This window comes from Abrus precatorius, unplaced genomic scaffold, assembly GCF_003935025.1.
Source record: "Abrus precatorius isolate BTA unplaced genomic scaffold, Abrus_2018 Scaffold3, whole genome shotgun sequence".
Taxonomy (NCBI): domain Eukaryota; kingdom Viridiplantae; phylum Streptophyta; class Magnoliopsida; order Fabales; family Fabaceae; genus Abrus; species Abrus precatorius.
The window spans coordinates 22,273,186-22,345,274 of NW_020874373.1; the positions used below are offsets into that span (position 1 = coordinate 22,273,186).

General features: G+C 32.3%; 4 protein-coding genes across 4 annotated transcripts; 2 read left to right on the forward strand and 2 right to left on the reverse strand.

Annotated features, from left to right (window-relative positions):
- Positions 1 to 3,645: 3,645 nt before the first annotated feature.
- Positions 3,646 to 4,656, forward strand: LOC113862339. The gene has a single exon (XM_027495429.1). The coding sequence runs from the start codon at positions 3,646 to 3,648 to the stop codon at positions 4,654 to 4,656; it is 1,011 nt and encodes a 336-aa protein (XP_027351230.1).
- A 6,246-nt stretch (positions 4,657 to 10,902) lies between these two features.
- Positions 10,903 to 28,683, reverse strand: LOC113861136 (DNA repair protein UVH3). The gene is made up of 19 exons (XM_027493752.1): positions 28,551 to 28,683; positions 28,198 to 28,448; positions 27,327 to 27,478; positions 27,166 to 27,249; positions 26,910 to 27,024; positions 26,002 to 26,079; positions 24,755 to 24,924; positions 24,543 to 24,663; positions 23,977 to 24,054; positions 23,835 to 23,888; positions 21,545 to 21,729; positions 19,651 to 21,361; positions 15,662 to 15,856; positions 15,493 to 15,578; positions 14,980 to 15,271; positions 14,732 to 14,868; positions 13,999 to 14,083; positions 13,337 to 13,888; positions 10,903 to 11,786 (listed from the first exon to the last, which is right to left on the reverse strand). The coding sequence occupies exons 1-19, from the start codon at positions 28,636 to 28,638 to the stop codon at positions 11,106 to 11,108; spliced, it is 5,115 nt and encodes a 1,704-aa protein (XP_027349553.1). The 5' UTR covers positions 28,639 to 28,683; the 3' UTR covers positions 10,903 to 11,105.
- A 9,542-nt stretch (positions 28,684 to 38,225) lies between these two features.
- On the reverse strand, positions 38,226 to 40,128 carry LOC113861406 (chalcone synthase 4-like). Its single transcript, XM_027494207.1, has 2 exons — positions 39,951 to 40,128; positions 38,226 to 39,223 (listed from the first exon to the last, which is right to left on the reverse strand). Exons 1-2 carry the CDS (start codon positions 40,126 to 40,128, stop codon positions 38,226 to 38,228), a joined length of 1,176 nt encoding a protein of 391 aa, XP_027350008.1.
- Positions 40,129 to 66,764: 26,636 nt separating this feature from the next.
- LOC113862340 lies at positions 66,765 to 67,613 on the forward strand. Its single transcript, XM_027495430.1, has 3 exons — positions 66,765 to 66,854; positions 66,921 to 67,284; positions 67,408 to 67,613. Exons 1-3 carry the CDS (start codon positions 66,765 to 66,767, stop codon positions 67,611 to 67,613), a joined length of 660 nt encoding a protein of 219 aa, XP_027351231.1.
- Positions 67,614 to 72,089: the final 4,476 nt, after the last annotated feature.

Sequence of the window (72,089 nt, forward strand, 5' to 3'; positions counted from 1 at the left end):
TGTCTCGCTTAGGCGAAATTGGTCAATTTAGACCACTCACTGCAAGTCACTCTCGCTCAGGCAAAACTGGATAATATTATCCCAATTGTCTTCTCACCCATGCAAGAAGTCATAGGAAAAAGTAAGAGCTCTTTAGACTAGTTCTTGCATAAGCGAGAAATCAACAAAGAGTGCAACATATACTTTTGCTTCATGCAAAGCCATGAAGGGAAGTTATACATTAGTAAAATCGTAGGTCATGTACTATGGGTGCCACTTTGCATCCCATAGGAATTCATTCCATCGATTGTCAAAGCAAAATATACATTTCTTGTTTTTGTTGCAAAGTTTTCATATTCATCCTCAAATCTTTTCCACTGAGAAGAATTTGTTGGATGCCTAAACTTCCCATCTCTAATCCTCCCTTCGACATGTCAAGTTAATTGCTTTGCATTTTCTACATTGCAAAACAAGTGCTTTAACTCAATATTATTGGAAATGGTGACCTTCATTAGTGTACATTCTTTCTTTAGGTATTGTGACACATTACACTTTGGACATTCTTTTAATGATGCATAATCATTTCAAAACAAAATGCAATCGATAAGACAAACATGTATCTTCTTATGACTCAATCCAATGGAAGCAAGTATTTGTTTAGCATCATATGTTCTCATAGGAAACATATTATCCTCTAGTAGTATCTTATTTAATAAGCTTAACAACTCTGTTAGACTCTTATCACTCTATCCATTAGAGGCTTTTAGGTTATAAAGTTTTAACACAACACTCAATCTTGTGAACCTATTGCATCTTTGTACAATAGTGTTTTTGCATCATCTTTCAACATCTCAAACATTTTTCGACAATCCTTAAGATCTTCTTCAACAAAATTTAGAATATTTTCAATATAATCACTCTCATCCCTAATTAATGTCTATGAGTAATACACACTAGAGTCCATGTTATATGATGTACCCTTGTCTTGTATCTCACCATGCTTTATCCAACATATATATTTTTCATCAATCTCATTATACATTAAATGTTCGTCCAATTTCTCCACATTTACTTACATTATATTCAAACAACATCAACAAGGGCAATGAATGAGGTTGATATCAATAGGATGCTCAATCCCAAATCTAATAAACTTTGTCACTTTATCTTCATTTTCTCCAACTACGCTTACAATAATTACATGAATCATTGCCTTATTTTGGTTCACATGGTAAGGCTTTATTCCATTTGAGAATAAAGTTTTTCATGCATTAATTAGCATTTGTGGCTTAAACTTTATATTTCATACTTTGCAAACTTTTGACAACATTTCACATTAGTCTCCTAGTACACAACTTAAATTTGGTATCATTTACCTCAATCAAGCAAGCGTACGCCAATAGACAGTGACATTTGTATCAAACCAAAATTTTGTCAAGTATAACATATAAGATTTTAAGAAGCATTTTCTAATTATTCAATGAAAACTTTGTTCTCAAACTATTCTACTTGACAATTTGACATTCAAAATAATGATTCCTTCAATCATTATTTTGAATGTTCTAAAGGATTTCAAGTAAGTTTCTCTAAGTTTGAAGTTAGATTTACCGTTCGTTTCTCTTCTTCTTCTTCTTCTTATAGATGTTCATGATGTTTTTAGGAAAAACTCTGTTCTAGAGTTAAAATCTTTGGTTAAATCTTTGTAAAAGCTATGTTTTGAGGTAAGGGGGCTCTACTTTATCATTTTGTTATGTTTATTACTTGTATTCTCATAGATCTTGTCATGTATGTGATTATACGTGGAATAATCCTTGTTTTATGAAAAATAATCGATGAAAAGTGAGAATAATTGGTTATTTATGTGATTTTATGATGAATACATGGTGAAAATGTGATATTATGTTCAAATAGGGCATGATAAGGTATATTGAGGATGGTTGATATGATTTTTTGATTTTCTGATATGAAATATACAAAGAGATGGATGTTTTATGTTTGAATATATTGTGTTTCATGTAAAAATTATGTGTATTGTGAATATGTCATGGTTTGATGTATATGATGAAAAGTATGTGAAAATATAATGAAAAGAATATATGTGAACATGAAAAATGGCATATGTGAATATACTTGAAAAAGTATGAGATGGAAAAAGATATTATATAAATAGTTATAGAGATACACTGAGAGAGTGGAAGATGGAGACGATATGAGATATCTTGGAGAAATGCAGGGTGGTGAGTGACATTCGGGATTGTGCACAGAATATTGTGTACGAATGCATCACATGACCGCACACTCGTTTCCCGACTTGACTCCTGACCATTACCTTTGCTAAGGGGTTGTCTATTACATGCATTGTATCCGTATTGTATTGGGCCATCCAACAACTATTTACATGGATGTATAAGACCTCGAGATAGAGACATTGGATAACTGTGGCCACAGGGCGCGGTAAGCGCGGATATAAGAAAGAAAAAGAAATTGTGATACGTAATGCCATGATGTTTTCTTTAATCGTGATAAGATGTGTTTTGTGATGAATATGTGTTATGTATGAGTGATAGGGTAGAGAGTCACCCTTACACAACAGTTTTCAGGAGACCAGGACGAATAATACCAGACTCACAGTGCATGATTGGATGAGAACTGCTATAGGACTTAATTATTTTGAGTTATGTAATGAATATTTTCAGTTTTATACCATTCTTTTGAAACAGTTGTAAAATTACTATTTCTTTTTGTGGTTGATGAAAACTTTAGAATATTTGTTTTTCTAAAGTACTTATGGATTAATAAAATTTTACTCTATGAACCTTATATCATTTCATTGTTTCTTTCTCATTAGAGAGTTTTTGAAAGAAAATTTACTTTACCATTTAAATATCAATGAAATTTTATTATATATTGAGGAAAGAAATATAAGGTGTTACAATTTTGGTATCAAAGCAGTTCATCCAGACCAGACTGGGGCATAGGACTAACATGTCTTTGTTGTGTAATAGATATACTAGAATATGAAATGATTATTTGCTAATATGGCTTCTTAGATGTGAATTACGTGAACTAGATGTATCTATGTGTATGTGAATGATAGATTAATAAGTGATTTGAGTTTATTGCGAGATTAGAGCTATGGCTGGTAGAGGTAGACCTGCTGGTGCTACAAATGAACTCCTGGAGCGCATGACCCAAGTCTTAGAGACTTTGGCACATAACCAGGAGGCTGAACCAGCTGAGTATAGAGGACTTTTTTCTTTTACTAGGCATAACCCTCCAAAATTTGAGGGAGAGTTTGATCCTGAGGGAGCTCAGAAGTGGATAGCAGATGTGGAGAAGATTTTCCATGCCATGGGATGTAGAGAGGAGCATAAGGTAACTTATATGTTGAGTGGAGAAGCTGAAGACTGGTGAAAATTTGCTAGTCAAACTCTAGTGTAGGAAGATGGTTATATTCCTTAGGAGACATTCAAGACAAGCTTCCTGGGAAATTATTTCCTTAGAGATTTAAAGAAACAGAAAGCTAGGGAGTTCCTTGAGTTGAAACAATGAAATATGTCTGTAGGTCAATATGCTACTAAATTTCATGAATTGATGAAATACTGGCCTCACTATCAATATAATGATGGAGAGGAAGATCTATATGCTTAATTTGAGCATGGGCTAATGCCAAATATTCGAGCTGCCGTTAGTGTATTTCAGCTGACAGATTTCCCCACTCTAGTGAGTAAATGCAGAATATTTAAAGCCAATACTAAGGGTAAGACGGTGGATACCAGAATCGGTGATCCTGTGAGGCAAGACCGAAGACCTTCAAGATTTTCTAGAGGACCTTACTCTAGTCCAAATCAGTCTCAAGTGAAAAGGACTATATCTCAAGAAGATAGTAGTGGTGGTTCTAGTTCTTTCAGAAGGCCACTAAAATGTTTCAAGTGTGGTGGACCACATATTAAAAAGAATTGTCCTCAACTTCCACCAACATGTGACATTTGTGGAAAAATGGGACACTATGCAAGTGTCTGTTGGTCTGCTCCACAAAAGAGAGGAAGCATGAGCGTGGTACAAAGACCTGAATCTAGAGCGAGCATTGGAACAAAGCCAACTATGAAAGGCAAAGTTTTTGCTATGAGTGGAGCTGAGACTTCAAAATCAGAGGAGCTTATTAGAGGTAAATGTATCATAAAATACCGACTTTTAGATGTGTTATTTGATTCTGGTGCTACTTATTCCTTTATTTCTGTGGATTGTATGAGATGTCTAGAATTACCTTTATCTGAATTGTCTTGTGATGTCATTGTATCTACTTCTATGGGTAAGCCCGTAGCAACTTCTTTTGTGTGTTTAGGTTGTCCTGTGATGGTACATGGTAGAAGTTTTAGTATAGATTTGATTTGTTTACCTCTTTCCCAACTTGATATAATTTTGGGAATGGATTGGTTGTCATCCAACCATGTTCTATTGGATTGTAAAGAGAAAATTTTGATTTTTGGCACTAAAGTATCAGAAAGTGCTAGACTCTTAAGTCCAGATCCGTTGGGAAATGTAATGAGTGCTAAGGCTTTCATGGTTCTATTTTTAATTGAGACTGAAAATGAAATGAAGCCTGAGTATATCCTAGTGGTGAGAGATTTTTTACAAGTTTTCCTTGATGATGTTATTAAATTGCCACCGGAATGAGAGATTGAGTTTACTATTGATCTCATTCTGGGAGAAAATCCTATTTCTGTTGCACCATATAGGATTTCACCAGTGGAATTGGCTGAGGTAAAGAAACAGGTAGAAGAATTATTGCAGAAAAGGTTTATAAGGCCAAGTGTGTCACCTTGGGGAGCACCTGTTCTTTTGGTGAAAAAGAAATATGGGAGCATGAGGATGTGTGTTGATTATAGGCAGTTGAATAAGGTAACAATAAAGAAAAAGTATCCTATTCCTCGAATTGATGACTTGATGGATCAGTTACGAGGAGCTTCCGTATTTTCAAAGATTGATTTGTGATATGGTTATCATTAGATCAGAGTCAAGAGTGAGGATATCCCTAAAACAACGTTTAGAACCCGCTATAGCCACTATGAGTATCTAGTTATGCCATTTGGTGTGACTAATGCTCCTGCAGTATTCATGGACTATATGAATAGAATTTTTCATGAGTTTTTGGATAAATTTGTTGTAGTATTTATAGATGATATTCTAATTTATTCCAAGACTCTTGAAGAACATGCAGAACACTTGAGAATTGTTTTGCAGATACTAAGAGAAAGATAGTTGTATGCAAAATTTTCTAAGTGTGAATTTTGGTTACCACAAATCCAATTTTTGGGACATATGGTATCAAAAGATGACATTATGGTGGATCCAGTAAAGGTTGAGGCAGTGGCTCAATGGCCAAGGCTTACTAATCCAATAGAAATTCGCAGTTTTCTGGGACTAGCTGGCTATTATAGGAAATTCATTGAAGGGTTTTCTAAAATAGCTTTTCCTTTGACGAAGTTAATAAGAAAAGGAAAGGAGTTTGTGTAGAATGAAAAGTGTGAAGCTAGTTTCCAAAAGTTGAAAGAAAAGTTAACATCTGCCTCTGTCTTAGTTTTGCCTAATCCAGAACAGAAGTTTGATGTGTATTGTGATGCATCTGGACAAGGGCTTGGTTGTATCTTGATGCAGGATGGAAGGGTAGTTGCTTATGCTTTGAGGCAGTTGCGTCCTCATGAAGTACTCATGACCTAGAATTAGCCGTGATGATTTTTGCTCTTAAGATATAGAGACATTATCTATTTGGGGCGAGATTTAAGGTATTTAGTGATCACAAGAGTTTGAAGTACTTGTTTGATCAGAAAGAGCTAAATATGAGGCAGAGAAGGTGGATGAAATTTCTGAAGGATTATGATTTTACATTGTCTTATCATCCTGGGAAGGCAAATGTGGTTGCTGATGCTTTAAGTAGGAAGTCCTTGCATATGGCAAATATGGTGGTGAAAGAATTAGAATTGATTAAGAATTTCTGAGATATGAATTTGGCAGAGGAGGTGCGACCTCAGAGTTTGTCTTGGGACTTTGATAATCAACAATGATTTCTTGGTTAGGGTTCATGATGCTTAACAAGAAGATGTGTTCTTGTAGGAAATGATGAGGCAGAGGGGTGAAGGAAAGGATTTGGAGTTCCATTGTGATGCAAATGGATTGATTAAGTTCAAGAACTGTGTGTATATTTCTTTTAATAATGAGCTTAAGCAGATGATACTCGAGGAAGCTCATAAAAGTAGAATGAGTTTTCATCCTGGTGCGAAAAAAATGTATCAAGACTTGCGTAAGAATTTTTGGTGGAATAGAATGAAGAAGGATGTGGCTGAGTATGTGGCAAAGTGTTTAATTTGTCAAAAGATGAAGGTAGAACATCAACGTTCACCTGGGATGTTGCAGCTATTAGAAATTCCTGAGTGGAAGTGGGATAGTATTTCTATGGATTTTGTGTCTGGTCTACCAAGAACCAAGAGTAATCATGATGCAATTTGGGTGATAGTAGATAGATTAACTAAAGCAGCTCATTTTCTTTTCGTTAATATGAAGTACAAGTTGGAGAAGCTACCAGATATGTATATGAGAGAGATAGTTAGATTGCATGGAGTGCCAACTAGTGTTGTGTCAGACAGAAATCCAAGGTTTACATCAAGATTTTGGGAGAGTCTGCAGAAAGCCTTGGGTGCTAAGTTAAAACTTAGTTCAGCTTATCATCCACAAACTGATGGTCAGACTGAAAGAACAATACAATCCTTGGAGGATTTGTTGAGAGCTTGTGTGATGGAATAGCAAGGAACTTGGGAGGAATGTCTACCTTTGATGGAATTCACGTATAATAATAGTTATCATGCAAGCATCAGAATGGCTCCATTTGAGGCTCTGTATGGAAGAAAATGTAGAACCCCTTTATGTTGGTATGAAACTGGTGAGGCGATCCTATATGCGCCAAATATGGTTCAAAAGCAACATGAGCAAATCAAATTGATCAGAGAAAAGATGAAAATAGCACAAGATAGGCAAAAGAGTTACTATGATAAGAGGAGAAAACCTTTGGAGTTTTAGGTAAGTGATCATGTGTTTCTGAAAGTTTCACCTATAACTGGATTTGGAAGAGCTTTAAAATCCAAGAAGTTATCTCCTAAGTTTATTGGGCCATTTGAAGTGCTAAGTAAAGTTGGTCCTGTTACTTATGAAATTGCTTTGTCTCCAAATCTCTCAAACTTGCATCCTGTATTTCATATATCTAAGCTTAGAAAGTATATTTCTGACCCTACTCATATGATAGAACTTGATCCTATTCAAGTGAGAGAGAATTTGTCATATGATGTATAACCGGTAAAAATTGTTGATCGTCGTATTAAGAAATTAAGGGGTAAGGATATTTCACTTGTTAAAGTAATATGGAATACTAGTGATGAGGGAGATGCCACGTGGAAAACTGAGAATAAGATGAGAGAATTATATCCTGATTTTTTTGTAACTTAGCGAATTTTGGGAACGAAATTCCTTAAAGGAGGGAAGAATTGTAATATCCTATACTTTGATTTAAATAAAATGAGGGTTGTTAAAGTATAATTGGAATAGATTTAGATAGAATTTATATTTAAAAAAATAAAATAAAATAAAATAAAAATATGAACAGTAAAACCGCCTATAAACAATGTCGATGAACAATAAAACAACCTATGAACAGTATAAACCGCATATGAACAGTGAAACCGCCTATGTACAATGACTGATGACGTCATCAGTGACATCAGCATGACGTCACATTTACGTACAGTTCATGTACAGTACGCGTGCACAGTGTTTTCGGCGTAAACAGTGACCGCGAACAATGTTTTCGGCGTGAACAGTAAGACAATGAACAGTGTTTCCGGCGATAAACAGTAATTTCGGCAGTGAACAGTAAATTTCAAAAGTTTTCTATAAAAAGAGAGTTTCACACGAAATTTTTATTTCTTCACTCTTATCCAAGGTTCTCAAAGGTTCTAAGGCTATATCTCACCATTTTCTCTCATACTAAACCCTCATAAACTTAGATTTCTCTTTAGATATGTGATTCTACGTCCATTCTAAAGGATTTCAAGTAAGTTTCTCTAAGTTTGAAGTTAGATTTTCTGTTCGTTTCTCTTCTTCTTCTTCTTCTTATAGATGTTCATGATGTTTTTAGGAAAAACTCCGTTCTAGAGTTATAATCTTTGGTTAAATCTTTGTAAAAGCTCTGTTTTGAGGTAAGAGGGCTCTACTTTATCATTTTGTTATGTTTATTACTTGTATTCTCATAGATGTTGTCATGTATGTGATTATACGTGGAATAATCCTTGTTTTCTGAAAATAATCTGTGAAAAGTGAGAATAATTGATTATTTATGTGATTTTTTTATGAATACATGGTGAAAATGTGATATTATGTTCAAATAGGGCATGATAAGGTATATTGAGGATGGTTGATATGATTTTATGATTTTGTGATATGAAATATGCAAAGAGATGGATGTTTCATGTTTGAATATATTGTGTTTCATGTAAAAATGATGTATATTGTGAATATGCCATGGTTTGATGTATATGATGAAAAGTATGTGAAAATATAATGAAAAAAAATATATGTGAACATGAAAAATGACATATGTGAATATACTTGAAAGAGTATGAATGGAAAAAGATATTATGTAAATAGTTACAGAGATATACTAGAGGAGTGGAAGATGGAGACGATATGAGATATCTTGGAGAAATGCAGGGTGATGAGTGACATTTGGGATTGTGCACGAAATATTATGTACGAATGCACCACATGGTCGCACACTCGTTTCCCGACTTGACTCCTGACCATTACCTTTACTAAGGGGTTGTCTATTGCATGCGTTGTAATGTTGTATTTGTATTGTATTGAGTCATCTGACGACTATTTACATGGATGTATAAGACCTCGACATAAAGACATCGGATAACTGTGGCCACAGGGCGCGGTAAACGTGGATATAAGAAAGAAAAAGAAATTGTGAACCTGTAGAATATAATATGTGTTGCGATGGGAACATGCTTTATATGACATTGTGATATGTAATGCCATGATATTTTCTTTAATTGTGATAAGATGTGTTTTGTGATGAATATGTGTTATGTATGAGTGGTAGGGTAGAGACTCACTCTTACACAATATTTTTCAGGAGACCAGGACGAATAATACTAGGTTCACAGTGCATGGATAGATGAGAACTGCTATAGAACTTAATTATTTTGAGTTATGTAATGAATATTTTCAATTCTATAGCATTCTTTTGAAACAGTTGTAAAACTTCTATTTCTTTTTGTGGTTAATGAAAACTTTAGAATCTTTGTTTTTTTAAAGTACTTATGAATTAATAAAATTTTACTCTATGGATCTTATATCATTTCATTATTTCTTTTTCATTAGAGAGCTTTTGAAAGAAAATTTACTTTACCATTTAAATATTTATAAAAATTTATCATGTATTGAGGAAAGAAATATAAGGTGTTACAACCAATGTTGTATTAGGATTTTCAGTCTAGGCACTAAACAAGCTTGCTTACGCTAGTATCCATAACATACAACAAGCACATAGAAAATGAGAAAAAAAATGTTCCTTATTATTAGGAGTGTGAAATTGGGCTTGACTTGATAAGCTGGCTTGTCTAACTCACTAAAAATGGTGAGTCAAGCTAAATGCTTTGAACCTGCTCACCCTTCATATTTTAGTCCGTCAAAATGTAAGGATCAAGACAAATTGAACTGTTAAGCCTATTTTTAATTTTTAAAAATAATTATTTATTAATTTTTATTAATATTAAATATTTTTAAAAAAATTTCTATTTCTTTTATAATTTAGGTCGGCCAACCCATTAACCTATTGGCCAATCAACCCTTTCTTATTATTTTTTTTTTTTTAGCAAGCTTGCCCGTTTAGCCCATTGTTAATTAGGTTGAGTTAGAAAATCTAGGTCATTGTCCATATAAGACTAGGTAGGCTAGCTTGTTTTTGGGCCATATCATAGGAATGTTTATATCATAAACCAATCAAATCTAATGTGAATAATAAAAACCAAACTTAAAAACCAAAAACTGAATTAAAAAAAAAAAACTGCAAAGTTAAATTGTTTTTTTATTGAATTAGATTAAATTTCATATCTAATTTTAAAAACCAATTCAATCCATATCAAACTCTAATTTATAATATGATTTTAATTATGAAACTACTTACTCACTTACACATATATAACTATATATTTATTTATAACATAATTATTTTTCATAATTTCACACTCATTTACATCTTATTATTATTTAGAAATATTTTATTATAATATTGTGTTTATAATTTTTTCCATTTTAAATTAATTTAAAAATATTTATTATATTTTTTTTATAAGTTTTATTTCTATATTAAATATAGAAAAAATATAAAATAGTTTATTTACATCTTTTAATTAAACTAAAATAATAAGAATTATATTTGGAAATTTCGCAGCAATTGTATGAGATATTTGAAAGTTTTTATTCTAAAATTAGTTTTAAAAATTTCAAAGATATGTATTGTTGAATTTATTTAATTTTAACTGCATATTTAATTTAAAAGTACATAATTTAAAATTAACGTATTTAATCCAATTCAAACTGTATTTTATTAAATCAAAATGGTTTAAAATTGATGTTGCTTTTGAATTGATCCAGATTGAACCCACAACATTTTTTTTAATCAAATTGAATGACTGTTTCTCTTAAAATCAAACCGGTCTAATATGTAAATAACCACCTTAATGGTAGGGCTGATCCGTCAGCTGCTGGTCATTTCACGTCATTGCCCTAAGTCTTCCGGAATCAATATTTAATAGTCACGTGTTGCTCCCATTCTTTCTCAAGGTCAACCAATTAATATTTTATTGCCATTATAGCCACATGGCAATTAACATTTTCTTGATGATAAAGCATATGTGCAAGATACACATGGCACGAGGAATTATAAATTTAAACCCAGCTTTTCCAAGAACCCCTGTCCTTACAATCAAATGGAACAAGAAAATACATAATAAGAAACCAAACAAGTTGAAGTGTTAGCAGAAATAAGCACAAACCGGAAATCCAAAGTTTCAGTTCTTCCTTCTTCTTCTCAAAAACGGCATAGCACTAAAAGCTCCAGTGGAGGCTCCACTATTGTTATGAGCATTCTCTAGTATCGAGTCCCCTATGTAAGAATGATCATAACTACTAGCATTTACAAGGTCATTTGATTCTTTATTGAATTTACAAGAGGCCGCTCCATCTTGTATTCCATTATCAGCCTTTTCAGTGTCAGACAACAATCTATCTGAATTATTTTTATCACGGTCAGTTTCATCCAAAAAATCAGAACGTGGAAATTCAGCACTATAATTCACTGTTGCAGTATGCACACAATCAATTGAATTATGCTGGTTACCTGTCTCACTATCATCTAAACAGAATCCACCTCCCATTTTAAGGTAGTCATCAGAAGACACGTGGTTGCCAGTCCCGGGATGACTAGTTTGACCAGCATCAGTGTGAAACCAACCTTCTGACTTAAGATGACTGGGCAAGTTATCCTTTAGAGGAAAATTCTTTGCACTGCATTCTTTCCCCATGCTAAACTCAGTTGCAAAATCATCGCATGCACCATGAATATGAGATAAATTCTCTTCTATTGGCACTTCAAGAAAACAAGTCTGATTGCTCTGATCAAATGAATCATCAGCATCTTCAATTTCAAGGTCTTCGAAAGAATAGTTGACAGGTTTCCGACATCGCATTGACTGGAAAGCACACAAACTGTTAGTGGAACAGGTTCAAATCTAATTCCATCAAGATGGAGGGTTCCTTTTCTTTTTTTTTTTCTTTTTGATTTACTACCTAGCAGAATTGTAAAGCTTTACTTTCTTTTTTAATTTTATTTATCACCTAGCAGAGACATTTCATGAAATTGAAAGGACTACAAAGCACCAAAGAGAGCTATTTTTGTTTATTACTTTATTATTAGACTGTGTTTTGTTCAATTGGGGGTAGGGGAGGAGAGATTTTATTGAAGAGTAAGAAAGGACAGGAGAGGGGAGGGAAATTAAAATCCCTTTGTTTGAATAAAAGAGAGGGGAAGGGAGAGATTTAATTTTTATTTTTCCTCCCTTAGTTTGGTTTGTAAGGATAGGGAAGGAAAATAAAATGAAGTTAATGTTACACCTTATGACATAAGAATTGTTAGACAAGTTACTAATGAAACTTCTCTTTCCTTGTGACAAATGCAAGGCATGTAAATTATTTATTCTTCATACATATTTACTTGTCTGAATATATTGCTATATTTTGTTTTTCAACACAATTTGCTTAACAAAATTGGATTACCAAAAACTAAAACTATAAATATGATTTTAGAGCCCCAAGCATAAAAGCACCTGGATACCGAGAAGAAAAATAGTACATGAATAAAGGTGATGTACCTAGAACAAATAATTGTGAAGTGAGACTAGAAAGGTGCGATATTGTGGCGAAGGAGATGTGTATGCATAAAGAAACTGAGGAAGGGATGTTGTGTTTAAGTCTGTTAGAATTATGTAATTATAGTAATGTTGTAAATAAGAAAATTAGTATTTTTGTGGTTACGGTAAATTATGTAATTGAATATTCTATATTAATAATCCCTATCATATAATATATGCTCCATTGTGTAATCAAGACACACGGATTCATCCTATGTTTCTCATTCTTTTTTCTCAGTAGTGTCTATGAAGGAGAACCCATGGTTTCAAAGTTCGGGCCAGTTAGACTTGAAAAGTAATCATAAATCAACTTAGTCATTTATGGCTTAATTTAGGTGAATTTCTAATGAAGTCCTTACAAGAGAAAAAGATAAGAAAATAAATAAAACTTCTTTTATTAGTTAGAAACAACTTATTTCCTCAAATTTTATAAAAGTTAAATGAAAGAGCTTCTTAGAACTTCTAAAAATATAGAAAAGCATAAGTTGTTTCTAACTTATGATAAGACTTTTATTCATTTTTATACTAATATTTTTATCCTGTAGGGACTTCTCTAGGAGTTTACCCAAATTAGGCATAAGTCAAAAATAATAAAAGCCGCTTTCCCCTCCCCTCCCCTCCAAATTCCCCAATTTTGGAGGTACAGCTAAAATAAGAAAGAGGGGGCCTCCCTTATTTTCCCTCCCCTCCCCTCTAAATTTTTGAAACAATCAGAGTCAAATTTAAAAAATCCTTCCCCTTTGTTTCCCTCCAACCAAATACACTGCAAGAATAAAAGGTTGCTAACAAATTTTTTCATGTCAAAAATCAAAAGAATTGGAATGAAGCTTTACCCTTCGCACTTCTGTTGGAACCTTATCTGCATGCACTATTGGCTCATGATCTTCAATGTCACTACTACTAGATGAGGTTTCAGCATGACTTTTCTTCTTCCTTCCTTTTTTCATTCCCGTACCTCTACTACTTCTTCCTCTGCCCCTTCTATTCCAAATCATTGCCTCATCATCACGCTGCTCTTTTGTCTGCATACACGGCTGTAAATTCTCCACCTCAGATGTACCAGGTGCAGAAGATGGATCATCAATGATTTTCTTTTTCTTTGACTGCACTTTAGCAACAGTATCCCCATCATCCTTCCTTTTCCTTGATTGCTTTATTTTTGATTCCCTACCTTCAAGACTTTCCTCTGTTCTGCTTGAAATCTCCAATTTGCTATCCTCAGGTTCTTTCCCATCCTTCCTATTCTTGTACAATTTTGCAGAATCATCTATCAAATCTGAAGGCTGCTGACCAGTGATTCCTTTTACTGCTTTCTTAATTCTCTTGCTACGGAATTTTGCAAATCTTTCATTGAAACTGTAAAATGCTTCTAATCGCAGTTGAGTCTATATTAAAAGATTAAGGAAGTATCAGGATATCCATAATAATTAGGAGCATTGAGCAGACAGCAGGCAATTAACAGCAGCAAGAAGATCAATAAAACAAAGTTTCTAACCTCATGTTTGTTATATTCCTTTAACACAGGTAATAGCAACTCATCTGCTTTTTGGCCAGTCCACCCAAATTTCTCCCAGCACAATCTGCACAAAGGAAGTAACTAAAAATGTCAGAGGATATAGAAATACAAGTTTAAACAAGATTGCGAACATTCCAAAAGTGAGATCAATACAGTCTCAACTCTCAAGATTTACAATAATCATACTCAAATTGATAACATTCATAGAAAAGCATGGATTGATTTCTGTGAAGACTGCAAGTTTATCAGGCTCTACTGCTCAAACATAGCATGAAGTATTGACTTTAAAACCCCTTCAAAGAATCAATGCAGATACATGTTAAAGATTAAAAATCAAATTCAACCAAGGGTAACCATCCAAAGAATAGCTTTAAGGAACTAAAACTCTCAACTAATCCCTACCCAAAAAAGCTACTGCATCAAGGACAGTGACCATTCCTAAAATGCATGCCAACAGGATTAAGCATAATATTGATTTGTGAAAGCAAGAATAAAGCACAACCGGATAACACCCTTTTTCCTGGATTTAAGAGAGTTCTATTGAACCTCAGTGGGAATTGGAGATGAGAATTTTGAGAGATTAAACCCTCGCAATATAACAACAATCTCCTGCTTTTCTAGGCATATCCGTATATAATCTCATCAATGAACTGAATGGTCATTTAATGGAAAAAAGGGATATGGAAAGAAGTAAACAGATATATAAACTCACTTGCGAAGAATAAGATGATCTGGCTTTCCCCACGTGAAGGGATCAGTTGACTTATCAACATGTGGAGCAGAGTAAGCAGATATAACTGTTTCACTCGGAAAAGAAGAAGGAATATGCCAATTCTTGCTAACATTTCTCTATTAAGAAAACAAAAAAATCAGAAATGTCATAGACAAGCACAATACAGTAAATGCAAAACTATCCTTCATTAGTACAGGAGAGAGCACAAAAGGCAGGAAATCTATTACATGCTTATCGAAGAAAATTTGCTTTATTTCTTGGTTGTAATCTGGTAACTCCTTTTGCTCCTGCGGATGGGGGATGTTCTGGTCTGATGCAGACTTGCTAACATTGCAATTTGAGGAATGTATTTTTTCTTCTACTTTTGACCCTTTCTTTCTGCTACTGGATCCACTTTTAGTATCCAATCTTCCAAGGATGGTGGGATCTGGTGACTCAACCCATTGCCGGAATTTCAGGAGGCCATCTTCCTCAGGGAACGCATTCACAACCTCAATAGCATTAACAATGCCAATCCCGCTACATTAGCATGCCACCCAAAAAGATCTAGTAAGTTGCAGAAACAACATATATAAAAGTACCACAGAAATCCTACTACAAAGAAATACATGGAACATCTACCAAATATCTTATTACATGTTGGACAAAGAAGAGTCAGATATAGACATTTAGCAACATCTCCATGCCTAAAGGCACTGGTTCACTAGCCAAAATACACTACAAGGTAAACGTTGGCCCACCTTACACCTTCAGTATAATCACTCCCAAGAAGAAGAGCCATGCGTATTAATTTTTCTTTGGTCAATCCAAGCTCCTTTTCAATGTCCTGAATCAGCCAAAAGAAGCATGGAAATGAACAATTTTACAACAGAAATTTATTCACAGATACAGCCTTTAACAAATACGGACCTCCATGAAGTATGTCTCTACGTATTTGCGGTCATCAAATATATTTTTGTAAACATTGCGTGCCCCAAACAGAAGGACATCAGAATCATCGGTCACAACCCCATCAACTAGTTTTGCAATTTCCAGATAAGCACATTGTGCTTCTGCTTCCATTGGAGCAATAATATATGGCAAGCCAAACATTTGCAGTAGTTCCTACAGAGTATCGGATGCATCAGCAACACAAGGTATCAAAATAATTCAGGCCTGGAAAATCACTGATCAAGTGATATACATATATTGAATGAGAACAGTGATAACTAGCACTTGCAGCTAGGATAATTAGTTAGGACAGTCATAATAGTTAGTAAGGAAGTTAGTGATTTATATAAATACGAAAATATAAAGGGAAAGGAGTCATTCAGTCTTGTATCATTTTGAGAATTGAGCTTTAGCTCTTTATGAATGGAGAAATACTTTGTGAAGGAGAAACCCTAGGAGGAAAGTTCTCTCCTTTGTTCTATTCTTTTGCAAGCAATCAATAAAAACAATCTTCCTTTCCTTTTCTCTATTTTATAATTTGGGTTCCTAATAAAATGGTCCAGCCTGCTGATAGAACTGGACCAAAGAGATTAGAACAGAAAAGAAAAAGAAAAGAGACAAAATCCTAGGAAGAATCATGTTTTATTGAGAAATGACTCTTGTTGGTGGAATTGATACCCCTACACTAGTGCAGAATGGTTTACAACAAATCTGGTAACAGTCCCTATCAGGTATTCGAGAGCCTAATCTCTCCTAGTCCAATCCAAGTGATTAACCAAGATGTCCCCCACTTCCCTCTCTTTCTCCTATTCCTATTTATTTCCCACTTGTGACTGTTGGTTAGTTATCAGTTATTCTATTACTGATCTGGGGCTGGCCCACCTTTCTTTTTCGTGACATACACCTTCCTAATTAGAGGCCAGATCTGAAATCCGGGGAGAACAATCTCTAGTCAGAGAAGAAAAGGAGAATTCCATGGTGATCTTGAAGAAAGAGACCTGTGATCGCAAATTATAGCCTCATTCTTGGAAGCCTAGTATTTCTGATCTTGAGCAATTGTTGAAGCAGTTAACAATGAAACAAAAAACACAAAAACCGGATAGGTAAAAGAGGTGTTTGTGAAGGGGGTAGCTGATTCTTGTGGATTGCAGCCTCATTCTTGCATGGCATTTCAGAGCTAAAGCACATGATGCACAAGATATTGAATTCTCCCCATCCAACTATGCAAGACAAGAACAACATGGGGGGTAGTAGGACAGAATGCAGTGAAGCAGTGGCTAGCTTTTGGAAAGAAGGGTGGGGTTACCCACATTTGATGGAAGCTCGGGTGGGGGGACTACCTACCAATAAAGGGGAACTCTGTTCAGCAGCCAAATGGAGTTTGAAAGAAAGTCCATCCTCATGAGAATCCTCAGAACCTTTTAGACTATGTTGCCTCCCTCTGGTCCCGCCTTTCCTTCTCCCACTGATCCACTTGAATGGCATAGTGTCTGAGGTTTTCTGATAGAAACTGGTTGCAATGAAAAGAAAATAAAATCCTTATTGAGAGAAAAACACAATTCCAGCCCTACTCCCAATGTGGAAGCAGAACAACAAATTAGGGAAATAATACAGCAATAACTCCCCTTGATATTCGAGAGACTAGGAAACTCCCACAACTGAATTATTTTTACTCCCTGTCCTCTCTCTTTCCCTCTCTATTATTGATACCATCTCTGCCATTTAAAATTATGTAACTAACAAAAGTTCTCACCAACAGTCCCAGCCCTACAAATGAACAAATGATAGGAATTGTGCCCTGCCCTCTAGGTGGGGAAAGGTCTACCAGCGGAGATCAAAGACTATTGCGCCTTAATGTGTTAGGGGCAAAAGGGAAAATTTGTAAAAAGTTAGTTAGAGCTAATTCTGTTATATTGAGAGTTGCTGTATGGAGTGGGCATCTGGTGATTGGAACTGATATTTGGGGCAGAGAGATTCTCTCTTGCTGGGGGAGCATTGCTCTCAGAAATTCTTCACTCTTTACCTCTTCCTATTTTCTTCTTTCTATGTTCTGCAGGCATCCTTGATACTATACGTATCAACAAACTAACCAACCTACTCTAACTAACTAATTACTCTACTAACTAACTATCATAGAGGTTATCTATCATGTTCCTTGAGACAACCCTGATTGCAACTCCTCCAATAAACGATTGAAAGATGATTGCATTTCAGCTTGTGTTCTCACTTGCCCATCACCTAACACCTTCGCCACAGCTTTGAGAGTAGACACAGGCATCCATGGCAGTGCTACCAGCATATCTGTGGTTGGGCATACACTCCGCCAATTGATTAGGAAGGTCAGATCAAATGTCAGAAACCAATAAATGCAAATGGAACAGACTAAATTAAGAAAGAATGTATGTCAAATCTGCAATGCCCACAGAGATAGGCTCCTATTCCACTACTCACAGAAAAGTTAAGAAATTGACTTCTCCCACAAGTTATGACCCATGTCTCCATAAGAAAATATACGTGGTATAAGTTATAACCATTTCCTATTTTTATTTCCCATTCTGCCCCCCTGGCTCCAGCCCCTTTTTTATTGCTTCAGCTATATATCTTCCACACCCAAGGCCCATGACTGAGTTGGACTGGCTTCACTAACTCTTGGGGCCTTACACCTTTTCAAATTATCACATCAGTGAGCTATAAATATTTCAAAACCTTAACAATAAAATGTAAAATAGAAGGATGATGCCAAAGCCAATTAACCATGTTATTTAACAGCATCCAAGTGTAAACTATTCGTCAACTGGTGAGCAAACAGCATTAAAAAAAATCACTAAAATGAAATGCTTTTATGCTAGTGGCACCTATTCACACAGTATCTAGCTTTATGACTTTCAAATTGCATAATAAGTTTTTGGCTGATATATAAGCATTAAAATTAATATTCAGTCCCACTATATGAGCGTTCGTATGTTTTAATCTACCTTTACCAATTGAACTAATTTTCAGCAGAACCTTTGAGATTAAACAATTGTCTTAAAATTCTTGTTTAATGTTTGAAGTAGCATTTCTCTATGTGTTCTCTGAAACATAAGAATTCCATCCATATTTCCCTGTCAGTGCTGATTAATTGCTTTCCTAATCTTGAAAATAGAAATAAAATAAAAAAACAAATACAAGGTAAGAGTTTCATATTAGATCAGTACCAGAAGAATGCAAAATACAAACTACTTTTACTTATTCAAGAATTTAGCAGATATGTGTGTTGGTTAAAACCAAGTGTCTTCTCGGATAGCAGTTGAAATCCTGATTGCATGATGTAAACTGTGTTTCTACAGTACATATTTATTTGGGTGCCTTTTAAAATTTTCAAAATCAATTATATGGTGACTATAAATGTGTTAGGATACTAGAGTCCCACGTTGGAAATATGAGATTCTAATGTAGGGTTAATCAGGACTTAGGCTCTCCAAATACAAGGGCTAGGTTTTGTGGTATGGTTCTCCCAAGGTTCTTATCAAATTGTTTTTGACAAGTGAAAATTTTAATTTTTCTGTCAAAAAGAATTGATTCCGGGTGTGAGATCCACAAATTATCTACAGGACAGTTCTTGTTTGAGTGCCTTTCAAAATTTTCAAAATCAATTTTACAGCAAGTAGAATTGATTTTGAGAGAAGTGGAAACTTTTAACTTACCTGATAAAGAATTGATTTTGGGTGAGATCCACATATACATATCATATTTGCACTCTAGATGTGATTCTCCCTTACTATCTGAACAAAATCAATTCTTCTATCCTCACTTTTAAAGCATCCTTCCCAAACACAAATAAACTTTCAAAACCAATTCTTTTAATGTCAATTCCACCAAAATCTAGAACAGATAGACCTTAAATTGGCAGAAAAAGCATGAATATCTCAGTAGCAGTTTGAAAAATTAATAACTAGCCGTGATATGATATCACATTAGTCGCGCACCTGACAATCGGTGAACAATTCACTGTTTACAGATTCTGCATTACGCTCTAGCTTCCTCTGCTCATTTTCTAGGTTGATATATTCTTGACCAAGAATTTGCATTTCTTCCTCCAGTCTAACCTCAGGTGCATGAGCAGGAAAATCTCCCAGCATCTTAACTGCATCTTTTCCAAGGCTACTAGTTATTTCCTCATAGAAATTTCCATTATTGTTCTCTGAAGGCAATTTTGGCTCAATATCAAGGTCTTCTTTTGATCCTTTCAAGGATGATTCCACCAAAAGAATAGCTGGTTTGGTATTGTCAGTAGATTTACTCAATGCTTTAGATTCCTTACTATAGTTCTGTTTCTCTTCTTGAGTTTCAGCAAGTGGATCAACCTTGGATGTATTGTTGCAATAGAAAGACACTTTACCTTCATCATGTTCATCCAATAATTGCTCTGCAACCATGGGGACCTCATCCTTCAACATTACATTTGCATCTGAAATTGAATCTTCAGAACAAGAGTGTCTGTCCAATCCGCAAGGTTTGTCAATCAATATCTCTGCGTTACTGGAATTTATTGTCACAGATGACTTTGGCTGACTTCCATTAAAATGGGAAGTTTGTGCATTATTTCCAGCCACATAATCATGCTTTTTATATCTGTCTTCAATTTCATGTAATTCATTTTGTTCATTACTGTGTTCCCTACACAAAGTGAAACTGTTCATACTATCTTTATGATTCAGGAACCCAAGGTTTTCATTTAAATTCACTAGGACAGAACAATGCAGATCATCTCGATGTTCTAAACTGTGATCCAATTTGTTCTCATAAGCATTCAAATCCTTATCTAGAGATGACATGCATTTAAGTTTGCCATCCCCTGTACTTTCAAGACTTCTCCTTATTGCCTCTTGCAAATCAGACTCCTCCTCCAACCAACCTTGAGATGCCAATTTTCCTGACAGTAAGGTGCTGTTAGCACCATCGCAATCTCCTTCCTCCCATTCTACTCCACCATCGTTAATATTATCCTCATCTGCAACAGAAGACTTCAATTTTACCTTATCATGTTCAGGAAAAATGTTATTCTTACCTTCAACAATTCCTTCTTCCCAACCACCATCTGAATCAGAATGAGATGGTAGCTCTGTTTCTGCAGTATCATCAGCAGAAAAGATTGCCACTGGATTTCCTCCTACTAAACTGGAAAAAATATCATCCTCACCATTTGTAAACTTATTATTGCAATCGTATTCAAAAGATATATCTATAGTAGTATCCTTATCAGGCATTGATTGTTCATTTTGCCCATTATCTCCAACTAAGTCAACATTGACCTCTCGTGAATTACCAACAAACTGGATCCCAGAACTTTCTGATGGATCATTATTGCCTGCAATTTCTACTGTTCCAATATTTGCAGCCTGGTTCACGCATGCTCTTTCCTGCTCAATCTCCTTCATTATATCCAAATTCCTTTGTATATCACGGGTCATACGCATCCCCATAGCCCTCAATCTACTAACACGAAATCGACCCCTCTCATCAAGATATGTCTGAATACTGTTAACAGGCTCACTAGGTTCATTGAGAACCAATCCACCTGAAGGATTAGAATCATTGCCTGCAATAATTCTATTTGCAAGATTCTGTGAAGGATGTGTTCCTGGCATCTTCTGCTGTGTATCTTTATTTTTCTTTAACCTAGTGGAGGTAAGTTCCCTGCCATATTTAGGAATGCAAAGACAAAGGAGTTGTCAACATTAAAATTCTACAAGATATCAAACTCAATACACGGGAAAAGCACCCAGCTTCATTGACAGCAGCTAATTAAGGCCAGTATTTATCAAGCACTGGAAATTTATTCATTGATAGCCCAAAGTAATTGAAAATAAGATCACTCACTGTTTATCACCAGTAAAAGATGATGAGAATATATATTCTCTGTTGGCTTCAGATGCGATCCGCGAAGTTTGTACACCACCTACTCCTCCTCCAGCTGCAGCTTTCTGTACTTCATCTATCTCTCGTCTAAAAGCAACAGTTTTAAGGTAAGCTTGTATTTGTAGCTCAGAGAATTTTGCAGGATCCTGGAAGGAGCCAATTGAATGATATTTTTAGTACTTTATATCAATGCCCAATCACCACTAGTTCTGAGGAAAAGTAATTCCAATACCAGAATGAACAATAAAAAACCATAACAGCATGAATACCATCAAGCATCAGTAGAGTGCCAAACTAAATCACTAACATGAAGATGGTCCACCGTTGACAACTAGTGAAGTTGGAATACAGCTTAAGTGGTGCAGTCATTACTAATATAAATTGAGAAACATGCCACCGGCCACCCATTTTGAGACAAATACAAATGCTAAAGGGAAAATATCATTACAAACCATATAACACTGCCCAATACTGCTAGGAATCATGTCATCAACATCGCATTAGGTGTTTCAGGATTACCTACTCAGAATCACAGGTTTCAGTTTGCCACAACCAACAGAATTGAATAATAGGGAGTATCATGCTACTTTTTGATGGAATGACCTTAAAGACCTGTTTGGTGGTCAAGATAAGGCTGGATAGGATAGGATAGCTATCATACACATTCTTAATCAAGTGTTTGTTGAGCCACAATGATAAGATTAATTTATCCTGTTACCTATCATGTTCTATTGAACTAGTGTAATTGCTATTCCGAGAATATGGCTGAGTTAGAAGAGGAAGAAAACGATACCAATTGTCATCCCCAAATTCAAATACCCTAAATTTATTCTATTACTCCCTCTCTCCTCTCTTTCTCTCCTCTCTATTTTTATATATTTTTAAAAAATATTAAAATTTTAATAAATATATCAAATTATTTTTATATTTTTTTAAAATTAAAATTTTTTAAAATTATTTATGTATTTTCTATAAATAAAAATAAAATTTAATTTAATAAATATAGACAAAAGGGTAATTTTTTCGTTTTCTGCATATTTATGTCATATCCTTCCTCTTATTAAGTCTGCATCAAACATTGAATATGATAAAAACTTATCATGCTCTTATTATATCCTACTCTTATCTAACTCTCTTATCTTATCCATCAAATATTGAATATAATTAAAGTTTATCATGCTTTTATCATATCCTATTCTTATCCAACTCTCTTATCCTATCCATCAAACATTGAATATGATAAAAGTTTATCATGCTCTTATCATATCCTACTCTTATCTTATCCATCCCGATCATATCCTGGCCACCAAACAGACCCTAAGTATCAATAAGAAATCTTGGGTCTCACTCATTCCCAAAAGCAAGCTCATAAGAGGATTACTTAAATTCTTATAAGGAGTATTTTGACTCTACCCTTAACCAATGTGGGACATCTTAACACACGTCCCTCATGTGCATCAAGTTTGCAGGACTAGACATCTATAGATGTCCCAACAAGACTAAACATCTATGAGTAGCCCAACATTGAAACTGGATGGGCTCTTATACTATATTAAGAAACTTGGACCTAACTCACTCCTAAAAGTTAGCTCATAAGAAGAGAATTATCTAAGTCCTTATAAAGAGTATTCTAACTTTATTCCTAGCCAAAAGTTAGCTCATAAGAAGAGAATTACCAAAGTCCTCATAAAGAGTATTCTAACTTTATTTGTAACTAACGTGGGACATCTTAAGAGTATCAATGGATCAGGAAGATTCTGTTGTGTTACAACCCACTAGGGTCTAAACTCATGATAATGCTGTAATAAAAGAAGCAACCAGCCTATTTACCAATTTCAAGAAAAAGCATGAATTTTCCATCCAGAGTCCCACATTCACATTTCATTTAAAAGTTCAGTAAAAATACTTAACAACAATAAGCCATGCCATGCTAGTGCCACAACTAAATTGCTGATCATACAGCATAAACAACCCAAAAGGTTTTATTACCACTTTCAGTTTTTTATGACAAGCAGTATGTGATTATTCAAAAGAAAATCAACTGAAATCCAAATACACAAGTCTTGATAATACAAGCACTCAGTTCTAACAATGAAAGAACTAGTAGTAGGAATATATTTGCCCCCAATATTTACTAACAATCAAAGACCAATGTCTAAGAGTATACTCTACTATTCATGTCAATCGCAATTTCAACTCGGTATATGATTTACATTTCAATATATCAAAGTTAAATGTGCTTTCCATCAACCTTCTTGACTCTCTGATACTTTTGTCTGTTCTCTGCAATCAGACGCTCTCTCATCTGCAGAATAATTATTCAATCACCAATGTCAGAATAAAAGGTAAAAGGTAAAAGGTAATTAAGCTAGACAATACTTTATGGAATCAACCTGAACAAGAAGGTCCAATTGCATTGATGGAGGCAAAGAGGCTAGAACAGCTGGATCAACTTCACCATGCATAGCTGGCTGAAAAAGAAAGTTTAAAAAAAAAAAAAAAACTATTTTAATTGTTTATTTTCAGATGACCCATATGACAATGCGATAGTTAAGTGGTGGTGTGGGCCAGTAATTTGTATTTAGTAATTGTAGGGCAGTATGGTATGCTGCATGGCAGTTATGTGTATTCTTAAACAGGATGTGTAACAGATTTTTATTGTTTTTGGTTCAATTACTGAAGTTTGTTTGAAGGAGAAGACTTCATTTTAGGGCTTAGGCCTGTTTTATTGTCCTGTATTACAAATGTTAGATTAATTCCAGAATTCTTTCAACTAAATCTTCTAGTTTGTGTATTCAACTCAAGTCTAACACACGGATTGATATTAAACTTAGGAATCATTGCGGTTTCATATATTAATATTACCAAATTGGAAACGAGCAAGATCTGTTGCCTAAACTCTCAGCACAAACCAGATTAAATAACTCAAAGACATAGATGTCTAGAAATATAAACTGACCAGTATCATCTCTTCATTTTCATCATTGTCACCTTCCTCTTCCTCAATAGTGGAAGCCCCAATGGAAGTTGATGCATTATTTACTTTTTCATTTTCCTCTGCAGCAACAGATGCAGCTAACCTAGCAGACACATCAAAACAAATATAACATTTAAAGTTTAAACAAGCAAAAACATAATAACACCAAAATTATGACATTTCATGCAGCTTACATTTCATCGATTGTGTCTTGATTTGACATTCTTGATGTCACATGATCATGTCTTGAGCTACACCCTACGATGTCAGTTTCACTGAGCAGAATCCCTTTGCCCCGATCATTATACTCATGTTTCTGGTTGTCAACTTCCTTTACTAGTCCTTCTGTTTTCTTTCCTTTAAGCTGATATCAAACAATAAACAAAAGTATTTTACTACCAAACCAAATGAAAGACAATATATCATGCAGATGAGTTGTAAGCAAGCCAATATATCGCATGATGTTTTCAAGCAAATATTACCTAATGAATAAGAGAATATTCTTTAAAAACAATCTATCTGATCCTTTTTTTCTTTTCATTTAATGTGTTAGTTAAAAAGGAAGCAAAAACTAATTATAATAACAAGAACAAGAAAAATGATAAAATACTTCGCAGACTAGTTTGGTAGTCCGTGCAATGCACAGGTATTATGCATCATCAAAATATATAATAAAGATTGAAGACATAAAAATTGAAAATTTTGCACGATTATAAAATTAATCAAATATAATATAGTAATAAAGATTAAATTAATTATGATGTATATTTTAACATTACATGTATAGTATTGTGTTAGAAAGATATAAATATAAAAAAGATTGTGCATTTTATATATATAAGACTGTGATAGATAGAAAGGAGTAAAAGATATCCTAATGTTAAAAGTAAATTTTTTATAACTAACTAAAGAAAGCAAAGTGAGAGAGTATTTGAGAACAAAATGAATTTTGAGAAAAGAATTAATGAAAGTAATGAATTATATAATTTCTAATAGAGAAAACATGTTTTCTAAAATTAAAAACATGTAATTATTGATAATTTTGGCTAGGAGTATTGCAAATAATAAATTAAACATTATGAATTTTATAAATGTAAACATAAGTATTTATAGAAAATTTTGAAAGTTTATTTAAGGTAATAAAGAATTTTGTAGAAATGTAAAGATAGGAATTTAGAGAAAATCTAAAAATTTATATTTATTTAAGGTAATAAACAAAAGTTAAGTAATAACTTCGATCATCATAATTTAGAATGAAATTAACAAAAACATGGGTAAAAAGTAAAAATATTGCAGCGAAAGAGAGTGTAATTCACAAATCATTCTTAGACAATTTTAATCTTAAAATATACACATGGCAAATTGTGAAGGATAGTAACTTCATTGAATGTTTCACTTCCCAAAAAGTAGACTCGTTTATATTAGAGAGGTTGATATATACCTGCGCGAGAATATCAAGCTGCATTGACTCTGGCAAAGCAGCTAATACTGCTATATCAACTTCTGCATTGACTGATTGCTGAGAGAAGAAAATATAGATGTAGCAACAAGAAGTTAAAAGGATTCAACAAATTTAGTAGCATTAACAGAAAAAATCAGGATGCAGTAACCCATTTTAATCCCTAATATTGAAGCATGGGTCAATTTCTTCATAAAAAAAAACATCAACAATTTTTATTTAATTTTTCAATGCCACTCAATAAAGTCAATGACTGAATTGAGGATTTTGTAAAGTCAAGGACTAAAGTGGCAAATGATTACAATTTTAGGGACTAGAATGAGAGTTTATTGAAAAGCAATGACCCCCAGCAAAACAGGTAGACACCAGAAGAAATAAAGGTGCAGCAGGGGAATATTATCCCTGAGATGTTAGCTGACCAGGACAACTAATTCTGTTAGGACAGTGACAGTACTAAACTATCAATCTGTGAGGGGGAAGTTATTGTAACCAAGGGGGTCTAGTGAATAAATAGAGGATGTCACTGGATGGGGACATGATTCTTGCAATCTGAGAGAGTGGGAGTGGTGGACTTCTCAAATGATCTTGCTAAACAGTGTAGTCTACATTCTTTCCTGATTCAGGTCCGTTACCCCACTGGCGCAGGCTTGCTTAGGATTTCTCAATAAAAACACCAAGCTCCTTCTAATTCTAGTTTAACATTTACCTTTTAAAACATAAGAACTACAAAGAAAGATAAATATAGCCTCATTTCCCCACAATGAATTTGTTGTTACATTCTTGGACATGTATGACTTATGATCAAGAAGGAAAAAGCATATACACATAAATAATAGAAAATTCATTAGGCTACTTGTAATAATTTCATCCATGTACATTTGCAAATTTACCAGCATAGTATCTTCATCTGCATAACATTCCCCTTCTGAAGGATTAATTACAGTAGAGGCCACTCCTGTTCTGTCAAGTATTCCATTTTCCTCAGCAGCTATAGATGCTGCCAACCTATCTTAGCATCCAAACATTATAGACAAGTCACAACCAAATTCAAGATCAATTGTATAAAAAAAATTTTGTGCAACTTATACATAAGATACTCCATGGCTTTTGGCTCCTTCATTTAGGATAAACATATAGGTTGCATACATTTCATCAAGTTCCTCCTGGTTGCAGCTTGTCAATATTGTTGGAAAATTTCGGTCCACCTTAGCTGCAAATTTAGCTGCAGACCTAGATAAATAATTCAAACAATGAAAATAACTGACAAAAGAACACATCTACGATTCACAACAGCATATGCGGTTTACATTTCATCTAGCTCTTTCAGATGACTTCTTTCCAAATCATAGCCAACAAAGTCCTTCTCAATAGATTTTTTCTGACCCTTAGTATCACTATCCAGCTTCATCCTCTGGTTCTTAACATCATCAGCCAGTTCCTTCAACCTTAGTGCCTTTAACTGTAAAAATGAAAATAAAAATCGAAAAATAAAATATTTAGCAAGTAATAAATAATGAAAAAAATATTGAATCCCCATCATAATGTACTTAATGTGCTATATCTTCTCCTCACTAGCATAAATGGTACTGTTTGGTAGTAAGGAAACTAAGTAAGCAGAAACGAAAATGAAAATCACACCATTTTGAGATATCCAAGATCCATAAAATCACAAATATTATACAAGCATACATCTCCAAAATCACATTTTCGCACAAACTACAATGAACACAACTCGCAATTAAGCAGGTGAAGGAGAAGCATAAAATATATAATATACCAAAATCACATGGACAATCATTTAGAGCGTGCTTAAGGTGGAAAATCGGGAGGAGTGTGCAAATAGAATGAAATGAAAAGCCCCTTTAAAACTACAGAATCAACACATTTTTCCACAGACTTCTCTCCCAACACGGACAATCATTTATGAGGGCGAGATTAGAGTGGAGTGAAAAGCTTTTCATTCTCACTCATCGCCACGTAGCAAAAGGGTGGCAAAGAAATATATAAAAAAATGTAAATAAATTGCACTCAAATTTATCCATCCAACATTTTAGTACAACGAAGCAAATGTGAAGTAATTCTTTTGTGTGTCTAATTTTCCTTGTATATTCCAACGACGAATGAGGTTGCACAAAATTAGGGGGAGAAGAAGGAGAAATCATGGCTCAGTGGTTCTACATGATTGAGTAGCAATTTCTCCGCAGTCTTGCGGACTTTGGCTTGGGCGTTTTCGCGCTGTCTGCGGCGGGCGATAACTGTGCGGCGCTTGAGGGCGGGGGTTCCGCCGTCGAAGACGAAAACTGGCTTCGTCCGTAGGAACAGAAGCTTGCAAATACGGCGGAAGAAGCCGAGCAAATGAGCGTTTTGAACCATTTCGCCCTTCTCGTCGCGCATCGCCTTCACGAACTGCACCATCCATATGCTCGCGTCTGAAATTAGAGGAAAAAAGGGTCACAGGATTGATTGTTTCTTATCTAAGGCGATTGATGAGACGGCAAAAAAAAATAGAGTAATAGGGTTCGAGGGGGTACCGACGGCGAGCGTTTTTCCGGTAAGGGTTTCGACGGAGACGCGCCGGCCGACGGGGGCCAGTAGTTCCCAGAGACCGTGGACTCCCATTCTGTTGCTTCCCGGACTTGTGCTTCAATCGCGTGTTAGTTATATATTATTTAAGTTGGTCGTTGCGAAATATTACTTTATAAAATTAAAAGCCTTTATATCTTATTTCAAAAGTTCGATAAAATTATACGTATCTCATAAATTTTAGTTAAATCATTATAATAAATATATAATGGTTTTTTAAAAAATTTAGTCAAGATGCACCGGCCTTACACTATGTCTATAGGCCTGATGAAAAACTTAAGGCTCGACAAGAATGATGCTAATCAAAGGCCCGAAAATGTCAATGTGATTTTCTTAACTGACCGGATCCAATTCAAAAACAGGTTCCTAATTTTGGCTCCATTTGTATTTGTCAACTTCTGTATTTCATCATAAATTAAGGTAGACACGCACTGTTATTAAATAGGTCAGTTATAACTAATTTAACCTTAATTTATATGAGTTAAATGTTTATTACGTGAAAAGCTCACAAAACTAAAATATTCATAGAATTAAATGGATTAGAGTTAATCCATAGACCAATTATCTTTAAAAAAATATATTATAATCTATTAAAAATATTTATTTTGTATAATATATTTTTTACCATAAATTTATAAATAAATAAATTATTTAAAAATAGATTAAAATATTTAAATTTGTATAATATTAAATATTTAGAATAAATTAATATTATTAAATAATATTAAATATAATATAATAATTTATTATTAAATTAAATTAAATTCTTATCTAATTTTTATTTGTATTATTGATAATTATTAAATTGTAGTAACATTTTTCATTCATATAATTTTATAAATAATTTATTAATATGTTATTTTATAATTTTATTTGAGTATTAATCATAAAATTTTTCATGTTTTAATATTTTTATATTATTATACTTTATTTTTTATTTTTATAAAATTATTTTAAGAACATCATATGTTCAATAAATATTTTTAAAGTTACAATAAAGATATAAAACTAACAACCAAAAAATAACATTAGTTAAATTTATTAAGTCATCTATTATTAAATTATCAAAATATTCAAAATTATTTATTTATGTGAAATTTAATGTGTTAAAAAAAAATACAATATTGTCATCATGAAAATCATAAATATGTGATATATAATATTACAAATTTATGGATGCAGAAAAATAATTTATGACTTAGCAAAAGTTAATGAATATTTGCAAATTTAAAATTTAACTTATCTTAATTTGATAAAATTTATTTTTAAAGTAAAATAACTTGATTAGATAGAATTGATAAATAAATAAATAAAATATAGTTTTATATTTAAAATATAATTTAATAAAAATGATAAACAAATATATATGTTTTTTACTAAAAAGTAAATAATATTAATTATTCTATAAAAAATATATTTATTTTTTTATAAAATTATTTTAAGAATATCACATGTTTAATAAATATTTTTAAAGTTACAATAAAAACACAAAAACTGACAAGAAAAAATAATGTGTTAGCTAAATTTGTTAATTCATATGTTATAAAAAAATAAATGCAATATCATTATCACAAAAATCATAAACATGATATTTAATATTGTAAAATTCATTTATGTAAAAGTAACTAGTGAACTTAGCAAAAATTAATGAATATTGGCAAATTTAAATTTTGGCTGATCTTAAATTGATAGAATTTTTTATTTTTTAAAATATATTTTTATATTTAAAATATAATATTTTATAAATTTTAAATAAAATAATTAATAAAAATGATAAACAAACACGTTTTTTATTAAAAAAAATATAATATTATTAATTACTCTCTAAAAAAATTGGACTAACTCACTCACTCTAACCCTAACCTATATTTTATTTATATATTAAGGCTGTTAAAGTAAGCCCACAATGAATAAAGCTTAAAAAAATTGAGACTATATAGTCGGTTGTGTGAAAGGAGTTTGTGGGCTTAAAATCAAATTGACAACTTTGACACACAAATATCAAGAAACATGATAAGAACATTTTCTTTATAATTTTTGGCGCAATTATGTAGTTCTCATTGTTGTTCCTCTAAATGATGTGTTGGGCCCTACATTTCTTCTCGCCAACTTTATTTTACTCTTTTTTTTCCTTGACCCAAAATATAATGCCAAGAACCTATCTCCCAGGAGAGAGAGAGAAATGTGACTTTATACCTTAGAAGTAGAGAAAAATTAGAGTAAGGTGTCCCTATTACTATTCATAATTCAATCTCTATTTCTATACTTGTGTTGCGTTAATATATGAATGATATATAAAAATTATAGGCTAGATTTTTTTAAAGATAAACTTAAGTATCATCACATTTATTGAGATGTCCTTATTCCAAATAGTTATATCTTCATTTTTATATTTGTCTTAAGTAAATTTTCAAGTCTTAAAATTTTTATTTTTAATGTATATTAGAGTTAATTAGATCTAATTTTTGTATACAATAACACTAATATCATATAGTAACATTATATAAGAGTGCTAAATAGGTTACATATCATTTTATTTTCTCCTAAAATATTTTATACATCATAAGAGAAACAAAATGTCTACATAGTAACCCTTAAAACATATAATTCACATGATAGATAAACGAGGAAAGTCATTATGTATTCATAACATTGCTAAAGGACACAAACCAAAGAAATGTGAGTATAAACATTCATAAATCATATCTTAAGGCAATATCAATTGCTTAGTGAATAAAAGACAACCAATAAATCAATCGACAATCAATCAAGCATTGCAATGTCTTTTATTTATGTTTTCTCTATAGAATAATTAATTATTCACTTCTTTAAGTTATGGGTTGAAGATTGAGAGTTCTATGCCTGCAATCCAAATAGTGCCCTAGGTACAACATCTAAACAAAGAACTGAGTGTTAGTGCAAATTCTATAATGATCACTCACAATGGTTTACATATTAACTAATCTCGATATGCTCTAGTCTTATAAGAATAATTTAACATATTTTTCATTGCCTACGACACAAATTAGCAAAGTTTGGTCTCTTACTAGGACTTTGGTACTTCGCTATCTTACATGGACACACCAACAATATTTGTTTCTCGCCTGTACCTAGTGTTCTCAACCATTTTTCTTATGAAATCCATTCATAATGACAAACAATTCACAACTATTCATGACCACCATTAAGTTTATTTCGTACAAGTTTCAATATAATTACACATCCCTTAAAAAGAGAACAATTCATATCATGAACATAACTAATTTTTGAATTTTCCAAATTTCATACACCAACTTGTAAAATTCATAACTAAATCAATACAAGTCTAAATATTATAAAATCAATGAGGTTCTCTTTATCTATGTGTCTACTTTCACAAAAAAAATATACACATAAATTAGACACCCACAAATAGTAACACTCAATCCAACTTCTCTTTGTTATTCACATAATGCCATTTTCATAACCTAAGATATTGAAAAATTTACAACTTATTTATTATACCTCCAAAAATTATGAAATCAATGAGGTTGTATTCCTATAAATATTTATTATATATAAAAATACTAGCAAACAAACCATTACATATTTTAATTCGAGAGCTACTTTCTGCTTGCATGTCACATGTTGTCTTATTTCAGTAACAAACCTCAGAAAAATTTATAACTTACTCATTTTAAATTCAAATGTTATGAAATCAATGGAGTTGTTCTACTCTGTTTTCACGGTTTAGGCTGCTCCCATTTCGCTCGTTGCTACTACGGGAATCGCTTTTGCTTTCTTTTCCTCTGGCTACTAAGATGTTTCAGTTCGCCAGATTGTCTCTTGACTGCCCGTAGATTCAGCAGCAGTTCGAAAGGTTGACCTATATCGGGAATCCCCAGATCTACGCTTATTTTCAACTCCCCAAAGCATTTCGTCGCTTACTACGCCCTTTCTCATCTCTAGGTGCCTAGGTATCCACCATAAGCCTTTCCTCGTTTGAACCTCGCCTTATGTATATCTATTTTCAAGAAAAAATATATATTCAGACCTGAGGCTCACAAGTCACTCTATATATTGAGAACAAACACTACCAAAAACATGCAAAATACATATGGATTTACAAATAAAATCAACTCATCTGTAATTTCTTCATCGATAAATCAATACAAATGAATTTTTAAATTTGTCTGTGAATTATAGATGAAAAAATCTGTCTCTAACATTACAAATATATTTTTCCTGTATGTAATATTTAATTTTATTTTTCTTTTATTTACTTATGTAATTATTCCTCATTATTCTTAATTATCATAATAATTTGTAAGCATAAAGAAAATTATAAAATTAAAATTCAAAATTTTAAAAATTATTTCAAAAATATTAAATTAAAATATCATTACAATTAAAGAAGTAAACATCTAAAATAATAATGTGAAAAGTAAAATAACAATGTTTATCATGAGTACTCAGCATGATCATTACCAAGAGTAACGTCATCATCATCAGTAAAGGATGAGGAGGAGGATGAACATCACATTATCCCAAATACTGGCAGTGGTGCTGGAGCTGGTGGATGAGGAGGAAGAGGTGTGAAGCTGCTTGCTCTTATGAGCTCGAAGTATGCATGCATCTGTTGCATCTGTGTATGCTGCTACTGCATTTGTTGTTGCATCTCTTTCTGCATCCTTAATGCCACCTTTTTTCTCTATCTTTTTTTCTATTTTTTTTCCACCTCTCTTTCATGTACTCTCATTGGTCTTCTATATCTTTTCATTTTTCTTCTTGAGTTCTTCATTAAAGGTATGGACTTAAGTGCGAACCATGTCCTCTACCATCTCAAGCGCAAGAGAAAAGGCATCCCTGGTGATAGATGCAGGTGTCATCGAGTCTGCGAAGTGACTCCCTATGCTATAAATGTAGCCTTTATAAAGGTCGCCCACTATCTCTAATCACATTGCATCCTCATCAATGAACTCTAGGTTCTCAATAAATGCAACCTCCTCCAGCATTTGAACATAGTCATCCTATAATGTAGTGCAGATAATTATATATTAGCCTTGAGAAATATTTTTTAAATATTTAATAAATAATATAATGTCAGTAATTATACTTACATATGTAGCATGAGATCGTGCATTGACGCACTCAGTTTTGTCTCTCTTGCGAGTGTGTGTCTCTTTGAACACTTTTTCATGCATAAGTAGAATATATAGCCTGGGAGGTTTGCATTGCAACTGGTGTGGATGTGGAAGAAGGAGTGATTGATAGAGGAATACTGCCACGAGAAGGATACTGAGTAACACCTTTCTTACCTTTACCTACCATACCTTAATCAAACCTAATAAAAACACAATATTGTATGAACATCTTTTATTTTACATTACACAAATTTCTAAAGTTAATTTTGATAGAATCTCCCCTAATGTATGAACATTTTCTTAATACGTATGTTAACACCTAATATAAAAAATAAGCATTTCCTTCACACATAATCCGGTTTAGGGAAGGACCTCTATGCCCATCCCCCAGTCATAAGTCTCTATTCTACATAAAAAATTACAAAACTAAATTGATTAAAAGTTAGAGTATCGTATTAGGAACACAATAGTGTAATTTGTTTTCCAAATGGATGCTCCAACCACTCACAATAGGCAAAGAACTGAAGATGGTAGAAAGAAAGAGTGAGATGAGAGAGATAGGGAAAATGGAAATAAAGAGGAAGAAGAAAGGAAGGTGCAATTTTGATCTATTTCGCATGTTACAGATGAATTTTTCCATCTATAATTGATTTAATAAAATGCAGCATTTAAAATATTCAGTTACAAACAAAAAATCCATCTGTAACTGCATTAAATAACTTACAAATAAATTTTTCTATTTGCAATTCTCCTTCAAAATTTTGTGCCTTAGTTTTAATTTACAGACAAAATTTTTCATTTGTAAATATTTATATGAAAGGTCAGAAATATGTTAAAAAATACAAATAAATTTTTTCATCTATAATGTCAGTCTGTGTTGTTAGGCGCCAAAAGGCTGACTTTATATAGACAAATTTTACAAATGAAAAAATCTGTCTATAATTTATAGACAAATTTTCTCAAAAATAAAAAAAAAATAACTTTTTAACTTACCATCTATAAATCTGTCTATATTACAGACAAAAAATATCTATCTGTAAAATTCATCTGTAATCAACATGTTTCTAATGAAACTTCCTTTGTAGGTTATAAGAATTTTCTTTTTACATGATAGTGTTAGAAAATTCATATCCTACTTATTTTAAATTCAAAATTGATGAAACCAGTGGAAATATTTTACTATTTCTATCTATTTTTCTAAAAAATATAATTATAATTTAAAAACTTACAGAGTCTTGTATGTTACACAATTTGCCTTTGCAGGTTAGAGTTTCTTCTTTTTAACAATAATTTGGTATAAAAATAATAATTAATTCAATTTAAGTCAAATTTTAGTGAAACCAATGGAAAATTACTCCTAATATAGTCTGTTATCTAAATAAAATGCCTCTATAATTTTTTGCAAAGTAATTCCTAAAATTTTTAAAATTTACAATTTAACCTCTAAACTTTTGATGATTTGCAAAAGGTCATTTTACTAAACCTTGGTGGTTCTCACATGCGTATGTTTTCCTTAGCTTTCTAGGGAATTTTTCTGGTTTTTCTCATGGTCCAAAATATTCATTTGGTCCTACCACTCCTATGATTAAGTATTTAAAATTTTAAAGTCCATTAAGGGTCAAAGATGTAAAGGTTTAATCTTCCAAATTTATTTTAATATCTTTGTTAACTTCATATACTTCACATGGGCCAAAGTTTCAAAAGTGTCCAAGGTTCCAAAACTTTATTTTATAGTCACTTTCTATTTTTAGTTCTTTTTCTTTTAAAATCTCTTACCAAAGTTTTCAAAAATACATTTAAAATATTATTTAATTTCAAAATAATTCCACTAAATCCATAGTAATAAAACTACATATTTTGTCCTATGAGAATAAATTTCATGATTTTAGGATATTTATTCAATGAAAAATAGCAAAAAATAGACTTATGTTACCTAAAATTGTATTTTTTCTTAAAAATTTGTGAATATCTTTTTTTATACCCAACCAAATATGGAATCATAAATTTGATACTAATATTATTGTAATTATGTCATACAAACTTCAATAAAAGGTTTAAAACTCAGTTCATGCCTTCAAAAACCATATTTGCATAAAACAACACTTAATTTAAACAAAAAACACCAAGATTTGCAGAAAATTTCAAAAAATTATTCAAGCACTTCCACAACATGAAACATCATAAACACATGACAATAAAGTAAATATAATACATAGCAAGTACATTAATTAGCAAAGGCCCCTCAAAATACTCATTTATAGTTTGTTAGGGTGTTTTTACAGAAATTATTGTTTTCACTATTTTTAATGATTTTCCTAGTTTTTATTTTTCCAATCAACTTTATTTTTTATGCAATCATTTAACAAAAATATTCCTTAATTTATGAACTAATGCTCCCCCTTACTTGATTTTAGCTTGATTTGTTCAAGTCCTATTTAGTAAGCTCTTTCTCCTCTGTGCTAATCTCCTTTCTTTTGGATGTCCTCTACACTTCCTTTGATCCTCTTTCATTTGGGCTTTTTTATTGAAATTACACGACCTATTTGATCCATTATAAAATTTTTATATTTTTCTAAATTCATTTTCTTACTCAAAATAGGCCAACATCATAGGCCAATTCTAAAGGTATTTTTGTTATTTTGACTAATTTTGCAACTTGTATAATTTTTTAATTTTTCTTTCTCCCAACTAAAATAGATGCTTGTATCACTTAATTTGGATGTTGTTGATCATTTTAAATTATTTGGATAATTTATCTCCACTTAAAAATGGATCACACTATGCTTGATTGTCCAAGTCTTCTCTAAATTAGCTCATATTTTAGTCAATTTTATTAAGTGGATTCCTAATTTCTAATTTATCATATAATATTAAATTTTTATTTGATAAGATTGATATGATTTCTATCTAATTATAATTAAGGAAATTTTGGAGTATTACACTCATAATATACATATATACAAGTAATCATGTTTGGAAGCATGAAATGGTATACAAACCTTCTAGGTGTTTCTTAAATTATTCAAATATAATACAACTCATGGAAAGTGAAGGTCTAAGAGTAAGTTCTAAGCAAACATAGTTTACATATAGCTTCCCTAGCAACTTGTCCCTATCTATTCCCTTGATCCCTCCAAAGAAGGATTATTATAGAGACCAAATAAGTTGCTACACAGTAAAGGGAAAAGAAAGAGAATCTTCACCTTAATAAAATAATTGTTTAATACTATTCAAATTTTATTTAGGAAATTATATTACAATGTGGAATTATTAATTGTGTTTTAAATTCTTCATAAATTATAACAAAATATTTTTATAAAAATAAGAGCGTCATTATTTAGTGGTGTCCTAACGCATTTTTAGGATTATGAACTACAAATATCAAATTTTTTGTATCTAAATGGAAAACTAATATCTATAGGTATATTTTTTTTACTGTTTAAGTACAAATTTATTTAACAAATTATAATATATTGATAAAGGTATATCGTACATCATTTTAAATACTTCTACATTTTCATTAGTTGAAGAAGAAAAGCGAAAGTTTTAAATTTTCTTTCAAATTTGCAAGCCCTAAGTATAAGGAAATTTTCTTTTACCTCTTTTCCCTCTTTACAAATTATTACATAAGCTAAATCATAAATTAAGAGTATTACAAAAAAACATTTAATCTCTGAGGGAAAACAAATGAAGATGTCAATGCTAATAAGATAAATATGTTGATAGCACCTCTGTCTCCTTAGATTCCACCTTCACAAAAAGAAAATCCACCAAACACCTTCCTTTTCTCCTTTAGAGTTTTTTTTTTTTTTTTCTGCCTCAAATGGTAAATCTCTTAGCATGCATACTAAGAGAAACACACATTGTAAATTTTAATTTTAGTAAAAAAAAAAGTGCATAATAAAAATATCACTTAAAGGAGACAATGATGATGACACTTGCATGCGAGAAGTTGGTTTAAGGAAGAAGAACCTTTCGGCAAGATGGTGTGGTGACAAAGTGAAAGAAGATAAAATGTGTTTTTGAGAAGAAAAAAATTACTTAAAAAGGAAAGAGTACGTAGAAAGAGAGGGCAGAGGAAAAATTACTCAATCTAAATTTTGAACAAAGAAAAATAAAGACATAATTATCACTCACATAGGAAAATAAATAACTTGTCAAACTTAACAATTGATCTAGTGTACTTTGCCTCGACAAACTAAAAAAGTACCAAATGATTGAATTTGAAACGTGAGAGTATATAGCAAGTAAACCAAGAATTTTTTTTAAATGAAAAAAAAAATTATCAACCGAGCTACACATGTTATTAATTAGATATATCCAAATTTTTCTAATAGTAAAAAGATACGTACTGAAATAAAATATTTATTTGGAAAAATCCTTGTAAACACCGAGTTCCATGCTTTAATTAAGAGAGGCTATTAGCCACTTTTTATTTAACATAAGAAAAAAACTTTTAAAGTGAAATATACTCATACATAATATAAAAAATAACAAGTATCAATCTTGAACAGCGACACTACGAAGAACAACAGTCTCAACAGTAAGTCCAGGTCCAAAGCCAAACAGCACACCCCACTCAAGTCCTTCGCCAGTAGTTTTAAGCTTACCTTCAATTGATTTCTTCCTCATCTCATCCAGTATAAATATAACACATGCACTTGACATGTTACCATATTCACTGAGCACATGTCTGGTAGCTCTCATCTTCTCAGGTTTTAAGCCTAACTTTAGTTCAACTTGGTCTAGAATTGCTGGTCCACCAGGATGTGCAATCCAAAATATTGAGTTGTAGTCAGAAATTCCTAATGGTTGAAATGCTTCAACCAAAGCTTTCTCAATATTCTTTGAGATGAGTCCAGGAACATCTCTAAGGAGATGAAATGTTAACCCAACTTCACGAAGGTGGCCATCAATAGCACCTTCACTGTCTGGAAGGATTGTTTGTGCAGTCCATACCAATTCAAATAAAGGTTTTTCAATCTCTGGAACTGGATCTGACCCAACAATGAGTGCAGCTGCTCCATCTCCAAACAATGCTTGTCCCACAAGGCTATCTAAGTGAGTATCAGTAGGGCCACGAAATGTGACTGCAGTGATCTCTGAACAAACAACAAGTACACGAGCACCTTTGTTGTTTTCAGCTAAGTCTTTGGCCATACGAAGCACTGTGCCACCTGCAAAACATCCTTGTTGGTACATCATGAATCGTTTCACATATGGACGTAGTCCTAGGAGTTTGGTTAGTTGGTAGTCAGCACCAGGCATGTCTACACCACTAGTGGTGCAAAATATTAAGTGGGTAATTTTGGATTTTGGTTGACCCCATTCTTTTATGGCTTTTGTTGCAGCTTCCTTCCCTAATCTTGGTACTTCCACTACTACCATGTCTTGCCTAGCATCAAGTGAAGGTGCCATGTAAGCACAAAGATTTGGGTTCTCCTTTAAGATCTCTTCTGTTAAGTACATGTATCGCTTCTTAATCATGGACTTGTCACCTGAAAAATTTTGTACAGAGAAAACATAAGTTTGTTAAATTAGAATAAGTAATTGAATTAGTCACTTAACCATTCTTTAAATTCAATCAAATTTTTTCATCTTTTAATTTAAATAAAATGTTTAAAATGAATTAAAAGATTCAAAATGTTGAAAAGCAATTCATTTAAAAAAATTTATTACAGGGTGTGAATTTACTTGTATTTTCATTTAACTTTGGATGAAGCATGCTATTTTAATTGATACTTAAACTATATCACTTTCTTACATTATATATATATTTTTCTCTTTTGAGGTATAAAATCCCTATATAAACAATATACATTCTTTTATTTATATCCTTTTTGCTTTCTCTTTTTCCACCTTTCACCAATGACTTCAATGAAATTTATGTAATAAAAATACAGATAACATTTCCGTTTAGTTATATAAATCTACTAGCTGTACTAATCTCTTTTTCCTTCTCAAAATACGGAACAGATACTCAAACATTTTCACAAGATTACAGCATAAATAAATTAATAAAATATTGAGTTGCCACTTATAGGATGATTGACGGTTTCCTAGCCTTAGTTCTATGATAAAAATATATTAAAACCATAACCGATTCCAATTTCCACTGACTGTAGTTTACTCATATTTTCTACAACTTATTCTTGAAATAAAACCAGAAAATAGGAAATTTGGACTGTTTATTTCACAGCTAGAATGGTTTAGAAGAGTACTTACACATGCGTTTGAATTTCTCTTTAAGTTCGGTCTTGTGCTCGCTATTAGTGATTCTGAAATAAAAATCAGGGTAAGTGCTTTGATCAACACAGTTTGATGGATTTGCAGTGCCAATGGCCATGATGGTGGCGGGTCCTTCTGCCCTTTGAGCCTTGCGGATCTCTTCTACACTCACCATCTTTCTAATTAGTTGTATCGATAGAGAATAATAAGTATATTAATTGAATAATTGGCAGTGCTACCTAAGAAGAGAAATGGGTAATTGGTGAGCTACGAAATTGTTATGGAGAAGGGGGATTTTATATGTTGCAATGCATTATGGGTTTGGAGGGTAGCAATGCATCACGTGCTTTGTTCTTTGACCACAATGGTTTGGTGGCATGACTATGTAGACCACTTTTGTTTTCTATTATTTTATTTTGGATATTTGGCTATGTCCTATATGCATGTTTTCCAGTGGAATTCTAAGAATGGTGCATTGCATGATGCATCACAACTGGTACCAAAATTAGTGCCATGACTTACCTGATCCGTTTAGTTCACTTTACGATACAATTTATTTTAAAAAAATGATCATAAATTTATTTTATATATTTAAACATATTTTGAAACAAATTTAAACGAGATATATATTTTTATTTAGGCAATCAAAGCTTTTTAAAACTTAAATATTAATATATTTTACAAAAATTGTGAATATCACGCTTAATTTAATTTTACTTACTAAGAAATTTTAAAGATTACCTCTCCTTTAATTCATTTCAGTCACTGCAAAATTAATGTTCGAAACTTAAAATGTACACCAACCACCGTTTATACCGTGGGTACCGCTTTTTATGACTCTATCTGTGATTTTATTCTACGTAATCAAGAAGTTGTTCAAATCTGGTTGCTAACTTCTTGTGAAACAATTTTCATTGTTGGAATATCAAATAATTGAATTTTTTATTTATTTGTATTTTTTAATGTATTTTCCTGAAAATCAGAGGAGACAGAAGAAAAACATATTCTGCTTTGTAACTGCTTGTGTACAGGCTACAACACATGTTAATTTTCTTTCATTTTATTAAAATATACAAATTTCAAAAATACTTTTTAAAGTAAATTTACGGTAAGAATTTCCATTTACATAAAAAAAAAGGTTTGTATAAATTTATAACTTAAACATGCTTTTTATCCTAAAAAAATGTCTCCTTTTCGTTTCTATTTAAACCCCTTTTATTTTTATTTAATTAATTTGCATTTTTTTTATAAATTTGTATAAATCAATGATATATTATATACTTATTATATTTTAGTTAACTATTGGAAGAAATTTCGATATGGGTAATTTACTTTAAATAATTAGAAAATTAAAAAGATTAAAAGTGTAATAATTTTTTATTTTTAGTTTCTATTTTAAATAAAAACAGTGTATTTTGGGTCCCGCAATAACCTCTCAGCTAAGATTAAAAGAATTTTATTTGGTATTATTTAGAGACTAGAAATTACAAAAGGATTAAAAGAAAAAATACAATTCCACAGCGATAACAATAAAATTTTATTTATAAATATTTTTTTATTAAAAACCTCTCAATTCATTAAATAAAAAATTTATATACACTTAGTATATTACCGGTAAATTCATCTAAAATGACAAATTTTCATTATATAATGTCTATGGCTTTTGTGAATCCAACAGGGATTTAGACAGTGCATGTGTTTGGTTTCTCATCCGCACAAATTCTAAGTATGAAAAAAAAAAAAGTTATAATTCGTTGCACAAATTCTAAGTATGCAAATAAAAAAAAGTTTCTATTAGTTGCTTTTTGACAAACATTACGGCTTTTCCGGAAGAAAATTCAAACACACTGTAATATTAAGATTTTTGTAATGTATACAGCTTTTTGTTGGTTAGGTTTGTGCTATTTTTTTACCGTATTTAGAATATTTTTTCTTTCTTGAGTTTGTGCTTTTTAAATTTTTTTTTTATGTTACAGAATTGTTTTTTTGTTTGACTTTTTTAAAACTTGGACTTCTTATTTTTATTTTCTGAGCTCTAATATTTTATTAAAATTTTGGAATGTGAATCCAATTTAAGTGTAAGGAAAAATGAATGAACTACGTGCTTCAATGATCTACTTATTTAAAATATCTTAAATAATTTTAATGTAAATTTTTCTTACTTGTATAAACTTTAATTTGTTGTTAGCTTACAAATGTGATAGTCGATATCTAATTTACTTTAAAATATATAATTTAATACAAGATATTCATTATTTCAAATTTAGATTCCTTCATTTTATAGAATAATATTTTATGATTAGATTAGAGAAATGTAAATAATTTGAATTAAATTTAATTAATAAATATTACAACCAATTAGAGTGGATCCTTATTTAATAATTTTTTTTACAACATGGTCATATAATATTAGTTAACATAAATATCATTCATTTTTTACGTTTTGATAAAGAATAATTATTTTTAATTTAATTTTTATATTCTCAACAATTCAATATTAATTTCATGTTAGAGATAGAATAGGTTAAGTTAAAATTTGTGTTAATATAACCTATTTAATAATTTTGAAACTTAAATCTAATTTATTATTTATTATAAACTTTTTACTAAGTTTAGTTTGATTTTTTTGAAAGTCTAATTTAGTCTATTAATCTTTTTAATAATCTACTTTGTATTGAAATCTTTAATAGGTATTAAGTCTACATTAAAACTTTTAATAGGCATTAAATCTCTTTATAAATGGCCTATTAAACCATCTAAACATGTAGGTCTCTAAAAATTATAAGGCTTATATCTAAACAAGTCATTAAAAAATAGTTCAACATCTTGAATATTTGTAATAAAATTACATATTTTTATTTATCACTTTCAAATCATATATTTGATTTAAATAAGTAAATAACTAAAACATACAACAAACATAAATGGATATCAACCTTATGCATATAAGACATATCAAGTAACAATAAAATAAAAGATTTCAGCAAACAACACATTCTCTCTAAGAGGATATATAGTAAGGGGACACTCTCCAACTCTAATGAAAAGGATTAAGATTTCTAATTTAAGATTTTATTCATTTTAAAATTTATTTAATATAATATTATAACTTTTATATAAATTTTTTAAATATTTTTTCTATAACTTTTATGAGTCTTAAATAGGTCATTCTATTAGGACTAATAAAATTTTTCTTAAGTTCAAAACTAGCTTATGCAATTAATTATACTTTTTAAAAAGTCTAAATTAAACTTATTGCTTAAATGGGTCAAGTCAGACTAAACTTTAAAATGTTTAGGCCGTGGACTGTTTGTGTCACAACCCTTTTTTAGGAAGGATTTGTCACATACTATCCAATTTTAAATTTGTCTAAATTTTAAGCATTTAAAAAGAATAAAATATAACTCAAAACTATTAATGAAAAAAAAAATTATCTCAATTGTGGAGTAAAACCTTAAAAGGTCATTTTAATAAAGTTCTAAATATACACATATACAAAAGTTGCTCGACATGGAGCTCAAAAATTAAATAATTACATTTGAAGGCTAAGCTGGTAGCTAAATAGTCTAGACTCACATTAAGACCTAGACTAACAAAATAAAGTTACAGATTTCAAAATATAGGAAGTAGACGCGCCACTTGTCACACTTGCTCACATACCATATACACACACACACACATACGTATAACTTAATACATCAAAATGCTAAGCAAAACAATGCAGCAATCATGCCCCATTCTCAGTCCATCTAATGCAAATATAACAGCTCAATTCCAACTGGTTTCACAGCTCAAATAATCCAGAAGGAACCTACAATTTTTTGGTCTGGGAGTGACCCATCCTAATATTTGGATCTAGACACAGCACAATCAGCATTTTCTACAACTTGTAACTTGGCTCTAGAATGATAAAATTAGTATGATGCAGTATAACCATATATGTATGTATTTTCTACAACTTGTGTAGAATTAAAACATTTATCATCCAACCTTAACATAATAATTTTATAATATATACACATCGAATATTCTCAGCATATCACATTACAACATTTCAAACATTTCTTCCACACACAACCAGCTTTATACCATTCATCAAACAACAGAAAATCCCCTTAGCCATACATACTCTGGGTTCTACCCTAAGGTTTGTTCATACATCGACTTATTCTCAGCTAAAACGAGATTATATACAAATATCACAATACCTAAGTGAATAATAAAGGTTATCTAGGGTAAGCTCCCCTTACCTGGAATTGAGTTTTCTTAAATCGTATTCTTCATGAGTTCCAAAGAGATATACAATGACCAAAGAACTCAAATGCCTTTATTATTACAAAATAGAAAATCTTAAGAAAAGGAATCAAGAAACAAAAGTGAAGACAAAGAACTGAGCTCCGGAAACTCACCTAGATCTGGATGAAATAAACGTTCACACTTGGATTAGAAAGAAGTTTAGTTCTGAGAAAATTTTCTCTAAGAAGAGAAGGTGAGACAACAGAGAGAAAATGAGAGGGAAAAGTTGTCTGGTGAGAAATGAATGTTTTGTGGGCTAAGGTTCTTTAAATACTCCTCTAAATTTGCGCTCTCTCACTTGAGCGAGCCAACTCTTGCTTGGGCGAGCTCTGCTCTCGTCTGGACGAGATTATTCTTATCTAGGCAAGAAAATCAAACAATGGAACTACTTAGTTTTTTTCTATTCTCACTTGAGTGAGTAACATTCTTGCTTGAGCGAGAGGCATTCCCGCTTGGGCGTGAATAGGTCTAGAGAGTTCCCTATTTTTCTGCTACTCCTTGCTTGACTAAGTTCATTTCACTTGAGCGAAGTTGCTTCTTACTAGATAGGAATGGCAATGGGTAGGATATGGGTAGGGTACTATATTACCCATCCCCATACCTACGTTTTAAAAAAATACTCATACCTAGCCCTATACCCGCATGGGAATGAATATTAATCCTTGTACCCGTACCCTCTGGGTACTCGCATACCTATCTTGTATCCATTACCCGCGTTTGTTTGAGAAAAATATGCTTATATAACTTTACATAAGTAGCATAATAATACAAAAATTCAATATGTAGTTGTCGAATAAGATATAAACATAGATAAAAAAACAAATATTCAAAGATGACAAGTGCTAAATGTATCTTAATACAACTAAAATTCTTAGAAACAATAAGCGAATCTAAACATATAAGTTATTTGTCGGTGATGACCCTATCTAGTGTGAGATTTGATCGATCGGCAATGTCAAAGCTCAATTGGTGGCCCTTCGTATGAATTACTTGGTGACCTCTTGTGACGACATTGATAACTAACTCTAATAAATAATATTTTATAGTTGTTAGGTTTTAATTATATAGAAATTGAGAATGATAATAGAGTTAGGGCAGAAAAGTTCAAGTACTAACAATGAAAATTGGATACATAAAATATTTTAAACTTTTGAATTTGAAATTGTAAGAAAAATAATAGATTTAATTAAAATAATGTATATATATATATATATATATATATATATATATAAATACTAGTATTTTTAACTCATGTACTATACAAAAGTATTTTATCAAAAATACAAATTTTTAAAAAATTATTTTAATAAATTAAATATTTATAATGTATATAAATTTTAAAAGAAAGAATTTGAATGAAAGATAAATGGTCACAAAAAAATTTTATAATAAAGAAATATATATATATGTATATCAAAAAAATTATACTTTTTTATCTGAAGAAAAAATTAACAAATAAAAATTAACAATAATTTTATATTTTATATTTTTTCAAAAATTTCTTTGAACGTAAATAAATAGTAAGAATAATATTATTTAGATTTAATAGATTATAGTTATGTTTGTAATGCATATGTTCATAGAAAAATATTATTTTAAATTAAAATATAAAAATAAAATTTAAATATTGTCAATAAATAATAAATTTACGATAAAGTAGATGATTGTAAAATTTATAAAATATTTACAATATATTTATTATTTATCATTCACTTTATAATTTAAATATCAATATGATTTTATTAACAAAAATATTTGTGTAAAAAATATTTTATATGTATGTCATATATAAATAATATTTTTAACATATATCAATAATATTTTTAGAAAAAGTCAATCTTATATTAATTATGTAATAATTAAATTGTATTACCCTAATTAAACGATATAAAATAGTAAATAAATTTTTCTATTAAAAATATAAACTAAAATAAATTTTTTGGTTTACTTTATTATTACATATTTTTTTATATTAATCTTATATAACTTGACATAAATAATATAATAATACAAAAATTCAATACATAGTTGTAGAACAAAGTTCAAGCATATATATATATATATATATATATATATATATATATATATATATATATGCTTGTATTTTAAACTTGGTTTTCTTTGATCCCATTCTTAAAAAAAAAAAAATCTCAGGACAAATCATAACAGTTAACTAAAAAATTTCTGAACAATTCTTAAAAATTTGGATCTAAAATGTTTTTTTTTCTTAATGAGATAAGAAAATTGAAATTGATACATAACCAATCAATCTTTTTGAAAAAAAAAAACTTTCCAAATTTCAATTATAACAACAACTGTCAATATATGTAAACTCTAGAACGTAAATTTTAATTGTTAGACAAATATTATCTAATTGGATATCTTATCCATATATAATATATATACTATAGGGAATTTTCAAGAAATTCTCGTGCTTCCCCTTTTTTATAGATTGAATAGAAAATAAAAAATTAACATGACATGTCATGTGCTTTCCCGAACGTGCAATAAAGTAATAAAGATATATATATATATATATATATATGCGAGTATGAGGCGGGGTAGGTATTTAAATACTCATACCTGCACCCATCCCCATTATGATTTGCGGGTTTTTACCTACACCCATACCCGTACTCATGTAGCGAGTAAATACCCTACCCATTGTGAGTAAATTTTGCGGGTGCTTATCGGGTACTTTACTCATTGCCATCTCTATTACCAGTGCGAGATCCCTTCTCACCTAGGCAAGGGGAAAGTTGGGGTGGTCTTGCTTGGATTGATCTCACTTAAGTGAGATCGCTCTAGAATCCCAGATCGCTCTAGAATCCCCAGTTTAGTACAACTTAATCTCGCTTGACCGAGCAATTTTGCATCCAAAACTTTTTTTTTTTTTTTTTTAGAACGAAGGCATTACAAATCATCTGCTATAATCCCTATGTTATTACACACATAAAACACTTGATGATTGATTACAAGCCCCCACTGCTAATTACACCAACCAAAGCAACTACACAGCCCTTAATTTAGCAACTATATAGCTAACATATTTCATATGGCCATCATGTGAAAATTTATATAATTGAAGCATATACAACACAATTTTAAAGGAATAATACATATATAAATATACAGGTCTGATAAGTTGAAGTGAAGATTCAATTGAAAGAGCTACTGGAAAGGAAATTGATACCTTGGAACGACTACCAGTGTTGTTGGTATACAAGAAATATGACCACATGAGAATGTACATAGACTATAGGCAGCTTAGTAAGTTAAGGATTAAGAATAAGTACCTGCCCTATGATTCATGACCTTATGGTAGATGATGTCGAGTCTCTATCAAAACAACTAAGTTTTGCTAAGGATTTTGCAATATACAGCTCAACCTAAGTCGATTCACAGAGACACATCTTCAGTTAAATTCAATTTTAAATTTTTTAAAAGAATGAAAATAAGGTTTTGGGGTTTGAAAACTGTGAGTTAATTAAATTAAATTACAAACAAATTAAAATTAGGTGAGTTAATTAAATTAAATTACAAACAAATTAAAACTAGGTACAAACAAATTAAGAAATATCAATCCACAAAATACTAAATGTACGTAACTCCGATTATCACAGTATCTAAAGATTTTATTCCCTGTTTGAACGTTTATCGAATTCAATTATTAATTCAATCGAATAACCTAATTGAATTAGATCACTGATTAAATCAAATTATCATTTAACCTAACTTAAATTAATTATCAAATTAGAATATCAATTGAATCCTAATTTGAATTCTAACCACAGAAAAGTTAATGACGATCGCGATTTTCTAAACGATATCAAAATAATGCAATTTTTAAATATTTTTAATTTTTTTTTGTGATTTTTTTAAGATATCAAAATTCAAAAAAATAAAAAAATAAAAAAAAATAAAAAAATAAAAAAAAATAAAAAAATAAAAAATAGAAAAGTGTTCTAAACGATAGAATTTGGAATTTTGAGTAACAACATCATAAGTTTCATTCACATAGTTTTCACTGTAAAAATTACAAACCAAGGGGTTAGTTTGGACAACTCCAGATCAAAAATTAGTAATTAAAGCTTCAAAAGCATCTGCTTCATAAGCTCCTGTTCTTGCAACTTGGCTTTGATAGAAATTCTGATACATGCTGGTTGTTGTCAAACAATAGAGCAACTTATTTTCCTAGTTTTTCTTTGCATAAAAAAAAGAAGAAAGAAAACGAAAGTCAAATCAAATTTATAACTAGGAAAAAGGAAATATGAAATTATGCAGAAAGTTACAAAACATAACATGAAGCAAACATAGAAAATTATGCAGAATGAAATTTTACAATTATGCAGAAAAATGAAAAACAAGATTATGCAGAAAAATGCAAAAGAATACATAAAAGTTATACAGAAAACTACAAAACAGGATATGTAGAAAACACAAAAGAAAATAAATTATGCAGAACGAAGATCAAAATTATACAAAAAAATAAAAACAAAATTATGCAGGAAATGTAAAAGAATACAAAAAGTTTATGCAGTAAAAATAGTGCAAAAATTATGCAAAAAACTACAGAAAATGCAGAAAAAAAATTTTGCAGAAATTTTTTTTGCAGAAAATTAGACAATATGCAGAAAAATTTGGAAACAAAACAACAAAAAGAAATGCTTAATCTATCTATTTTCTTGTTACTAATGATATTGAAAACAAATATTCCCTAGCAACGGCGCCAAAAACTTGTCACACTTCTAAGGAGAAGTTGATTTAACTAGCACGTATACTAGTGTTGATGTAGCAAGTTATAAAAATGATAGAACTGTGTTAGAGTCCCAAGTATCAATCTCAGGGAATAAAAGTATTCAATTACCACTTCACAAGGCCACAATTAGTTGAGCTTCACGAATTTCAAAGAGTGTTTGGAATTAAAATTGACAAATATTGAAATCAGAAGAAAAACAGAACAATGAACAAGCAAATGTGAGAAAACAGAGGTAGAAAGCATAGCTAGGGAGTTGCTTCACCAAAACTTCAATGTTGAATCAATAAAGTTCTGAACTTACAAGTAATTGGAAAGAATGACAATCAGTTTCACGTTGTATTATTCAGAAGTTAATTCCTTAACTCAGTGAACCTAACATTCAATTAAATCACTCTAATTCCTTAGATCTGATTCAATTCAATGTTGCTTTAAGTGTGATAAACCAGAGGATTGCAAGATCAAGTTCTCTTATCCTTAAGAAAGCTATAATCTTGGTGATTGGTTTAGATCTGAAGAACAAATTCAATTTCCATTGACAAGAGTTCCTCTGAAATTAGTTAATCAAATTTTCATTCAATTACTACGTAAAGTGCAGAATCAACCACTCAATCCATTCCAAAACTTGAAATCCAGATTCAGAATCAATTCAACATGTTCATTTTAGATCTACAATCCCTAACTATGAAGAAATTACACTGCCAATGCAGCAGAGAAAGAAAAAGAAAGAGAAGAAGAGGAAGAACGCAGAAAAAGCATCTTCAACCGATCTTCAATCCGATTCCTCTAGGTTAAAGCTCGGTGTTCATCCCTACTCTCCCTCTCAGACTCTCTCCACACCTAAGAACTAAGTGGAAATGAAAAATGAACAAAAGATCTACAGATCTGAGCGTTTCTTCAATTTATAGATTTCCCTCCATGAGCGCGTTATCACTTTACTTCATAAAAGTAATCACGCCCAGGCTTATTTGATGTTCTGGAAGACTGAAGTGATCACTTTCATTCATAAAAGTGGCAACACTAGAAGTCGAGTTGTGTGCGTGTTCACTTTCATGAGGAAAAGTGACCATGTGCAACTTGCAAAGCTGAAGGTCTCTTTGGAACACTCACTTTCGTTGGCGAGAGTGACCACGCATGTCTCGCTATGTATGGATTATTCTGGAACGCTCACTTTCGTTGGCAAAAATGACAACGTGCTACTTGCTAAGTCTGAAGTCTCTCTGGAACACTCACTTTTGTTGGCGAGAGTGACCACACACAGACTTCACTTCTCATTTAAGCTCTGGATCATTCACTTTCATTGACAATAGTGATCATGCCCAGCCTAAACTCCATAAACCTTGTTCTTTGAGTCTAGACTTGCTACTTTTCTTCTATTTTTCCATTGATCTTCCATCTTCATGAACTTTGCTCAGAATTTTCTACAAAAACATGCTTGAATTACTAATTTCTATACAGAAAATTCACCAATGCTAAAATAACTATTTATTTAAGGAAAACCTTCAATCATTCTATTTTTATGAGTTTTTCTACCCTTGAGAGCAAATACCACCGCAGCTAACTCCAAATCATGCGTCGGATAGTTGATTTCATGCAGGTGGAATTGCCTAGAGACATAGGCAACTACTCTCCTATCTTGCATCAGAACACACCCAAGTCCATGCCCAGACGTATCATAATACACATCAAACTTTCGCTTAGGGTCAGGCAAAACCAACATAGGTGCTAAAGTCAACTTCACCTACAGCTCTAGGAAACTAGCTTCACACTCTCTACTCCACTTAAATTGCTTCCCTTTGTGGGTCAGCTTCATCAAGGGCAAAGCTATTTTAGAATATTCCTCAATAAACTTCCTATAATAGCTCGCTAGTATTAGAAAATTGTGGATGTTTGTCACATTTGTAGGTCTTGGCCACCGATCTACTACTTCCACCTTCGCAAGATCTACCATAATTCTATCCTTAGACACCACATATCCCAAAAACTAATTTTTTGAAAACCAAAACTCGCACTTTGAGAATTTGGCGTACAACAATCTCTCCCTCAAAATCTGCAAAACGATCCTCAAGTGCTTGGTATGCTCTTCCTGAGTCTTCGAATAAATTAGGATGTCATCAATGAATACCACCACAAACTTATCCAAAAACTCATGAAGGATTCTATTCATGTAGTCCATGAACACTGCAGGCTCATTGGTCACTCCAAACGTTATCACCAAGTACGCATAGTGACCATAACACAATCTAAATGCATTCTTAGGTACATATTCATCTTTCACCCTGATCTGGTGGTACCCTGATCGAAAGTAAATCTTTGAAAACACTTTAGCTCCCTTCAGCTGGTCCATCAAGTCATTAATTCTGGGAAGAGAGTACTTGTTCTTTATTGTTACTTTGTTCAGTTGCATGTAGTCTGCACACATCCTTATACTTCCATCTTTCTTCTTCACTAAGAGCACTGGTGCTCCCCATGGTGATACACTTGGTCTCATAAACTGCTTCTGTAATAAATCCTCTACTTGTTTCTTAACCTCTGCCAACTCCACCAGTGACATCCTATATGGTGCTACAGAAATCGGGCTTACTCTCAGAATGAGATCAATTGTGAACTCTATCTCCCTTGTAGGTGGCAATTTTGAAGCATGTAATAGTAAAGATACTCATTTTTGTATATAAATATGAATTTCCTTAGGAATTCCTAATTGAATTCATTCTTTCTTATTAATCAATCCAATCAAAATAGATATAAAAGATACTATATTTATGGATTCACCAAATAACAAATTGTATGCTTGAAAAATAAAAGACAATTTTGTTGATTCTTTTTTCGATCTAATGGATACATTTTTAGATTAGTATCAATGCCACAATGTGTCTCCATTTATATTATGTATATAACAATTTGTCTTCATATACCAGATATATATTATGGTAAATAGAAGACAAATTTCGACGAATTTTCAATCGCGGATACATATGTAGCCTTACTATATTGAAATGACTTCCATTATGGGTATTAAACCAATAGTGATTTATACAATCTAATTCTTCTAATCTATAATTTGGCCAAAGAAAAATTTAGAAATTCATTAGTTTTTTTTTTTTAATCTTTGTCAAGATCTTTTCTCCGTAATATGATTGATTAAGGAAACCCTTGCTTCTTAGAGGAAGATATAATCCCAGTCCCAGGGATGAGATATGAGGCTCCCGACCGATAGGGAAAGGAGGAAGGACCGCTCTAATAGCTCTGAATAAATTAAATACATGCATTATGTAACATCCCCAATTTTATGAACCCCTAGTTTTATGAGCTTGATCTTTCTAAGTCTATAGAAAGTATTTAAACACTTATTAGATTTATTTATTTATTTATTACAATTTTAAGAAAATTAGAAATTTATATTTTAATTCAGCAAATATCTTTTAACACATGCGTTAATTTAAACTCTGCCCAAGAGATGCTTGAGAAAATTTTTGTTACCCCAAAATTTCTATCTTGACTCCTCTAGAAAAATTCAAATTTTTATTTTTATTATTATTATTATTATTATTAACATGAATTAACCAGCGTCTTTTAATATATGTGCTTGGTTATTTCTGCTCAAAATATTATATTTTTTTATCTAACAAGCTATTTTTATTTTTGCTACGCATATACAATTAAAAAAAATATAGATATAGTAGAAGAAAACAGAAAACTTCACTAATTCACAGTATACAAATGTAAACTAACTACTTACAACAATATAAAATCAATCAGAAATCAAAACTACACAGATATAGAATTAACTATTTAACTGATTGCAAATAGAAAAATTCTAAATGTAGTCTAAAATTGCAAAAACTTTAAAGAAAAAGAAATGCTCAATCTAATTACTTTCTCGTTACTAATGATATTGAAAATAATATTCCCTGGCAATGGCGCCAAAAACTTGTCACACTTCTAAAGAGAATTAGATTTGACTAGCAAGTGTACTAGTGTTGATGGTAACAAGTTATAAAAATGATAGAACTGTATTAGAGTCCCAAGTATCGATCTCAGGGAATAAAAGTATTGAATTACCACTTCACAAGGACACAATTAGTTGAGCTCACGAATTTCAGAAGGAGTTTGAAATTCAAATTGGCAAATGTTGAACTCAGAAGCAAAATAGAACAATTAACATGCAAATGTGTGATTTACAGATGGGGAAAATATAGCTAGGGAGTTGTTCACCAAAATTTCAATGTTGAATCAATAAAGTTCTGAACTTGCAAGTAATTGAAAAGAATGACAATCAGTTTCACGTTGTATTATTCAGAGGTTAATTCCTTAACTCAGTGAACCTAACATTCAATCAAATCACTCTAATTCCTTAGATCTAGTTCAATTCAATGTTGCTTTAAGTGTAAGAAACCAGAAGGTTGAAAGATCAAGTTCTCTTATTCCTAAGAAAGCTATAATCTTGGTAATTGATTCAGATCTTAGAAACAAATCCAATTTCTATTGATAAGAGTTTCTCTGTAATTAGTTAATCAAATTTCCATTTAATCACTATGTAAAGTGCAAAATCAATCACTCAATCCATTCCAAAACTCAAAAGTCAGATCCAAAATCGATTCAACACATTCGTTTTGGATCCACAATCCCTAACTATGAAGAAATTACGCAACCATTACAACAGAGAAAGAAAAAGAAAGAGAAGAGGAGAAAGAACATAGAAGAGTCATCTTCAATCGATCTTTAATCTGATTTCTTTAGGTTAAAGCTCGATGTTCGTCCCTAATCTCTCTCTCAGACTCTCTCCACACTAGAAAACTAAGTGAAAATGAAAAATGAACCAAAGATCCAAAAATCTGAATGCTTCTGCAATTTATAAGTTTTCCCGCGATCTGCGCGTTATTACTTTTCTTCACAAGAGTGGCCACGCAGAGGCTTATCTGGTATTCTGAAAGACTGGAATGATCACTTTCATTCATAAAAGTGGCAACGTTGGAAGTCGAGTTGTGTGCGTGTTCACTTTCATGAGTAAAAGTGGCCATGTGCAACTTGCCTTGCTGCATGCCTGTTTGGAACAATCACTATTGTTGGCGAGAGTGATAACGCGCTACTCGCTAAGACAGAGGCTTCTCTGGAACGCTCACTTTTGCCAGCAAAAGTGACAACGCGCAACTCTGCTAAAATTGAAGTCCTTCTGGAATGCTTACTTTCACCAGCAAAAGTGACAACGCACATCATGTAATGTTTGGAACTTGCCTGGAACTCTCACTTTCACCAGCGAGAGTGACAACACGCACTGTGTTCTTCTGAGAAACTTCTCTGGAACACTCACTTTCACTGACAACAGTGATCACGCCCAGCTCAAACTCCATAAACCTTGTTCTTTGAGTCCAAACTTGCTACTTTTCTTCTATCTTTCCATTGATCTTCCATCTTTATGAACTTTACTCAGAATTTTCTACAAAAACATGATTGAATTATTAATTTCTACACATAAAATTCACAAATGCTAAAATAACTATGTATTTAAAGAAAACCTTCAATCATTTTATTCTTATAATTTTTTCTGCTTTTTCCAACATGTTTTCCTTACCAAATGGATTAAAACTACAGTAAAATACTAGTAAGAATATGGATTCATCACCACCCCAAACTTGAATTTTTATTTGTCCTTAAGCAAATCAAACCAAACAAAGGGTAACCACTTTTCAAATTCAATTAACAGACTGCTTTTCTCAAATTTTCCAATTTCTAATTCTGTATTTTTTTTATTTCTTAATTCAATCAAGTTATTCACCCATTCAATCATCATGCTAATCACACTGCATTAATCATACTGTGAGCAATAATTGGTATATGAGTTCATATATTTCAACAAAGTTCATGTGAGCAGAATTAAGAAACATGATCACATCTCACTAGTAGTGTTTCCCTCATCACTCAATAATGTTTAGGCCCACTGTTTTCTCTCTAAATCATCATTTTTACCACACTCTACCATAAGCTTGCATATATTCTCAATCTCCTCTATAAAAATATAACAGATCACATATCAAGAGGACTTTTCAGGTAAAATTGAGGTTAAAGGACAGATAGGTGTTCAATCAAATTGGGAAACAATGTGGTTAATTTCAAACAGAAAAGATGCAATTCAAGTAGATGAATTTCAAAACTTAGAATAAGATTGTATTCTCTTTTCTGCCATTCAATTCTGCACAACATTTTCTGATTTTTGCAGCATTTCAAGTGCTTTTCATGTATCAGTTTATGCATGAATTTCTTTTCTGTTTTTCACACTTTCTATTTCTTCTTTTCAATACTTTGCTTTTCATTTTTTTTCTTTTCAAATGACTCAGATCTTTGCTATTACTTTTCTTTTTCAAATAACTCATAACTTTGCTGTTACCCACCCCAAACTTAGAACTTTGTTTGTCCTCAAGCAATATCATACAATGTCACAACATGTCACCCCAATAGGGATGACAATGGGTAGGGTATGCCCCATACCCGTGTTTTAAAAAAATACCCGTACCTAGCCCTATACCTACGTGGATATGAACATTAATCCCCGTACTCGTACCCTCTGGGTACCCACATACCCATCTTATACCTATTACCCACGCTTGTTTGAGAAAAATATGTAGTTGTCGAATAAGGTACAATCATAGATAAAAAAACAAATATTCAAATATCACAAGTGCTAAATGTATCTTAATATAATAATTTTCTAAACTAAAATTCTTAGAAATAATAAGTAAAACTGAACACACAAGTTATTTGTCGGCGATAACCCTATCTTGTGTGAGATTCGATTGATTGGCAACGTCAGAGCGACAATAAATTAGATATGCACAATGGGTGACCTTTCGTGTGGGATCACTTGGTGACATCTTGTGGCAGCATTGACAACTAACTCTAATGAATAATGTTTCATTGTTGTTAGGTTTTAATGAGATAGACATTGAGAATGAGAATAGAGTTAGGGTAGAGAAGTTCAAGTACTACAAGGAAAAGTGGATACATAAAATATTTTTTTTAACTTTTGAATTTAAATATATATATATATATATATATATATTAATACTAGTATTTTTAACTCATATGCTACACAAAAGTATTTTGTCAAAAATATAAATTTTTAAAAAATTATTTTAATGAATTAAATATTTATAATGTATATAAATTTTAAAAGAAAGAATTTGAATAAAAGATAAATGGTCACAATAAAATTTTATAATAAAAAAATATATGTGTATATAAACAAATTATACTTTTTTATTTGAAGAAGAAATTAACAAATAAAAATTAACAATAATATTTTATATTTTATATCTTTTCAAAAATTTCTTTAAACATAAATAAATAGTAAAAATAATATTATTTAGATTCAATAGATTATAGTTGTGCTTATAATACATATGTTGCATAGAAAAATCTTATTTTAAATTAAAATATAAAAATAAAATTTAAATATTATCAATAAATAATAAATTTACGATAATAGTAAGTGATTGTCAAATTTATAAAATATTTACAATATATTTATTATTTGTCATTCACTTTATGATTTAAATATGATATGATTTTATTAACAAAAATATTTGTGTGAAAAATATTTTATGTGTGTCATATATAAATAATATTTAAAAAAATCAATCTCATATCAACTATATAATAATTAAATTGTATTAGCCTAATTAAATGATATAAAATAGTAAATATATTTTTTATTTAAAATATAAACCAAAATAAATATTTTGGTTTACTTTATTATTAAATATATTTTTATATTATAATAATACAAAAATTCAATGCATAATTGTAGAACAAAGTTCAAGCATATATAGATATATATATATATATATATATATATATATATGCGGGGTAGGTACTTAGATACCCATACTCATACCTGTACCTATATAGTGAATAAATACCCTATCCATTATGGGTAAATTTTGAGGGTGCCCATCGGGTACTTTACCCATTGCCATCCCTACACCCCAAACTTAATTCTGAAAATCATCTTTGGTTAAAACTCAATTTTCCTCTTTTCTTATTTGGATAGGTCTCATAGTTTTTTAGTAAGGCTTATATTGAAGTTTTACCAAATGAAAGGTTAAAGGCTCAAAAAGGTGAAGTAGGATTTTTAGCACAAGGAAGGTTTATTTAGGCTCTAAGCATGAATAAAGAAGGCCTCCATCATATATGCGAATTGTACATTTTACAAATTCAATCAAGAAACAATGCAAGTTCTAGAGGTGCAGCAGAATATGAGATCAATTAGCACACAACAAGAAATGCATGAGGTTCAAGTCTCACCAAGGATTTTTAAGTGAACATGTTAATCAATGAAGCTCACAATTCACTTTTTCAGAATTATATGTGCAGAATGGCAAGACTGCCTCATTTTGAAAATTACAAGTGTGATCTCATTTTGAGAATGGAAAAAACAACTTAAAAAGAAAAATTTAATCATAATTTACAGAATTGTCAAGTAAAATGCATTTAATCCACAGAATGTAGCTCAATATCTATACTAATATTTTTGTGATTTTCTAAGAATTTTGCAGTGACTCATGAACAAGAGGTAAAGAGTTAACCCCCCTTTCATGGCAGCTTATGCAAGTGTCATAATCCATTGTGTTTGAGTGTTGTGTGATAGTGACAACTTCTGCATAAAACACCAAAACTTTATCAATTATCAATTAAAATGCAGTTCACTTCAAAACTAAAATATATTTAAAATAGAAATATTCATAACTAAAATTAAATCCCAAAATGTAATTACAAATCCAAAAATTTTGAAACTTAATTACAACTATCTACAAAAATTCTAAATAACAGAAATTTAAAAATTCTAAGCTATTTATTTGCTTCATCCTCATATGAGGTTTCTTCTTCCTCTTCTTCTTCTGCCTCTTCCTCCACTTTAGCTGGCTATGGGAAATGAGTTTTGTAAATTGGTAGGTCTTTGAAAACTGAAGAGCGTAAGCACTGAGCATTTTCTATCAAATCTGGTGTATGGTACATCTCATCCTTGGTCATTCCCATCTTCTGACCAAGGTTCAGCAGAACACACTCTAACAGCATAATTCGAGCTTTAACATTGCTATGGAGCTTAGTCTGGTGTCTCTCGGCCAACTGGTTCTGCCTTTCAGCAATCAATGATAGTGTGTCCTTCATCTTCATTGGCTTTTCTTTTCTGAACTGAGAGTGGATGAGGGCTGCTAAGGTGCAGGAGGTGGTGGCATAAATCTCTTTCACCATAGATACAGAAATAGAGGGAACAAATCTGATTCTCTCTTGGTAGTCACCAAACTCTACCCTTGCATCTTCACAAAGCAAAGTTATTAATGAAGGAAAGACTAGTGAATCTCTCTTTGTTTTCAAAATATTTAGGATACATTCACTGCTGACCTCTACCACATCAATGTACATGTCATTGACAATGGCAAAAAGAAGTTATGCCCTTTTTACTGCCAATGTTGAGCTGTGTTTGACTGGCGTAAAAGAGCTCAGGATGAATGTGCTCCAAACTTTGGCAAATGGCAGCAAATTTTTTGTGGTGATGCACTTGGCTTCTTGGCTTGGTTCAGCTGCCAAGTTGTGCCTGGCCTTCCAATTCTCTGCAAAATTTCCACATAGTCCCTATCTTGACTATTCTTGAAGGTACTGAACTCCAGCTGCCCAGGTTGCTTCTTAGAATTGATTTTTAGCACTCTATTGATGTTGGCAGTAGTAAAATCCACTCTCATCCCCTTGAACATTGTGTAGAATTTGGAGATTTGATCTCCTTTGAATCTCATGGTGTTGGCATAGAATTCCTGTGTAATTTCTCTCCAACCCATGCCAGCCAATGAGTAGGAGTCTCATTCCTTTTTCTGGATTTCCTCCTTGTATTTAGGGTAGTTCTCTCTAGCAATTTCAAATGCCCTTTCTGGGATGATCTTCCTTCTGAGTATATTGGCCCTAAAGTAGTTTTCATAGGCAAGACTCCTAAATCTAGGGTCACGTATTTCTATGGGCCTTGAAGCTGAGGCTCCATCCATTCTATCCCTTTTTGATCTTAGAGTGCCTCTGGAAGATCCTACTGGAGTGTTGTTTGATGTTCTTGCCATTTTCAGTTTGCTGCTAAAAACCAATTTAACATATTACACAAGTTAAAATACATTATGTTGTCAGGCTAATGCAATTATCCATACACATATGTGAAAATTATAGATGCACAACATTTAGCAATCACACTGAGATAGATTGTAATATTTGTTCCCAATTGCAATTTTAGAAAGCACACTATCACAGAAAAACAAGGTAACGCAGCAGGACATTTTTAGGTTTTCAACTTTTCACAGAATTCTTCAATTCAGCAAACAAACTTTTCATCAGAATAATGCAGAACTATTTGGCATGAAATTTGTCAAACATTTAATCTAGTACAGAGCATCAACTAATATTAGACAATCACATTAAAAAATTTCAAGTTAAAAGTCCTTTTAGGTCAACTCAAATTCTGCAGAAAGCTTGTTCAAATATATAGTAATGTAGGTGATAGCACGCATTATTTGTGCACATTTTCAATCCTTTAGAGTGTGTAAATTACCTTTCATGTTCCCTTATTTCACAAATTATGGAATTTCCTAGTTAATTGGATGATAGGAACTCAATTTCAATTAATGTCTAAATTCTATTTTTAGACCTGCACTCACTGTTTTGATCGTAACTTTTCCCACAGATGTCCGTTAGGTCTGATTCTAGTTGCATTGGATTCCTCATTTTCTGGGCTATAAAATTCATATGCAGATCGTCCAAATTGAAGCTGTTTTCTATTTTCTATGAATTTTTGAAGTTAATAAAATTGTGCAGGAATTTTTGTATTCGAATTTTGTTCTTGTAATTTCATTTCCTTTGTATTAACATTTCATTAGCTTGTAATTTGGGCTGTTTAATCACACTTGTGGGCCCTTCCTTTTAGTGTGGGATCTGATCATAAGTGGTGCCTATTAATATGTTAGAGGCTCCACTTTGCAAACGTTTTTTTTTTTGTTTTTGTTTTGACACATTTTTAAATTCAGTTTTGGCTCCTAAAATTCTCTCTTGAATTCTCTCTCTCATTTTGGTGTGACTTTTTGTTTTCTTCTTTCTTCTTCTCTCTTCTTGACTTGGCTGAGCATTGGATTCAATGGAAGGCTAGGCTTCTTGGATTGATACACAAGGAATAGGGAATTGCAAGGAAGATTCAGAGTGGCTCCAAGTTTGAATTCTCTTTTCTCCTCTCCTTTTTCGTTTTCAAGATATTGATAATGTTTGGGGATAGGAATTGAATTGAATTGCGATTGTAGTTTGAATTAGATTGATAGATCTATTAGTCAAATTCGTAATCTAGTTTGTTAGCAAATTTGATTGAATTAGTTAATGGATTAGATATTCAAACTAGGGAAACAATGAAGGATGTTGCTTGCATGAACCTATGACTTGTGGATCAATTAATTCTCATTTGATTTCTCTTTTATTCCAGAATTTTATGCGTTTGATCAGATTATTCTTAAACTTTCAAAATTCTCCAATATTTTGTTTCATTTTAACAATTCGGCAAAGAAGAATTAAATACAAACGTGTCCTCGAGAATTCAACCTTGGTTGACATTATTCTACAAATAATTGCGAAAACCTTGTGCATTTGATAAGTATTCGATAAAGCTATATCAGTAGGTTCAAACCTGTAAATAAGAACATCAACAATAAAGTGAAAACCTAGCCACAATATCTTTTTGTTCCATGTTTGAATTAAACAACTCAGAATATTTTCTTATTCGCCCTATTCAAACAATTTCCAAAGCTTTCAAACGTACAGACCCCAACCCACAAATTTCAGTAATAATGAGAAGTGAACCTGGAATAGAGATGCAAAAATGTAGATTCAAGTGTGGGGGAGAAGAATATTCTTCTGGGTCGGCACACAGAGGGTGAGAATCAGGGAGTGTGTAGAGGGAAGTGTGAGTTTTAGGTTTAAGAGTGTGTGTGCATGATCACTCTTAAAAGGAATATTTATAACCACGCGTGGGCACGTGACCTCTCTTAAAGGAAAAGTAAACGTTACAAAAGTAAAAGCATTCAACGTGTTCACTATTTTTCAACAAACTGAGCGTTCCAGAGAGGTTAATTTTTATGATTGAAATATGCGTTGTCACTATTGTTGGGCAAAGTGACAACGCGCAAGCTTATTTCCTGAGCGTTATTACTTTTGTCAATGAAAGGAAAAACGAACAAAGGGATATCTCATACTTACCTGTGCGTGGCCACTTTTTATAGGAAAAGTGAGTGTTCCAGGGAGAGGTATCTCCTTCAGAGTTCTGCGTGGTTACTTTTATCAGTAAGAGTGAATGTTCCAGAAGGTGTGCTTTCGAGTCAGCCTTTGCGTGATCACTTTCATCAGCGAGAGTGATTGTTCCAGAGGAGGGTGTTACTATTCATGCCTCTGCGTGATCACTTTTATCAACAAAATTGATTGTTCCAAAGGAGAGCATCAAAATGCAGTCTCTGTGTGACTCATTTCCTGAAAAAGAGTGACTTCTTTCATTAATCAAAGCTCTCTAAAACCTGAAGTAGCTCACTTATTCAACTCTAATCCTCTCAATACACACTCACAACATCAAATCTCAATTCATGTATCAGATTCACCCCAAAATACAGATGCAGCAGAATCAGATAATCAGAATTGCAAGAATTTAATAAAGTGAATAATGAAAATTCAAGTGCAATGCAAAAACAGTAAAAGGGTTCAGAAATGTGAGTTGCATCTCACAAAGAGCTCTTTTAACATCACTAGCTTGACGCTAAATGTTTCTCACTTAGGAGAAACCATTTGACATATGAGATATTCCTTGCAAATTCCTCTCTATGATAAACCTTCAACCTTTGGCCATTAACCTTGAATTCTCTCCCTGTCTTTTGACCCTCAATTAGAATTGCTCCAAATGGAGATGTTTCTTTTATCAGAAAAGGTCCAGACCACCTTGATCTAAGTTTCCCAGGAAATAGTTTTAGTCTAGAATTAAACAATAACACTTGCTGTCCAGGTTCAAATTCTCTTTTCAGAATGAACTTATCATGAATTTTCTTGGTTCTTTCTTTATACATCTTTGCATTTTCATAAGCTTGTTGTCTGAACTCTTCCACTTCATGTAGCTGTAAAACTCTTTTCTTCCCAACACTTGGTAAATCAAAGTTCAACCATTTAGTGGTCCAATAAGCCTTATGTTCCAGCTCCAAAGGTAAGTGACATGCCTTTCTAAAGACTAATTGGTAGGGTGACATACCAATTGGAGTCTTAAAGGCAGTCCTATATGCCCATAGAGAGTCATCTAGCTTCTTTGACCAATCTTTCCTTGAACTATTCACCACTTTTTCTAAAATCTGCTTGATTTCTTTGTTTGATACTTCAACTTGTCCACTTGTTTATGGATGATATGGAGTAGTAACCTTGTGCCTCACACTATACTTCATTAGTACAGACTCAAGGTATTTGTTGCAAAAATGTGCACCTCATCATTGATTAAAAATCTGGGCACTCCAAACCTTGCAAAGATGTTCCTTCTTATAAAAGAGATCACTACCTTGGCATCATTCGTTCTCTTGGGGATGGCTTCCACCCATTTAGAAACATAATCAACTGCCACTAGGATATATTCATGAGAAAATGATGTGGGAAAAGGTCCCATGAAGTCAATTCCCCATACATCAAATAACTCCACTTCTAGAATGTTTGTCAATGGCAGCTCATGCTTCCTAGAGATGTTGCCTGTCCTTTGACATTTGTAACAGCTTTCAACATATTTCTTGGCATCCTTGAAGAGTCTAGGCCAGAAGAAACCTACCTGCAAGACTTCTGCAGCAGTTCTTGAACTTCCATGGTGGCCTCCATAGTCTGAATTGTGGCAATGCCATAATATCTTAGCTTGCTCACTTTGTGGAATACACCTTCTAAGTAGGCCATCCACCATAATCTTGAACAAATAAGGGTCTTCCCACACATAGAGTTTGTTGTCATGTAAGAATTTCTTCTTTTGCTGCCAAGTAAGCCTCTTTGGAATGAGTTGAGTAGCCTTAAAATTTGCAATATCAGCAAACCAAGGCATGTCTTCCATTGCAAGTAGCCTTTCATCTGGAAATTCTTCATTGATTTCTAAGGAGTTAGGGGTTAGACTTTCCAATAGAAGTTTGGACAGATGATCAGCTACCCTATTTTCCTTTCCGTTTTTATCTCTAATTTTCAATTCAAATTCCTGCAGCAGGAGGATCCATCTCAACAATCTTGGCTTGGTATCCTAAACTTCACTTGTTTTTGTATGAAAAGAGCATATTAGCCTTGTATATGAGTCACATGTATAGACTTCCTCTCACTCGATTATAAGGTCAAAACCTCTTCCCGTTGTGTTAAATATATATATATATATATATATATATATATATATTTCTTTTATTTAACTAGCCACTACATCATATAGATTGCTCTGGGTAAAACTGCCCCTAAACTTAAATTCTCACCACTGACATCGAGTACAGTTGTATATGCACTTCTAGGAGAAAACAGTCCCATAAAATATCCCCTCATAATGCTACGTAATAATGAAACATATCAACTAATTTTATCAACAACCCTCGTTAATCTTAAACTTTATGCATGATAGACGTAATTGTGGCCTTCTACCTAAATTACACCTGTCCACCCTCCTATCACTAAATTTTAATCTCTAATATCTAAGGCACATATTTGAATATGGTATAAAAAGACTTGAGATCAGCTAAATGACACATGGTCTGATGAAATAAATCTTAATAGTTGTCCCTTTCATTCTCGATCCCACCTCACTAAATGCATGAGAAAGTACATATGGCCTCATTACTATTCTGCATGTGTAGCATTTCAGAATCCACCTATTATTCCTCAAATCTGACTACTGGATTCATGTCTTCTTATAGGTATATGTAAGGATACACTCTGCTTGATTTCTTCCTATGTCCCCATTACACTAATTGTTATGTCTCAACCTTCCTCTTCGCCATAGATATATATTCTTCTATCCATCTCGTTGGCCTATCCCCTTTAAGGTTCAAAAACGTATAGAAAGAAAGGCATCACAAAGGGTTGCCCAGCTTTTATGAACCAAAACTTCCAAAACCTCTTATGATAACAGCTAACTAGCTCTTCATGCATCCCTCCACTAATATCTTCCATTAAAGTCCTCAAAATACATAAACATACCTCTTCCTGTCACTTTACATTTAGTTCCATGATTTGAGAGCCCTTAGTTTCCTTTTATTCAATTTCTATTTCAACTGCTTAGGAAGAGGAACTCAGAGTTCAACCACTACACGTCTATCTCATCACTATAATTCAAGCTACCAAAATTTCCACTAAGAAATTACCAAGACAGCACAAGGCGGTCATTTTTTCTTCTACATCATTGTCCCTATACTAACAAAAATTAATAAAATCATCTTTCCAAGGGCATATCTTGAGCTCAAATCTAACATCGATTTCCCCCCTCAAACGCATGAAATACATGAGCACCTTTATTTTTACATTTTCTGCAAAAACGGTATAAAGAAATAATTTTTACGCCCTCTGTACAAAGTTGTTTTAACCTAAAAAATTTATATTCGTAAACTATATGAAAATAGCTTTCCAACACATATTTTTATGTTAATTTTGGACTTTGTTTGAATACCTTACGGGATAAATTACAAAAATGGTGCAAAGCTGATAAACCTGCATGAACAACAGTAATGTTTGATTTTTTTGCACTTTCCTGTGCATTAAATGTCAACCCTATAATATATTATTGAGTAATATATAATATTTTATACTTGTTAAGTGTTAATTGAAGGGTTATTTGGTATTGGAATAGATTTAGGTGGAGTTTTTTTTTTTTTAAAAAGTGAACAATGTCAGTGAACAATGTAAAACGCGTGAGCAGTAGCGGTATGAACAGTAGTTCTGGCGTGAACAGTACTCTGGTATGAATAGTAAGGTTGTGTGAACAATAATTCTTACGTGAACAGTACCAACATTTTATTTTTCTATAAATAGCGGTCATTGCACAAAATTTTCACTTCTTCACACTTCTCAAAGTTTCCAAGGCCATATACCACCATTTTCTCTCATACTAAACCCTCATAAACTTAGATTTCTCTCCAGATCTGTGATTCTACTCCATTCTAAGGGATTTAAAGTAAGTTTTTCTATGTTGAAAGTTAGTTTTACCTTTCGTTTCTTTTCTTCTTCTCTTCCTCATAAAAGTTCATGGTGTTCTTAGGAGAGACTCTGTTCTAAAGCTAAATCTTCGGTGAATCTTGCATTAAAACAAGTAATATTCGGTAGATTTGGTATGAATCACCGTTTTAAGGTAAGGGGAGCTTACTTTAGCCTATGAACTATTTTTTGAACGGTTTGATATGCTATTAATGAAAGATTTAAGTTGGTTTTGTTAGATCTCTTTGATAAAAGTTAAGATATAAAGGATTTAATATTTTAAAGTTATTTTTCTATGGTAATTGATTTAATAACACTGAGATTTGGCTGATTTATTATAAACTTGTCTTAGCTGAGCTGTTGAAATAATTTTAGCAGTATTGCATCATGCTGAGATATATGTCTTGCATCATTATAGAGCTGAGTTACACGTTTAGGTGGGTAGACGTGTAACGATAGAGCATGCTAAGCTATGCTGTGTTATGCTGTACTGTCTGGATCTAGATACCAGAATGGGTCACTCCCAAACTGGCTCGGTTCCTTCTGGTTTACTTAGGTTGTGAAGCCAGTTGAAAATTATTTTCATGTTGTGCATTAGATGGGCTAGGAATGGTTGGGGCTGTTGTTGTGAGTAATATTTTGCTCTATATATATATATGATTTTATTTTATTTTTTTAAGCTCACCCTTTCATTTCTGTCTATGCTGTTGTATGCGTGTGTACTATGATGATCATACAGTGGTACGTGAATAGATGTAGCAGGTGTTGCATCTACTTCACATGCTGAGGGGCAGTGTAGAAATGTTAGAAGCTGAAGTCGATAAATTTTGCATTAAAGTTCTTTTTCCTTATATTTTGAGACCTCATATTGAGGGAGCTATGTAGTATAATTTTATGTATTTTGAGTATTATGAACTAAATGTAATATTATGTTGTTCTATTGGATATTTGTCATAAGGAACTTTGTTTTATTTTGAATGAGAAGTGAATTTTACACTTATATTCTCCATTATTTATCTATCTTAAATAAGTAAGTCCTGTAGAAATAATATTCTCAGTTCCTTATAAAAAGGGGTTGTGACATTTTAGTGGTATTAGAGCATGGTCTAGGTAAACCTACGGGTTGAGGTTGTTAGGTGCTAGTTGTGCATGTTAGGCATGTGAATCATATATGATAGTTTCTAATAATCAGGTTGTGAGGGAACGAGTTTGATCACCTCGGTTCCGAGACATGGCAGATATAGGAAAGTTTGTTATATGACACTTGGGTGAGCTACAAGCGAGTCATGCTGCATGAATAATAGACTGTTAAGCTAAGTTGTAAAAGATTACTGAGATAAGTGTGTTTGCTATGTTGTGTGAATGCTGATATGATGTTATGCTGAGCGTTAAATTGATTAAATTGCTATGATATACTTAATTTGAATATATTATTGTAAGCTAAATCTATGAATATAGCTATGTGGTGGTATTGCCAAATGTGTTAAATGTTACTAATCTAGGCTAGTTTTATTCTATACATTAAAATGGGTAGACTAAGAAGATCTGTTGCAAACCCTCCTCCTGTTGCTGACGTGAATCAAATGACTCACGTTATGGAGGCTATGATAGCCACAGTGAGACAAAGTTTAGAAGTGATACAGCAGCAACAGACTGCAAATTAAGTCGTTGCTGCATCACAGGAAGCAGCAGCAGCAGCAGCCACTGCCTCAACTGTACCTCATCTTGTATATCAGGGATTGTTTGAGTTTAGGAAGAACGATCCTCCTGAGTTTACTAAAGTTGATCGGCCAGATGCAGCCAAGCAATGGATTAGAGATATTTGTGTGAGAAACTTAGGATTGTCGGTGAGTGATCTAGGATGTGAATTTGTAGTATCGACACCTACTCTTAGTTCAATCAAGACTTCGATAGTTTGTGTTAGGGGTCCCATAGTAGTTGAGGGACGAAGGTACAAAGTAAATCTTATTTGTATCCCGATGTCAGGGTTAGATGTAATATTAGGTATGGATTTGCTAACTGCCAATCATGTGCTGATTGATTATGGTCACATGTGTTTAATCTTTCCTTAGTAACAAGGTTGTGTTGAATTGATTTCTGCTCGCCAAGTAGAAACATCCTTGGGTGAGGAAGTATCTTGTTTTGTTTTGTTGGGTGTTATGAATATAGAAATTGAGCAAAGCCTTCAGTCAATACTAGTAGTACAGGAATTCCCTAAGATCTTCTCAGAGGATATTCCTAGAATACCTCTGCATAAAGAGGTGGAGTTTGCTATAGACTTGATTCCTGGAGCTGAGCCAATGTCTGTAGCATCTTACAGAATGGCATCGAAAGAGTTAATGGTGCTTAAGGAGCAAATTGAGGATGTAATGTAGAAATAGTGGATTAGGCCAAGTGTATCGCCTTTGGGAGGACCAGTTCTCTGGGTGAAAAATAAAAATGGAAGTTCTAGATTATGTGTTGATTATCGTAAGCTGAATAAGTTGACAATCAAGAAAAAGTACCCGTTGTCAAAAATTTATGATTTGATGGACCAATTAAAAGGCGCTAAAGTATTCTCTAAGATTGATTTGAAGTCTGGGTACCATTAGATCCGAGTAAAGGATGAAGATATCCCAATGACAGTATTCCGTACTATATATGTCATTATGAGTATATAGCGATGCCTTTTGAAGTCATTAATGCTCTGACATTGTTTATGGACTACATGAATAAGATCTTTAGACCTTTTCTGGATCGGTTTGTGGTAGTTTTTATTGATGATATCTTGATTTAATCTAGTTCGTTAGAAGAACATGTAGAGACTTAGTGTTTTGAGGGAGAAATAGTTGTATGCTAAATTATCTAAGTGTGAGTTTTGGCTAGAGGAAGTGAAGTTCCTTGGCCATGTTATTTAAGCTAAGGGACCTGCAGTTGATCCTTCCAAAGTTGAAGCAGTGTTGCAGTGGGAAAGGTCAAAGACAGCCACAAATATTCGTAATTTTGTGGGCCTAGCAGGTTACTATCGGAGATTTATAGAGAGATTTGTGAAGATAGTGATGAATCCACATTTTATTGGTTTTTTACTTGTCATTTTAATGTTTCTTAATAGAAAAAGTAAACCTAGGAATTGTAAATAACATAAAAACATCATTTTGGTCAATTTATAATAGGTTTCTTAATTTTTGGTTAAATTACATTGATTTACAGAGATATAATTTGCAATTTTGATCATTTGAATAATTGTGCAGGAATTTCTAGACTTTTTCCATGGATTTTTAGCATTTGAGAAAGTTTGAGGTGAAAATGATAACTTTGGAGTCCATAGTGAACACTACAGCAAGCTAGTTCCAGAAGGGCAGACCAGAGTGATCACTATGAACCTATAGTGACAACTCCAGAGAGGCCAAAAAGTGCAAGACTTGCGCGTAGCTACTATGGAACCATAGTAGATACTCTAGAGCAGACAAAGTTATCACTCTGATACCAAAGTGACAACTCCAGAGAGGCCAAAAACACAGGACCTGCGCGTAAACACTATGGAGTGAGAGTAACCACTCTGGGGCATTGCGTGTTATCACTATGAAGCCAAAGTGATAACTCCAGAGAGGCTCAAATCACAGGTCTCGCGCGTAATCACTATGGACTGCGCGTAAACACTAAGGAACGCTGCGCCTTATCACTATGAAACCATAATAGTTTAATAAATCCATATTTTACCATTTTTTTAGCATAGTTTTTGGTTAATAATTTGGAAAATAGTTCTAAAATAAACTTAAGAAGATCACAAAAATAATATAATTAGTATAAATTGTTTGTTTTGTTGAAATATTAAAAATTGTTTAAATTTTTGAAGGAGTTCATGCAAAAAGATGAAAAGTTGTTGAAAGTGCTTAAATGAAGGATTAGAAGCTGAAATTGAAGAAGAATAGTCAAAGAATCAAGCTTGAAGAAATCCTAAGAGCTGGGCATTACAACTCTAAGTGATTGGTGTTTGAACGTGGAAAGAACAAAACACAGCACTGGGTATGCGTGGCTACTCTGAGTGATGCGCGTTAACACTCTAGCAATTGAACCTGGATAACTGTCATTGTGTTGAAACGCACATAACCTGGCACTTTGGCACGCAACAGAGCGTGGAAACACATAGCAGATGGCATAGCAACGTAGAGCTAAACATATAGAAGAAGCATTAATTAGAGTGTTATGCGTTGAAACGCACATCACTTGAAGCCTTGGCGCGCAAGAGTGCATTGCAACTCATAGTGCAAGGCATGGCAACGCGGAACTGAGCATCCAAGTAAAGTCTAGCCTTGGCGCTGAGTGCGTGGAAACGCAAATCACATGCAGCCAAGGCGCAAATCCACGCGCCTTTACTCCAGCCACTGCGCATTTTGGCATCGATTTCTGCAACTTTATAACTTCTTCTTCTTGCCAATTCTGGACATTTGGAGCTTCTGTATCACTTTTAGAAGATTCCAGAACACCTGGGAACAACTAACTATAAGAATTTTAAAGGTCAAGTTGAAGAACTAAAGGAGCTCTATAAATAGGAATTAGGAACTTAGAAATAAGGTCTTTTTTTCATTTTTAGTTTTTGTATTCATTTTGTAACCGTTTTAACTTCCAAGGGAAGTCAGAGGGAGAGGAGAGGAGTGACTTTTGTTCTTCCTTGCTAGAGGAATCTGGAGGGAGGCAAAGTTATCGAGATGGCTCTCTACTTTTCATCTTCTTTTCTTCTTGCTTCTTTCCATTTCATTGTAATGTGTTTCTAACTCTTTTGTTAGGGATTTATGGATCTAGAATTGATATATTGATTTCGTTTTGACTCTGAACTATGAGTATTTGATTTGATTGAGGGATTAATTCTGTGTTTACTTGATCTTTGAATGGAAATTCAATTGATTAATCAAATAGTAACCTTTACTAATGGAAATTGGGTTTGTTGCTTGGATCTGAATTAATTACCAAAACTCTTGACTTTCTTAGGGATAAGTGGCCTTAGTTTTGCAATCTTTTGGTTCTAATTCGTAATGCAATATTGAACTGAATTTGGCCTAAGGAATTAGGGAGATTTGGTTGAATATTAGGACCAATGAGTTGAGGAATCAATCTTTGGTTATTGTAAAGAGAAACCGATTGTGAATCAATCAAATGCTTGAATGTTAGAGGCAGAACTGAATTGATATTGATATTCTAGTGAAATATATTCCTAACTTTCTTCCATTCGTGATTCATTCTAATAGTACAAGTTAACATTCTATTTTTAACAATTTCTCATTTCCTTAATTTTGAATTTTACTTTTTTGCATATTGAAATCTGTTCAATGAATTGTTTGGTGCAAATGGTTATTATCTTGTGAATTGGTGATTAAAAATAAGATCCTAGAAGACGATACTTAGGACTCGATCTGATTTCCACATTTTATAACTTGCTACAATTACCTAGTATACTTGCTAGTAGTGAAATTACACCATTTGAGTGCTGCGATAAAAAGTGTGTAACATAGTCACTTTGGGCAAAAATTTCTTCACTATAAATAAGATTTGAGAAATTAGGGTACGAAGCTTTTTACATATCCTTAGATTCTTTTGCCACTTTAGGAGCATTTTACAGAGCTTAGGATCCTTGGGTGACAGCCAAGGCTAATCTTAGGGTTTGATTTACAATTTCTCTTCATTTTCCTTTAATTCTTGCATTATGATGTTGATTTCCTTTTGTGTCAATCTTGAATTTGAGGCTTGCACCCTAGATACTACAAACTTTTTCTGCAAATTTTGATGAAGGTTGATGACAAATCTTTTTGCAAAATGAAATGAAAACTTATCGTTCATCAAATTGGCGCCGTTGCCGGGACTTTGGTGTTAATTTTGCATTGAACTTGTTAGTTGCTCTATTTTAGTGTTCTGTTTTCAATTTTTCTGCACTATTGTTCTGTTTTTGTTGCATAATTTGTGCTTGCGTGTTGCATATTTTTGTGTCATAGTTTGCAACTTCGTTCTGTTTTTGCTGTTTAGTGTTAATGCTTTAATTTACTGCACTTAGTTATTAGTTTTTCTGCATAATTGCCATCTGAATTTTTTTGCATTTTTGCTGTTTCATTTAGTTTACTTCTTTCCATTCTTCATAGTTAATTTCTACTGTATGACCAGGTAGAATCCTGGAGATTTGTATCCACTTGACTCAGAGATTGATAGGACATTTCATAGTAGCATTAGATTACATAGACATAATTCTAAACATTTTGAGGAACCTTCATCTCCTTCATCTATCTATTCATCACCTTATTCATTAGAATTTAAAATTGAAAAAATGGCTGACGGTGAAAGAACATTAAAGGAACTGGCTGCACCAGATGTAACATATCAAAGTTTATGCATATAGTATCCTGACATAGTTGCTCCTTTTGTACTAAAGACTGGACTAATACACTTGTTGACAAGATTTCATGGCCTTGCAGGTGAAGATCCACACAAACACCTCAAGGAGTTCCACATTGTTTGTTCAACTATGAGGCCACAAGGTGTGCCTGAGGAGCATGCCAAATTAAAAGCTTTTCTGTTCTCTCTGATGGATGCAGCCAAGGATTGGCTCTACTATCTTCCTCCAGGATCTATTACTAGTTGGGATAACTTGAAGAGACTTTTCTTGGAGAAGTTTTTCCCAGCATCAAGAGTTGCATCCATAAGGAAGGAAATATGTGGGATAAGGCAGCTTGAAAGAGAAACCCTTTATGAATATTGGGAAAGATTCAAGAGACTATGTGCTAGTTTCCCCCATCACCAAATTAGTGATAAATTGTTGATACAATATTTTTATGAGGGACTGTACCCTATGGACCAAAGCATGATAGACGCTGCAAGTGGAGGGG

Coding starts and splice junctions, on each gene's coding strand:
- LOC113862340 (XM_027495430.1), top strand. CDS start 66,765: ATGGGTAGACTAAGAAGATCTGTTGCAAACCCTCCTCCTGTTGCTGAC. Junction 66,855..66,920: donor TGGAGGCTATGATAGCCACA/GTGAGACAAAGT, acceptor GCTGCATCACAG/GAAGCAGCAGCAGCAGCAGC. Junction 67,285..67,407: donor TCATGTGCTGATTGATTATG/GTCACATGTGTT, acceptor TTATGAATATAG/AAATTGAGCAAAGCCTTCAG.
- LOC113861406 (XM_027494207.1), bottom strand. CDS start 40,128: ATGGTGAGTGTAGAAGAGATCCGCAAGGCTCAAAGGGCAGAAGGACCC. Junction 39,224..39,950: donor AGAGAAATTCAAACGCATGT/GTAAGTACTCTT, acceptor AAAATTTTTCAG/GTGACAAGTCCATGATTAAG.
- LOC113861136 (XM_027493752.1), bottom strand. CDS start 28,638: ATGGGAGTCCACGGTCTCTGGGAACTACTGGCCCCCGTCGGCCGGCGC. Junction 24,664..24,754: donor CAAGACACAATCGATGAAAT/GTAAGCTGCATG, acceptor TGTGTCTGCTAG/GTTAGCTGCATCTGTTGCTG. Junction 24,055..24,542: donor AAAATGAAGAGATGATACTG/GTCAGTTTATAT, acceptor TTTCTTTTTCAG/CCAGCTATGCATGGTGAAGT.
- LOC113862339 (XM_027495429.1), top strand. CDS start 3,646: ATGCCAAATATTCGAGCTGCCGTTAGTGTATTTCAGCTGACAGATTTC.